General features: G+C 42.9%; 3 protein-coding genes and 1 non-coding gene across 11 annotated transcripts; 2 read left to right on the top strand and 2 right to left on the bottom strand.

Annotated features, from left to right (window-relative positions):
• Positions 1-24,912: 24,912 nt before the first annotated feature.
• On the top strand, positions 24,913-33,551 carry LOC127295214 (pseudo histidine-containing phosphotransfer protein 2). 7 transcript variants are annotated; one of them, XM_051325138.2, is made up of 8 exons: positions 24,913-25,062; positions 26,588-26,687; positions 26,822-31,404; positions 32,262-32,392; positions 32,533-32,601; positions 32,822-32,893; positions 32,989-33,061; positions 33,152-33,551. In XM_051325138.2, exons 3-8 carry the CDS (start codon positions 31,345-31,347, stop codon positions 33,200-33,202), a joined length of 456 nt encoding a protein of 151 aa, XP_051181098.1. In that variant the 5' UTR covers positions 24,913-25,062; positions 26,588-26,687; positions 26,822-31,344; the 3' UTR covers positions 33,203-33,551. The 7 variants fall into 7 exon arrangements, with proteins under 7 accessions (XP_051181098.1, XP_051181113.1, XP_051181105.1 ...); XM_051325153.2 differs by having other exon boundaries at positions 24,920-25,062; positions 26,595-26,687; XM_051325145.2 differs by having other exon boundaries at positions 24,926-25,062; positions 26,598-26,687.
• Positions 33,552-33,757: 206 nt separating this feature from the next.
• Positions 33,758-37,470, bottom strand: LOC127295208 (uncharacterized). The gene is made up of 4 exons (XM_051325114.1): positions 36,710-37,470; positions 36,446-36,516; positions 35,028-35,813; positions 33,758-34,800 (listed from the first exon to the last, which is right to left on the bottom strand). The coding sequence occupies exons 1-4, from the start codon at positions 36,954-36,956 to the stop codon at positions 33,964-33,966; spliced, it is 1,941 nt and encodes a 646-aa protein (XP_051181074.1). The 5' UTR covers positions 36,957-37,470; the 3' UTR covers positions 33,758-33,963.
• A 7,436-nt stretch (positions 37,471-44,906) lies between these two features.
• LOC127295194 (uncharacterized) lies at positions 44,907-58,261 on the bottom strand. Its single transcript, XR_011754585.1, has 22 exons — positions 57,254-58,261; positions 56,018-56,133; positions 54,869-55,077; positions 53,448-53,567; positions 53,220-53,348; positions 53,007-53,132; positions 52,464-52,519; positions 52,231-52,330; positions 52,000-52,117; positions 51,022-51,231; positions 50,608-50,920; positions 50,071-50,164; positions 49,641-49,749; positions 48,558-48,829; positions 48,341-48,468; positions 47,921-48,155; positions 47,342-47,530; positions 46,974-47,260; positions 46,707-46,887; positions 46,356-46,598; positions 45,557-45,639; positions 44,907-45,459 (listed from the first exon to the last, which is right to left on the bottom strand). It is a non-coding gene; the product is annotated as an uncharacterized protein (transcript).
• A 7,935-nt stretch (positions 58,262-66,196) lies between these two features.
• LOC127295175 (uncharacterized) lies at positions 66,197-70,820 on the top strand. 2 transcript variants are annotated; one of them, XM_051325084.2, is made up of 4 exons: positions 66,197-66,447; positions 67,297-67,386; positions 67,465-67,668; positions 70,390-70,820. In XM_051325084.2, the coding sequence occupies exons 1-4, from the start codon at positions 66,270-66,272 to the stop codon at positions 70,476-70,478; spliced, it is 561 nt and encodes a 186-aa protein (XP_051181044.1). In that variant the 5' UTR covers positions 66,197-66,269; the 3' UTR covers positions 70,479-70,820. The 2 variants fall into 2 exon arrangements, with proteins under 2 accessions (XP_051181044.1, XP_051181038.1); XM_051325078.2 differs by lacking the exon at positions 70,390-70,820 and adding an exon at positions 69,444-69,864 and having other exon boundaries at positions 66,200-66,447.
• Positions 70,821-71,717: the final 897 nt, after the last annotated feature.

Genomic DNA, 71,717 nt, shown 5'->3' with positions numbered 1-71,717 from the left:
TCCCCCTTTCCTTTTTCTAGTTTTATTTTCTCTTTTCAAAACTGATTTTAAATAGAGTTTGAAAAATTAAACTTTTCAGAGAACAAGAAACACACATGACTTATTGAATAACAACAAGGCCATGTTGTTTAGTGTTGAAAATCTTGAGAGATTTGAATGAGAAAGGAAAGAGAAGGGTTTGCATAATTGAAAACAATTCAACTTTGATGCAAATTTTACTCAAATGCAAACTATATGCATGCAATGGTCATGAACACTCCTTTTATTTAGATAAACAAGGTTGGGATGTTACAATGAGGTAGATGTAGGCAATGGTCAGAAGAGGCAGACAAAAGTAGCCATAAAGATTCTTCGTTATCTCCCATTCATCAAAAGAATCCAGCGGCTTTACATGTTCGAGGAGACTGCCAAACAGATGACATGGCATAAGACCGGGATAAGATTGGAGTACGAGTTCAAACGGGTACCCATGGTACATCCATCTGATGGTCAATCATGGAAGCACTTCGATGAAAAGCACCCAAATGAGGCAAGTGAGGCTCGGAATGTTAGAATTGCGATAGCAACCGATGGATTCAACCCATATGGTATGTCGACTGCCTCGTACAGTTGCCGACCCGTGTTTGTTATTCCGCTCAATCTCCCTCCTGGAGTCGTAATGCAAAGGAAGAACATATTCTTGTCGATGATCCTTCCAGGGCCTGAATATCCAGGGAAGAAATTGAGTGTTTTAATGCAACCACTTGTGGATGATTTGCACCACTCGTGGCATCACGGTACATTGACATACGATCGAGCATCAAAGAGAAACTTCATCATGAAAGTTTGGTTCCACTATTCGATGCATGACCTACCCGGGTACGCCCTATTCTGTGGGCATAGTACAGCTGGTAAGTTTCCATGTCCAGTGTGCAGGCACGAACTAGAATTCAGGCACCTAAAAGCTGGACACAAATATGTTGCCTTTGACAAACACCGCAAGTTCCTCAGACCAGGGCATCGGTTCAGATCTGACAAGAAGAACTTCACGAAAGGCGTAGTTGTGCTTGAACATAAAGAAATACCAAAGTTCGATGGTGCAACTGTTGATGCTGAGCTACGTGCTCTCCAGCCTAGTAAGGAACCTGGCCACCAATTTGAGGGATATGGTATAACGCACAACTGGACTCACAAAGCAGGCATAACATAGCTCGAGTATTACAAGGAGCTTGAACTTCCCCATAATATCGATATGATGCACACCGAAAAGAATTGCGGGGAGGCATTCCTTAACACCTGCTGCAACATACCAGGCAAGTCAAGGGATAATGTTTCAGCTAGAGTCGATATTGAGGAGATATGTGACAGGGTGGCTCTACACATGCAGCCTCCTGAGGGCAATCGAAAAGGTTGGTTAAAGCCGCATGCCAAGTACTGTCTTGATAGAGCCGACAAGAAGGAGGCATTTAAGTGGCTCAAATATGACGTGATGTTCCCTGATGGTTATTGTTCGAATATGAGTAAGGGAGTCAATCTTGCTATAGGAAAAATAAACGGGCTCAAGAGTCACAACTATCATATATGGATTGAGCGGCTGATGGCGGTGATGCTTCGAGGGTATCTCCCCGATCATGTCTGGCGAGTGCTTGCGGAGGTGAGCCATTTTTTCCGCACGGTCTGTGCTAAGCAGATATGTACCGAGGTGATTGAGAAGCTGCAGGAGCAAGTGCCGGACATGCTATGCAAGTTAGAGATGATATTCCCCCAGGCTTCTTCACTCCGATGTTACATCTCATCGTGCATCTCGCCAATGAGGCACTCTTGGGGGGACCGGTGCAGTATCGTTGGCAGTTTTGTATTGAGAGGGAGTTCAAGTATATTCGGTACAAATGTGGAAACAAAAATAAGATTGAAGCATGCATAGCTGAGGCAACTCTCCTCCATGAGATGGCAGACGCCACGACAATGTACTATGCCAATGATGTGCCCACTAAGCATAACCCGGTCGCTCGGTACAATTCCGACGAGCCCAAGCGTGACCCAAAGTTCTTGCTCTTCCAATATCCCGATGGCAAGGCCGGTGCCTCAAAAGTGGAGAACACTTCGCCAGAAGAGAAGGATTGCATAATGCTTTACGTGCTTATGAACATGGAGGAAGTGGTCGATTTCATGAGGTAAAATGATGAACCAATTACTTTGCAACCAGTAACTTGGTTTTGGTCTAATACGTATTTTCTCCTTTCAGCCAATTCCATGATGAAATGTGGTCAGGAAGAAATGGTCCCACTCCCACGCAGTGGTACACTCTTCTGAAAGAGGGTGCCCCGCCCTTAAATAAAAGCTTCGTGAACTGGTTCCATGAAAAAGTAATTTCTCAAATGTTCCTCTTACTTTGCAATCCGTGACTTGTCTTATTACACGTAACTAATGCACAGAATAATCTGAACTGAACTTGTAGGGAGCTGATCCCAACGTTGAGATGACAGACGAGTTGAGATGCGTTTCCCAGGGTTTTAACCGTAGAGTCCATACGCATGAGAAGTATGATGTAAATGGGTATCGCTTCCATGCGGAGTTTCACCAGAAGAACCGGCCTAATGCAAAAACAATAAATAATGGGGTCTACACCCGCGGAGCCGATGATCTTGATTACTATGGAAGGTTACAAAAGGTATACGAGTTGACGTTCAACAACGCAAACATAGAACTCAAGCTCTTTGTGTTCAAATGCCACTGGTTTGACCCACACGGTGGAATGAGAAGCACCCCCTCCATTGGTTTAGTTGAAGTTAGGCCTTCAACCACCTACAGCGGATCCGACGTCTATATTGTGGCTCACCAAACCAAGCAAGTTTATTATTTGTCCTACCCATGTCAGAATGAGGAACTCATGGGCTGGGAAGTCGTGTTCCATGTATCTCCACATGGTAAGCTACCCATCCCCTCCGAGGACGATTACAACAACATTGACCCGGTAACATATGAGGGAATTTTCTATCAAGAGGAAGAGCAGTTCGGGGACCTTCAAATAGACATAGGTCTTCAGGATCTCCACAACGATGTACAAATGCGTGGTGAGACCGTGGTGGACCTGAAGGACATAGCTATGCTCACCAAGCGCCATGCGAACAAAGACAACATTGTCGAGACTCAACCGGAACCCAATGCCAACCATGAATACTCATATGATACTGATATTGATAGTGAGGCTGAGAACCCAATGCCTAGAGATGAGAGTGGTGATGAATGGTGAGGTTCTTTTATGCTTAGTACCTACATTATCATTATGCTTAATACATACATTTGTCATTATGCTTAGTACCTACATTATCATTATGCTTAATACATACATTTGTCATTATGCTTAGGACCTACATTATCATTATGCTTAATACCTACATTTGTCATTATGCTTAGTACCTACATTGTCATTATGCTTAGTGTTTACTCATTTTCAACATGCTTATTAATTATTTTCTCTTTTCTTATGCAGGTAATTGCCCAATATGAGCGGACGGAAGGCATCATCGAGCTCCTTGCTTGATTAGATGCATCAGCGGAAGCCAGGGCCGGGTGCTTCCAGACGGAGTGGAAGACCAATTGTTCCCACCCGGCGTTACGAAGACGCATACGGAAGACGGGGAGGACGAGGGGGTGGACGAGGGGGTGGACGAGCTGGAGGACGAGGGGGAGGATGAGCTGGAGGACGAGGGGGAGGACGAGCTGGAGGACAAGGGGGGATGCACAGCTCCTTCTAGCTAACATTCCCTCTGCTTGGCTCAGTGGCTTCACAGTCTATGGACGAGGAGGAGGACAATAGGGAGGAGGAGACAGAGGAGGAGTCTAGGGACGAGGAGGCTTTGACGGAGATGGCTCCGAAGAAGTTGCGGATTCGTGGGGAAGCGCAGGTTCCCGATGAGAGTAAGGAACCTGCTACGGAGGATGACAAGTGGCTCCTTGTCCCAGGAAAGATAGAGTAAGTAGTAAGGTGATTTCATTTTCGTTATGACACTTAGCATTTTCTAATGTTTGATAATTGTGCAGAAATTTCACATATACGGGGAAGAATGTCCGCGTGCCAGGGAGTCTGATTGGAGCTGCTATTAGGAAGTACTGGTCGGGGATCTACACTCTGGTCCTTGGGGGCGAGTCCAAGCTAGCCTACAATTGGGAAGACTTTGAGATAGCGCCTTACCCTGGCTTTACTTCCGCCGCCGACGCCGTGATCAAGAAGTTTTGGGTACATAATGCATACTCTTTGGGTTTTGTTCATATGTAGTTGATAACCCCATCGTGATAACTCATGCCTCTCACACTTTCTGTTATGCTTGATTGCAACGCAATTATAGGGTGGCGACTGAGCATAAGGAGAGGGCGGATGTGATCCTCCGTAACATGTGTCGGAAGTTGACACGGCAGCAGTGGTACAACCAGAGGATCACGTGCATCGGCCACTTCTATGCTAAGCAGGGCGTAAGGTACACAAAGCCTGAGATTGTGCAGGGACTCGCCCCGGCTATGACGATAGAGGACTTCATGTCGGTAAGTAATTGTCAATGCGATTCTATGTACTACGGCTAACTTGCAATTATATTGTTTGTTCTTCAAATGAGTTTTGATTTTGCAGGTTGTACCACATTGGGCTGATAATAATAAGAGGGCCGCCTTCATGGAGTTGGTCAAGAATTGGGTCGGCGAAAACCCCGATTTCAAGGCCGTGAGCGACCGGAACAAGGTCAACCGTGGGCATCAGGGAACACACAGTGCGGGGAGCAGCAGCACCGATCGCTATCGGGGCCATCTGGTACATATAAAAATGGAACAAGCTGCATTTTTTTGATTTTTGATGATATGCATAACATTTGTTTTGTGATGCAGGGGAAGAAGCTCGGGAGGGAACTTGGTGAGATGGAAGCGTGGACGCACATGAAGCTGGTGACGCCCGGTCCGAACGAGCCTCGGCCCGCGCCTGAGATGTACTACGGTAAGGCCAAAGAGAGCAAGGAAAAATACTGCGAGGAGTACGCCAAGCTCCATCCAGAGGTGGAGGACCCTATGACCGAGCCGGTCGACGAGGTGGCGATGATGCTGGCGGGGTCCGGCCAGCCGCATGGACGTCCTGCCTGCCTTGCTGGGGGTTTCAAGCCTCAGAGGAACTTCACGCAGATCAAGGCTACCCTCCCCTCCGGCAGCTACGCTACCTCCTCGCGGACTACATGCCGTTCTCGGGCAGAGGTAGATGTAAGTCATCCACATTTTCGTCCTCTGTTTTGACTCTTGTTCCTGAATGACTATGTTGATGAGACGCATTATTTCTGAAATTGTAGACTCAGCTCGAGGAGGCCTATGCAGTAGCTTACGAGGAGTATCTCGAGAATATTAAGGAGCATGACCTTGTGAAAGATGCCTATGTCCAGTGGACGAGCAACCAGATGGCGGTAAGTTTCAATCTCTATGGTTGCAAAACATCATAAGTCCCCATGTTTGAATCTGAGCTATCTCTCCCTTTTCTTGCAGAGTTTCACTCGGTTCATGATGACTGGAGTGCGAGAGGAACCACTCCCAGAGCCACCACATCCGGGGCCGACGCCAGTGTTCCCGTCCAAGGAGGAGTTCTATTGCACGTACAAGCGTCAGCGTCAGTTGACCCCGGTAAGTTGCTAACTTGGCTAAGTTGCTAACTTGGTGTTACATGGCTAAGTTGCTAACTCCCTCCAACATGTAGGGATTGGGAGAATCCAGGAACGACGCTCCTGATGGTACGCCGATGCACCCCGGTCGCTGTTCTCCTGGTGCTTCTGCCGAACCTCGGCATGGTTCTGCTTCCGGTGGCTCTCGTCGTGGTTCTACCTCCCCGAGCACCGTCGAAGTAGTGCGGCCTCGCTTCACCCACTCGGAGCTAGATCAGTACTCGGGTCCGGGTGGTGCACCACCATAGTTTCTACATTGTACTAGCACATGATGACACGCTCCATCATTGTATGCTATATTTGTGATATTTGTGAGATTTGATGCTATATTTGTGAGATTTGGTGCTATACGGTGATATCTTTGTGCTCTATAGTGCTATATATGTTACTGGACATTCAATGTTATAATATGTGCATTTTGTGCGATTTTCTGAGCTAATTGAGCCAAAATGGCAAAAATCTGAAAAAAACTGGGCCGGCTGTGCCGACGGTGTCACCGTCGGCACAGACCCATAGCTGCGCCAAATGGCAGGGTCTGCCGTCGGCACAGCCGGCCCAGTTTCGCGCTTTTTTTTCCAGTTCAAATTGTCACGATTTGCCGCCGGATCTGGGAAAAAAAGGTGAAACTGTAACCGTCGGCACAGCTGGGCGCGTTGACGGCAGCCGGTGTGACGGCGGATTTGGTGTGCCGACGGTGGGGCGGCCGACGGCCACCGTCCAGCCGTTGGCGTACGTCTGTGCCGACGGTGTCCTCCTACGCCGATGGTGTCTGCGCAGACCCCGACGCCTGCTGTGCCGACGAGGCTACGCCGACGGTCACCGTCGGCAGAGCCGGTGCCGACGGTGAAGTGTACTGTGCCGACGGTGCGGGGCCGTCGGCGTAGCAGTTTGTTCCCGACGGTGAAGTGTACTGTATCGCGATGGAGCAACGTCGCCGTTGCAGCGTACCATATACAGGCCACTGTGACATATATCCGTGGATCTAGATGAAACAAATGTACTGTATTTTGTTTCTATATATTCGGTATATCGATTGTAAATACAAAGTATCAGAATAGAGGTTTTGCTAATTTTTAGTTGACTTCTCATCGGACTCTTAAACTATTGAATTACATCATGAATCATGCTAGATATGAGTTGCCACTTTGCGGCATGAGTTGAAACTGATATTCCATATTGCACATGAGGTCGTAATAAAGAAAATAGTACCTGCACACGAGGTTGCAACTAAGATTTTATTATAACTTGGACATAAAATGCAACTCAGAAAAATACCCCGCAACTCCGAACCAGGCCCACTAGAAGTCTAGAAACTACCGATTAGACTGTTTTCACGGAGGCACATGTCATCTCCGGGAAAACCAGGGTATCATAGACCCACTAATTATGGGCCACTACACCCTGCCAAGGAAACGAGACTTCTCTAGGACTAAGGATGTAATGTCCCAGGTTTAGAGACGATCGAGGGGTAGATTTTAGAAAGGGACGCGCTTTTAAAACAAAACTGCATCGAAGGGGGACAAGTTTCTCTCCCGACACCTTACAGGGTTAGGTTTTCGAGAGTGCGACAAACTTGTTCTTATTCACCTAAGTTAGGTTTTGAGAAGAGATATTGCATCACAAACTTAAGTTGCATAATTGAATTCAGATTTAAGTTGCATGATTGAATTCAAACTTAAGTTGAATTTGAAATTCAAATTCAAACATCAAATAGATATCTCATAATTCAAACTTGAGATAATTCATTAAACAATTATAAATAATTAAGAAATAAACAATATGAACAATATAAATAATAAGTAAAGCTCATTAGAGAAAACTTTGAGCTTTATTGATAAAAACACAATATATATTGTCTTTACAATATTCATAATTGAAATATAAGAACATTACAACACATTACAAGAATTGGCAGAAATGAAGAAATAAAAAGAAAGAAAAGTACAATATCAAATTCTATCCTAAAACTACAAGCTAATCTTCACTTGATCTTCACTTGATCTTCTCTTGATCATCCTAATTGATTCCCTGCACACAACAAAGAAAAGCACTAGTTATGCCAAGTGGCATTGCCACTTGGCAGGTTAGAAAAGAAATGGTAAATTGAGTAGATATGATCAAGCTCTGCCGAGCTGATCATCTCACAGCCAAGCACCAAGCCAGATACCAAGTATCTGGTACACACACACAGCCAAACTGCTCACAAGGCAGTGTGCATGCAGCACAACACACACACACACCAGCAGTGAGTCACCAAGGGTGCCAGGCCTTGTTGTCGACCAGGAGAGCAAGGAAAGCATGGTATAAAAGCCTCCACAGTAAACCCTAGCCTCATCCATCGACAAGCAGCTGGGTAAGTCACCAGATAACAAGAACACAAGAACAGGAAGAACATCACTGCTGTTCAACCTGTCCAAAATCACCACAGAACCAAATCAAGCATCACAGGCTTGCAAGGAGGAGCAGGGCAAGCATAAGCTCAACACAGAAGCAATCCTCTACACCAACAAACCATCTAGGAGCTGGAGTGAGGTATAAACCAAATCAACCTGAGCAAAACCAAGTTTTGCTCATAAATATGCATCCAATGCATCACAGAAGCACAGAAGGGTAGGATACCCTGTTTGTGTCATCATCTGGCTACAAAGCCATGTGGTGCAAGCAAATATGGGTAAGACTATTAGGCAATCATCCTATGGGAACATCAGTTATGCAAATCAGTGCATAACTAAAGAAATCCAGCAAGGAATGAAATCACAGCTAGCCTAGCCACACACTTAGCACCTATAGCTAACTATGCCATCAGGCTATAGACAGTTCCTTGTCTATATATTTTGTCAACATCAAAAGCCACTGGAAGTCCAATATTGGATCAAGCCAGTGAGCAGTTGTTCCATCTGAAGGAGATATGCCCAAGAGGCAATAATAAAAGTGGTTATTATATATCTTTATGTTTATGATAAATGTTTATATATCATGCTATAATTGTATTAACCGAAACATTAGTACATGTGTGATATGTAGACAACAAAGAGTCCCTAGTATGCCTCTTAACTAGCTTGTTGATTAATGGATGATTAGTTTCATAATCATGAACATTGGATATTATTAATAACAAGGTTATATCATTATATGAATGATGTAATGGACACACCCAATTAAGCAGAGCATAAGATCACGTCATTGAGTTATTTGTTATAAGCTTTCGATACATAGTTACCTAGTCCTTATGACCATGAGATCATGTAAATCACTTATACCGGAAAGGTACTTTGATTACACCAAACGCCACTGCGTAAATGGGTGGTTATAAAGGTGGGATTAAGTATCTGGAAAGTATGAGTTGAGGCATATGGATCAACAGTGGGATTTGTCCATCCCGATGACGGATAGATATACTCTGGGCCCTCTCGGTGGAATGTCGTCTAATGTCTTGCAAGCATATGAATAAGTTCATAAGAGACCACATACCACTTGCAGAAAGTAAAGAGTACTTGTCAGGAGACGAGGTTGAACAAGGTATAGAGTGATACCGATGATCAAACCTCGGACAAGTAAAATATCGCGTGACAAAGGGAATTGGTATCGTATGTGAATGGTTCATTCGATCACTGAAGTCATCGTTGAATATGTGGGAGCCATTATGGATCTCCAGATCCCGCTATTGGTTATTGGTCGGAGTGAGTACTCAACCATGTCCGCATAGTTCGCGAACCGTAGGGTGACACACTTAAGGTTTGATGTTGAAATGGTAGAACTTGAATATGGAATGGAGTTCAAATATTTGTTCGGAGTCCCGGATGAGATCCCGGACATCACGAGGAGTTCCGGAATGGTCCGGAGAATAAGATTCATATATAGGAAGTCATATTCAAAATTTGGAAATGATCCGGTGCATTTATGGCAAGTTCTAGAAGGTTCTAGAAAAGTCCAGAAGAAACGCACTATGGAAGGTGGAGTCCCGGAGGGACTCCACAAGCTTGGCCGGCCAAACCCTAAGGGAGGAGTCCCATGTGGGATCCACCTAAAGGTGGCCGGCCACCCCACCTCAAGGAAAGGTGGGAGTCCCACCTTGGGTATGACTCCCTCCTTGAGTAGGTTTCCCACATATGGGAGGTTTTAGTGTTGGGGTCTTATTCGAAGACTTGGACTAGAACTCTTGGGGCTTCCACCTATATAATGAGGGGCATAGGAGAGGGGGCTTACCACCACAAGCCCATAGCTTGGCCGCACCCATAGGTGGCCGGCCACCCCCTCTCCCAAACCCTAGCCGCCCCCTCTCTCCTCCTCTTCTCCCGCACGCTTAGCGAAGCTCCGCCGGAGATCTCCACCGCCACCGCCACCACGTCGTCGTGCTGCCGGATTCAAGGAGGAGCTACTACTTCAGCTGCCCGCTGGAACGGGGAGAAGGACGTCGTCTTCATCAACACCGAATGTGTGACCGAGTACGGAGGTGCTGCCCGATTGTGGCACCGTGATCAAGATCTTCTACGCGCTTTTGCAAGCGGCAAGTGATCGTCTACCGCAGCAATAAGAGCCTACTCTTATAGGCTTTGGAAATCTTCAAGGGTTAGTCTTGATCATCCCCTCGTTGCTCCCGTCTTCTAGATTGCATCTTGGCTTGGATTGCGTTCTCGCGGTAGGAAAACTTTTGTTTTCTATGCAACGTTATCTAACAGTGGTATCAGAGCCGTGTCTATGCATAGATGGTTGCACGAGTAGAACACAATGGTTTTGTGGGCGTTGATGCTCTTGTTATCTTTAGTTTGAGTACTTTGCATCTTTGTGGCATAGTGGGATGAAGCGGCTCGGACTAACTTTACATGACCGCGTTCATGAGACTTGTTCCTCGTTCGACATGCAACTTGTATTGCATAAGAGGCTTTGCGGGTGTCTGTCTCTCCTACTATAGTGAAGATTCAATTTACTCTTCTATTGACAACACTAGTATCACCGTTGTGGTTCATGTTCGTAGGTAGATTAGATCTTACTCGAAAACCCTAAACCACGTAAAATATGCAAACCAAATTAGAGACGTCTAACTTGTTTTTGCAGGGTTTGGTGATGTGATATGGCCATAATGTGATGATGAATATGTATGAGATGATCATTATTGTATTGTGGCAACCGGCAGGAGCCTTATGGTTGTCTTTAAATTTCATGTTGAGTAGTATTTCAAAGTAGTTGTAATAGTTGCTACATGAGGTGAACAACTATGAAGACGGCGCCATGAACCTTGACGCTACGCCGACGATGATGGACATCATGCCCGTTGATGATGGAGATCATGTCCGTGCTTTGGAGATGAAGATCAAAGGCGCAAAGACAAAAGGGCCATATCATATCACATATGAACTGCATGTGATGTTAATCCTTTATGCATCTTATTTTGCTTAGAACGCGACGGTAGCATTATAAGATGATCCCTCACTTTAATATCAAGATAATAAAGTGTTCTCCCCTCGTATGCACCGTTGATATAGTTTGACGTTTTGAAGCATCTCGTGATGATCGGATGTGATAAACTCAACATACAACGGGTGTAAGCCATGTTGCACACGCGGAATACTTGGGTTTGCTTGACGAGCCTAGCATGTACAGACATGGCCTCGGGACAACGGAAACCGAAAGGTTGAACACGAGTCATATGGATGATATGATCAACATGTTGATGTTCACCATTGAAGCTACATCATCTCACGTGATGATCGGTTTTGGTGTAGTGGATTTGGATCGTGTACCACTTAACAACTATGAGGGATGTTGTATTAAGTGGGAGTTCATTAATAATTAGATTAAAACATGAACTAATTATCATAAACATAGTCTGAGTAGTATTTTGAATTAATTTTGTAGTATTGGCATCCGTTTTTCTACCATGCGCTAGTCTTGTTATTGAGATAGAAATACTGTTAAAATCTGACAAGAAACTTTACGGATTGGTACCGTATTGTTAAAAGAATCAAGAATTGATTAAGTCCTATTGCAAACTTTTAGTAAACCTCACATTGTTGATTCAAAGAGCTATGGTTTCAATTAGTACCTAAAATTATCTTGTCTCCGTGAAACTTGAAGTTCAAATCAGTTTGAAAAGTAAGGAGCTGAAAATTTAGTTTTCAGAAATAATCAAGGTATGAGATATATGTGATATCTAAGACCTTATTGCAAGATGATAGAATATATTTTGGTGAGACTACATAAACTCATAAGTTTTATGGGAATGTACGAACGTTGAAGACGCAAGGCGTCCCAATCCTCCAACTATTGGGGCACTAACGATATTCGCATATCCATGAAGTCATTGTCCTTAGTATGCACCGTTGCTAAGACTCGTCGTTTCGAAGCATCACGTGATGATCGGGTGTTATAGATTCTACGTGTGCTTACAACGGGTACAAGCCAGATTTGCACATGCGAATACTAAGGTTAAACTTTACGAGCCTAGCATGTACAGACATGGTCTCGAAAATTTGTCATGATATGATGGATAAAATTATGAGTGAAATTGTTCATCATATTAAAAGGTTATTAATAGAGAAATCCGGAACACTTGTCATATGATGATCAACTTCAAAGTAAGAACCTCAAGGTTATTGGTATTTGACCAACAAACCTAGAAGTTATTGATGTTGAAGTGTTTTTCTGAATAATGAGGAAAGCTAAAAGAGAAACTGCAAAAGATATTTTGGCAGAAAGAAAGAAAAGACTAGAAATTCTAGCTCAGGTGTATATAAATGATATACATGTTATGGTTGTATTCCTAGTTAGGTCACACTATGAAATTCTTGAGTATTAGTACTATATTGGTTGGTATGAAGTGTCATACAAAACAACACAATACAAGAATACAATGGCCTAAGTGACTGACAAGGAATATGATAGGAATACACGTCTGGAACAAAATAAAGTGTTATTATGTTCGTCGTTGGCATTCTATCTAGCCCTTATAATTTATAATAAAGAACTTAATAATTTTTATTTTGCTCTGGTCAAATGAAAACAATGAGTTGTTCAAATTATGACATTACTCCATGTACGATGGATAAGTTATTATAAATCTTAATGGTGAAACACACATACATAACACTGACGCTAAAATGCCATAAGGCAAATGATTTGAATTCCACGTATTTGTGGAACCGCCATTTAGGTCATGTTAGAAAGGAACGCATGAAGGAACTCCATGCAAATGGATTTTGGAGTCATTTGATTTTTGAATCATTTGGCGCTTGCAAATCTTTTCTAAAGAGAATGATTAAAATACCGTTCATAGGCCAAGAGTTGAACGGGCAACTAACTTAGTGAAAAATACATGATGATGTATGTGGTTCACTGGGCATAGTTGTGTGCGGGAAATTCTTCTACTTCATGAAAACTTTCAACAATGAATTGAGTATATATATGTGGATATATTCAATAAGGAAGAAGTTTGAAACATTTGAATGGATTCAAATAAATTTCAGCATGAAGTGGAAATCATCGTAATAGAAAAGTAAAATATCTATGATTGGATCATGGTGAAAATATTTGAATTACGAGTTTTAGCGAACATCTAAGAGAGTCATGAAATTGTTCTACAACTCACATTTCTTGGAGCATCATAATGATGATATAGTATCCGAGAGATGTATCCAAGCCTTGTTGGATTAATGATGAGATAAAATATTATGATGCCATTATATTTTTGTGGATTATGCTTTAGTGACTACCGCTTTTACACTGAATAGAGCATCATCATGATCCGTAGAAATGACACCATACAAGTTATGGTATGGGTATAAACCCTAATAGTCCTTTCTTTAAATTTTGGTCTAAAAGTTAACAACCAAAATCGGATGAATGTCTTTGTTGGTTATCCCAAAGAATTGATTGGGAATTCTTTCCACTATGAAGTAAACGACAAAAGTGTTTGTTAATGTTACTTGCTTATTTCCAAGAAATTGTTTTCTAGCGAAGTATTTGAGTGGGAGGACAATAGAACTTGATAAGGTTTATGAACCTGAGCATAATGATCAGAGTAGCGCAGCATCGGAAATTGGTTCCGGAAGCGACCATGACGAACATGGCTCCCATGACTACAAAGTGTTTTAGCCATGGAGATCGAAGTACATATTGAACCTTGTAGGTATGGTTTACTTTGTGATCAAATAAATGATTTGTGAACAAAGGATTGATTTTGAACAATGATAAACCAACTACAAACAAAGAAGTTATGATGGGCCCTGACTCCGTTAAAATGGCTATATGCCATGAAATCCAAGATAGATAAATACTTTTTGAAAGTAAATGGATCTATAAAATTGGTGGACTTGGATGGAATATCCTTAAAGAAGCTCGACTTGTCGAAAAATTGTTTACGACAAAGTTCAAAGAGCTGACTACGATAAGATTAGATCTTCCATAGCAATGCTTATAGTCTATGTGGATTATTCTAGTAATCACTACATATTTCTTTTATGAGATATGCTAGTAGGATGGCAAAATACATTACTTATCAGAAGTATGTATTAAAAGGTGTATACAAGATACAACCAAGAGTTTTGCTGGTCTGTGGAATACTAGATAGGTATACAAACTTCAATTTGATGAAGTAAGTATAGCGGAGTTTGAATCTTCACTGGATGAAATAGTCAAAGAGTTTTTGATTTCATCAGAGACGATGAAGAGGCTTGCATTTGCAAGAAATTAAAGTAGGAGCGCTGAGACATATTTATAATACTTATGTAGAAGACATATAGTTGGTTATAAATAATGTAATTACATACTTGATTAAAAGGTTTCATTGAAAAATTAACTTCAATGAAAGGATATGGACTGAAACAAATTTAGTGTCAAGATCTATGAAGATAGATTGAAACACATAATAAGTTTAAGTCAAAGTACATAGAATGGATATTGAAGTAGTTCAATATAGAAATATTAAGAAAATGTTCTTATCATGTGAAGGTTTAACAAGACTTGAGTGTATCTGACACTCGATGAGTAAAAACACATGAGTGATTTTAGATCATGAATAATATGTGCATAATCAGATATCTTGTGCTCTAAAAAGTTAGGAGCATATACCAGAATGATTCATGTGATGATCATTGAAAAACAGTAAGAATATTCTTGAGTACTTAAGAAGAACCAAGAATATATATATAGTTTTTGTATGAAGAAATGACAAACAAATCGCTGTAAAAGTGTTGCACCAATATTTGTTTTGTCACATATGAAAATAAAATTTCAATTTCAAATTAGACTAAGTGTTGTTTAAAAGGTAGCACAATGAGCTAGAAGTTGTCAATGCTAGATTTAGAAGAGTTCTAAATATTGTGACGGATTCTACAAAAGAAGGCAGAGTATGTCATTATTTTGACAATGACAAAGGATGTTAAGTCAAGAGGTTCTTTTAGAACTTGGTGTAGTTCCGACAGAGTCAGAACTTTGAAGCTATATTGTGTGTGACAATATTAGTAACATATTTCAGACCGCGGAATTAAGGTTCCACCAGAAGACCAAACATATTTAAGGCCGACTCATTTGGAAATGAGTGATGCGTTAAGACGCAAATGAATTACAAAATACATACGTTTCTGAGCATGTCAGATCCGTTGACTAAAACCTCTCCCGTGAGCAAAACATGATAAAACACCAGAAGGCCAAGGTGTTATATCTTTACAAATGTAAACTAGATTATTGACTCTAGTGCAAGTGGGAGACTGAAGGAGATATGCCCAAGAGGCAATAATAAAAGTGGTTATTATATATCTTTATGTTTATGATAAATGTTTATATATCATGCTATAATTGTATTAACCGAAACATTAGTACATGTGTGATATGTAGACAACAAAGAGTCCCTAGTATGCCTCTTAACTAGCTTGTTGATTAATGGATGATTAGTTTCATAATCATGAACATTGGATGTTATTAATAACAAGGTTATATCATTATATGAATGATGTAATGGACACACCCAATTAAGCATAGCATAAGATCACGTCATTGAGTTATTTGCTATAAGCTTTCGATACATAGTTACCTAGTCCTTATGACCATGAGATCATGTAAATCACTTATACCGGAAAGGTACTTTGATTACACCAAACGCCACTGCGTAAATGGGTGGTTATAAAGGTGGGATTAAGTATCCGGAAAGTATGAGTTGAGGCATATGGATCAACAGTGGGATTTGTCCATCCCGATGACGGATAGATATACTCTGGGCCCTCTCGGTGGAATGTCGTCTAATGTCTTGCAAGCATATGAATAAGTTCATAAGAGACCACATACCACGGTACGAGTAAAGAGTACTTGTCAGGAGACGAGGTTGAACAAGGTATAGAGTGATACCGATGATCAAACCTCGGACAAGTAAAATATCGCGTGATAAAGGGAATTGGTATCGTATGTGAATGGTTCATTCGATCACTGAAGTCATCGTTGAATATGTGGGAGCCATTATGGATCTCCAGATCCCGCTATTGGTTATTGGTCAGAGTGAGTACTCAACCATGTCCGCATAGTTCGTGAACCGTAGGGTGACACACTTAAGGTTTGATGTTGAAATGGTAGAACTTGAATATGGAATGGAGTTCGAATATTTGTTCGGAGTCCCGGATGAGATCCCGGACATCACGAGGAGTTCCGGAATGGTCCGGAGAATAAGATTCATATATAGGAAGTCATATTCAAAATTTGGAAATGATCCGGTGCATTTATGTCAAGTTCTAGAAGGTTCTAGAAAAGTCCGGAAGAAACGCACTATGGAAGGTGGAGTCCCGGAGGGACTCCACAAGCTTGGCCGGCCAAACCCTAAGGGAGGAGTCCCAGGTGGGATCCACCTAAAGGTGGCCGGCCACCCCACCTCAAGGAAAGGTGGGAGTCCCACCTTGGGTAGGACTCCCTCCTTGAGTAGGTTTCCCACATATGGGAGGTTTTAGTGTTGGGGTCTTATTCGAAGACTTGGACTAGAACTCTTGGGGCTTCCACCTATATAATGAGGGGAATAGGAGAGGGGGCTTACCACCACAAGCCCATAGCTTGGCCGCACCCATAGGTGGCCGGCCACCCCCTCTCCCAAACCCTAGCCGCCCCCTCTCTCCTCCTCTTCTCCCGCACGCTTAGCGAAGCTCCGCCGGAGATCTCCACCGCCACCGCCACCACGCCGTCGTGCTGCCAGATTCAAGGAGGAGCTACTACTTCCGCTGCCCGCTGGAGCGGGGAGAAGGACGTCGTCTTCATCAACACCGAACGTGTGACCGAGTACGGAGGTGCTGCCCGATTGTGGCACCGTGATCAAGATCTTCTACGCGCTTTTGCAAGCGGCAAGTGATCGTCTACCGCAGCAATAAGAGCCTACTCTTATAGGCTTTGGAAATCTTCAAGGGTTAGTCTTGATCATCCCCTCGTTGCTCCCGTCTTCTAGATTGCATCTTGGCTTGGATTGCGTTCTCGCGGTAGGAAAATTTTTGTTTTCTATGCAACGTTATCTAACACCATCCCAGCAAACAATCACCAACCATAGCAAGTCACAGAGAGGGGAGCAACCATGACAGCATCACAAGTGCTGCCAAGGCCACCTCAACCCTAAGCCAGCACAAGAAACCACCACATCATTATCCATTTGGATTCAGTAGAGGGCTAGGGTACCAACCAGAGGTTGTCATCCAGCTAGCCCTAGCTAATTTAATTAACATGATCATTACTGCTCAGCAGTTCACCTCATTTATATAATCAATCAAGTTAAACTACCCAGATAAATGAAATGCATAATTAAACATTGCACCAGACCATTGCAAATGATCCAGATGATCACTGCAAGCAACAGCAGGTGCTGGGGTAAGCAAGAGCATGCACCAGCACAGGCTTGAATGCCACACATGCCAAGAAAGAGCATCAGTGGAACACAAGCCATAGGACAGCAGAAAATCACCAAGCACTGAAGATCATATGATCATCAGGGCCTAACAGAGCATGCAAGTGCATGCTAGAGCCAACCTAGCACCAATCCATGAATCATATAACTTACACAGCACCAATCCATCAACAGTTTTGCTTCACAGATAATCACATAAATAATTTATGATTGTATCCAGAAGCACATCAAAGGCTTGATGAGCCACTGGATCAAGATACACAAGCAAAGCGCATACACTCATCACTGTATAACACTAATAAGCCAACAACAAATGCTCAATTGAGCATACTCATGAATTGAGCACAAGAAACAGCACACTATTGCACTGGCACTTGCAAAAATTGCAAGAACTACACACTGTAATTAAGCCAGGGCAATATACATGAATACACTTGAGTATCTGGCAAGCTTATTAACAAGAACAGAGGCACAGAGATAGAATTAGACAAGAAATGCAAGCATAGCATGCACTTAGACTAGAAACTCTTGCACAGAGACATGGCAGGGCTGCACACAGCAGTAACACAAGCCTGGCATGGTCATTGCAGCAATGGCCAAGGCCAGCAGATACACAACAGCAGCTCATGAATAGATAAGCAAGGCACAGCAGCAGAGCATGGGCACGGCAGGCCTCTCCACGAGGAGGAGAAGCCGTGGCCAGAGCTAGAGGAGGAGGAAGAAGAACAGGTATAGGAGAGATAGAGAGAAGGGTGGCGCACTTACCCGGGGTCGAGCAGACCGACGCAGCCATGGCGGCCACGGTGGCACACGCCGGAGCGCGGCGGCGCCAGGCCAAGCCAAGCCATGGCGACGCCACAGCACCACCAGCACCACGGCGGCTAAGCCATGGCGGCGCCATCATGTCTGGGGCGTCCGCCGACACGCATCGCCGGCGAGGACCGTAACCCTAGCACTAGAGAGGGTCGAGGACGAGCGCACCGGGTCGCCCGCATCAAATCGACACGGATAGATCGACGCGCCATCAAGAGACGCGTCGATTGCGCACCATGGCGGGGACCAAGTCCGGCGGAGCTCGCCGGAATCAAGCGGCGACGGCGAGGGCGACGCAGGTCGCCGGAGAGAGGATTAGGGTTAGGGTTTCGGACGCGCGCGCGAGAGAGAGAGAGAGAGAGGAGTGAGGCTGGTCGAGCCGGACCAGGTGGGTCGGTTCGACCTAACCCCACTGGGTTACACCGACAGGTGGGCCCAGGGGCAAAACTGCCATTTCACAATTCTTTAAAAATGCAGAAACTTTGAAAATACACAATAAATGTTTAATAGCTCTAAAAAAATAATTAAAAATATGAAAACCACTCAGTATAAAAAACTCTATCATAATAAAATATGAAATAGAATTTTTGAAGTTAAACAAGAATAAGTTCAAATTTGATGATTTAAATAATCATTTAAATCACATATTTTATTTTCAATAATGAAAATAAGTCCATAAATTCTTTTGGACTCTAAAAACACCTTGACAACATTTCAAGGTTGTATTTTGACCTAAATAGAGTATCCCTAAGCTATTCTTAGTATTAACCTCTCACATGAAATAATAACGACATCGGAAGGGGGAAACAAACCCTAAAACTGGAATCATGCATCAATGCTTCTTTAACCATTGCCCTTATCGGACAATGATGCTATTTTTCAGCAACAGAGGACAAGGGTCAGTCCACACCATCCAACTGCAACACTTTGCAGTGTTCAGGCAAGTTCATCACTTGCTCATGTCATTCGAGTATTTATATCAAATTACTTGCAAAGTACTATACTTATCACTATTACATAAAAAAGCAAAACCACTATTTTCATAACTATGAATATGACTAAGTGGTGGGCAATGGAACCATGGATTGTGTTGATATGGTGGAGGTTCCATTGCAAGGGTTTATATCCATCTAGGATTAAACAACAAATGTCGTCCAGTGATTCTTGTGCCGTAAAACTCGTGTTAACCATAAGATCTGAAATGGGACGGACTAGTCAATCGTATTCCACCTCTTGTACATCAACGGATGCGCTTACCGTAGCAGTTGTATCTTGCGGAGCAACTTGAGGGTGGGGATCCCACTCTAATTCCCCACGGTTATGCTGTGCATACCGTAGCAGTTGCGGCTTGCGGAACAACTTGAGGGTGGGGATCCCACTCTAATTCCCCACGGTAATGTGGTCTATGATGGGTTGCAGCTACCGGCGAAGGAGTTTGGTTCGATCCCAGACTGTCGTCGTGGTCGGGGTCCATCCTTAATTGGAGTAAGAGGACCGGCGAGGACCCAGGGTCGGGGTTTGCAACAACGGGTGGGTGTATGAGGTAGCGGAGGAATATGATTGGCTATGACCTTATACCGGGCCTCACACCATAGGAAGTGTGGACGGGAAGCTGCTCGGTTGGCACCAAGGTTAAGATCTCTTATGGGTAAAGCAACACACCTCTGCAGAGTGTAAAGAACCGTGACCTGTCACTCCCTGTTCCGGGATATGGAACTGCGAACGCTGCCGGAAAGGAGCTCCATGAAGTTCTAGTAAACCGGTGAAGGCTGACGGACATAGTTCTTTGAAATAAAAGCAACCTCTTGAAGAAATGTTTATCAAAACTTGCATTGGTATTAGACTTTCTGGTCTAATATTGTAGCTAGTGCATTAAACACCTCTTTTCTATAATGAACTTGTTGAGTACGCTCGTACTCATACCACTCTTAAATCCCCTGCTTAGATTGTCTGAACCATCTGGAGGAGGACAACGACAACCCTGAAGGAGCCGACATCATCGGCTATGAAGAACCAGACCTCTCTGGAGGTATCGAAGGTGTAGACTACCTTATAGTCTACAGAACCGGGGAGGGTTCCGGAGGAGATCAAGTCTAGACTAGTCAAGTAGTAGTAGTATCCGAGCAGTACGAACTCTTAGTACTTATCTGCTCGAGGGAATAAATGTAAAACTTAGTAAGACTCATGTATTATAAGTTAAGTTGGGTTCGCCTCGAACCCAGGAGTATCCCTCTTAGGACCCAAGAGGAGCTCCGAGATGATATGTACATTATGCTTGTAATAATAAATGAATGAGTTATGGACCTGCTATGTTCTGTTGTACTACTCTGAGGGATGTAATATTTGTGGAATGGTACTTCGTGAATGTTATATCAACGACTGGCATACTACAACATGCAGTGGTATGCAGGGTCACCACAAAGGACAAGGAGGGTATTAGGCGGAGTGAGCCGCTCACTGCCAAGGAGTCTGGGCTGGTTTCCGGGAAGCACCGTTGAGCCCCCTTTTCCCCGGGAGGAGTTGTTAGTGATGACACACTCCTTCCATACACATGAAGGGATGTGTCAACCCTTACTCAGCTTTGATTGTTTTGTGTCTAAAGCTGTTGTGCCAAGACCGGACGTCACAATGTCGTATCCCTGCGATCGGGCGCATGGTTATCACCGCTAGGGTACCTAGCGTAAGCATTTCCCCTGTTGTGCTTAAAGCAGGTCCAAGGGCAGGACGAGACATGGTTGTATCCTCACGATATTCGGAGGTTGCCTATGCCTAGGCTGGTGCAGAAGCCCCATGCAGCCCTGACATTGCAGGAAATGACGTTTATCCTTAAACATAAGGCATCAAGGCCCGAAGATCAAGACCAAGAGATGGGATCGAGCGTTGGCGCGTCCTCGTCACCTACTGCTTGCCGGTCGTTAGTTCCTCACAACTCCCGATTGTGACCTACATCTTGTCGGCCACGGTGGTATGCCCTTCCTGCTACAAAAGGAGGACCGCGACCGAGGAGAAAGTGGGGGTTGAAGTGTAGATCCCACCTAGAGCCAATAGTCTCCTCCTTACCTCAAGCACCTAACAAGGAGAGTTCATCCATGTAACACAGCTCATCGTTGAGCAATACGATGAGACAAGCATAAAGTAGCTAGGGCTGTTAGCCTCCAAATGGACTGAACCTAGGTAAAATCGTGTGTTTGTATTTGGAGGAAGAAAGAGATCTATAGCACACTAGCCGCACACAAATAAAGGGGATTTTCATACTCCTGGTGTCAATGTTCCCACATACGACACCACCCTCATGACGGCCAAAATGGAGAATGCGGTGTACAAGTCGATGCAATCTATGGATATGGCGTGACCTCGTGTGCTGCAAAAAAATTGCGGTGGGATAAAGTCAGTCACCACCAGTGAAAATCACCCCCCCCCCCCTATTTAGATGTGGCGCTATCACCACCTACCATTCCCCTTTTAAGCTCCCCCTCCCTTTGAAGTTCATGGATAATGTGAGAGCTTTAACAGTGGCTGCACCCACGAGCATGGTGGTGGTGATCGTTGAAAGGATTGTATGTCACCTAGAGGGGGGGTTGAATAGGTGCTATATCAAATTTTAATTCTTTTTCAATTTAGGCTTGACACAAAGGTAAATTCTCGAGATATGCAACTATGTGAATTTACCTATATGATAAGATGCAAGCAAACAATACACAATACGAGATACAAGTAGTAGAGTGCAGTAAAAGGATAGAGGTAACCAAGGTGGAGCACACGGATACACGAGGTTATGATTCCCATAGCTCTTTCCTTGTAAAGGGAAGTACGTCTACGTTGGAGGGGTGTGGTGCCACGAAGGCCAACCAACGCCACGAAGGCCTCACCCTATTCTCCGGTGATCAACGCCACAAAGGCCTAGCTCACGCTCCACTAAGTGGTTACCTTAAGGTCACAACCGTCACCTTTACACAAAGGTTGGGGCACACATCCACAACTCAATTGGAGGCTCCCAACAACCGACCACGGAGCTTTTACAACACAAAGCAAGCTTCGAGGGCGACTTCTCGCAAAGCTAGGGTTTCACAACATGGAACTCCTACAAACAAGTGGGATACTCAAATCCCTTTGGTGGAAGTGTAGATCTAGGGTTGCTCTCTTGATTCCCAAGAGATCAACAAGATTGAATGGACAGGGAGGGAGATCTTGGAGTTTTGAGCTTTGGTGCAATGGAGGCGAGAGAGTTGAAGCCGCAACCTCTCCTTGGAGAAGAAGGGTCCCTTTTATACCCCCACATCATAAGTGACCGTTGCAGGGCCTTTTGGTCCGGAGTCTCTGGGATAATGTCCGGAGTCTCCGGTGTAAGTCCGGAAACTCCGGTGTAGTTTCTGGCCTAGTCTCCAAACCCCCATGCCGTGAGTGAGGCACACTTCGCCAGCTTCTCAATTCTAAAACTCCGGAGTCTCCGGTCAGGGGAGAATGGAGTATCCGGAGTGCAATGACCGGAGACTTGAGAAAAGTCCCCGGTCGAGAATCCGGACCCCCATACAGAGAGTGACGCACCTTGGCTGGCTTCTCAAAGTTGGTCAGTCTCGAGACTTGTCTAGAGTCTCCGGCCTAGATCACCGGAGTCTCCGGTGTGCTTGTCCGGAGTCTCCGGACTGAAGAGCTGCATTTGGTTCTTTTGATGTGGGTCTTCTTCCACTACCATTTCCAGCCAACCCCTCATCTTTTCTTGAGCAATGCAGACACTTCACCACAAAGCTGCAATGCACATATTGTTCGTTTTACTTTTTAGGGGTCGGCTACCGTGACAAGCTTATCACAAATATTATCTATGATATATAAGCACACGATAAAATATCTCTATTTTGATAACAAACACACAAAATCATATTAGGAGGGAAATGCCCTTTCAATCGTCAGCGACCAGGCAACTCCTCCCTCTTCGCCGGCATGTGTACTGGATGTTCTTCCAATGGCTATAAGAAACTTAAACCCTTGATCTTTTAGCTTAGATATGTAAGAAACTTTAAACCATTGGTTGTTGCAAGTGAGAGTCTAGTTAGGTGATATGCAACCGATTTTCATTGTTAACATTGTTCTGTAGTTGTGGCTAAAAAATGTCGGTGTTTTTCATGCTTGCTATTGTATATATATTATTAAGACGGGTTGGAAGTGAATTCCGTGCTAGCATTGTCTTTGCTAGTGTTGTAGGATTTTAGAGTCATGCTTACGATATTAACCTAATGTAGGACATCATGTGGGAAAGCTCCATCGATATCCCTCGTTGGTGAGAATTGACATGTCATGTATGCAAACTTCTCTTATTGTTCGCAGTTCAGCTATGTATTCTCACAAACCTTCAATGGTTTGGGAAGATTCTTCGTCATAGTTCGTCCTAAATATGATGGTTCAGCTGATGGGATTAGGTGCGACAAGTTCACAGAAAACCATATGAAAACTTTTTAGACTAATTTTTTTGACTTCGTTGGGATCATATGACCACTACTCAGCTATATAACTACCTCAGGAAGTGGAGAATGAAGTGGACATCATAATGCAAGGTTACACAGCAAGGTAGTTGTCTTCTAAATTTTAGACCTTCCCAAGTGATGAACTTCCCATAGTAAACTATGGTTAGATGAAATCGATCTTTTTTCGCAAAAACGCAAAAGCCTTGCATTTCGATGCATTGGTAAAAAAAGAAGGTTGTATGTACAAGTCTAAAGAATGACCAACACCCATACTACTTGACCCAAAAGTGTTAATTTAGGGGATTAGTTGGCAAAAACCATTGCCCCTCACGTCCGCCCACTATAATGTCTAGGCCCTAATGTTGTCGAACAGGAAAGCCATTGAAGGACGCACATTATCGAAGACTGCAACATTTATATGCTTTCATATCCACCATGCAGTGAGCATGATTAGTGACGAGGTTCCCTTGTGCAGTCGGTGATGGGTGGTCCACACCACAAACGACCATCACTCTGCAAAATCACCCTCAACCATGGGTGGCCCTGAGGTGGAACGAATCCATGATAGGAACCCGTACCAGATGGTCCTAGACGAGGGACATCTAGTGAGAATGTGCGCCATAGTTTCCTCTAATTGGTCGCATAGTGGGCATCTTTCCATGTGTGGTAGGCCACATCACGCGAGCAGCTCGCTCGTCCAACACCTATTGGGACAGCCCACTAGATAAAGAACTTCACCTTAAGTGGCGCCTAGAATTTCCAGTTCAGCTTCCATGAGATTGATGTAATCGCCCCTTAAAAGTGGATGTCCTAACAGGAACGGAAAGAGTATCGTGCATCCGTGGTCTAGCGCCAAATTAGCCTATCCGGTCCCGTCCATAGTTACTTGCTCCTAAGTTAAGCCATTCACATATGAAAACAATATCTACCTCAGAGTATGTTTATTATGGACATCTCGGATAATGGGGTGCGGCGCAACTAATCCCAAAATATTTGCACTCATCTAACACCAAGCAATTTCCACGAGTTAAGTCAATACAGCTCTATTTTATCCCGCATCGGAAGGGTAAAATCGAGCAAATGGTATGCAAATTCTCATTGTGTTCGACGAAAAAGCGCCTAATTTATTTCTCGTCCGTTTATTCGCCAATTGAACGACTGAACATTCCCCCTCTCTCCTGCTGCTTCACCCTGCCGCCTCCGACCACCATGCCGGACACGCCTGGAGCTCCCTTGCTGCGGAGGCGACTGGTGACCGGTGCGTGCTTCTCTCTCTGTCGTGGCCAGAACTAACTTTACCGCTGCATTTTAGGGATCATGTCGTCGGAGATTTGCTCCTCCGCCCCGCAGTAACCGGAATCTGTTACCCATACTGTGACCTGACCTGCTAATGCGGTAGTCATCCGTTGCAGCTTCTTGGCGTGCAGTGCCGTAGGTTGCTTCGTTGTTTTCTGGTTTAGTTTGCCTTGGTTATTGGTATGCATTCCACATGCTAGGGTTTCAGTCAAATAATTCCACCCCTGCCTCTAAGGGGTCTGTACCCTGGCCTAGTAGAACAATAATGGTTATGAGACTACGGCTGATGTTAAAAGTCAGTTACTTCTGGCGTGCATTGAAAATGGTTAATGGAAATTTTTTCCTCGAACTCAATGAAAAAGGGAATATTGTTCTTTGTTTTCTGGTTTAGTTTGCCTTGGTTATTCGTATGCATTCCACATGCTAGGGTTTCAGTCAACTAATTCCACCCTGCCTCTAAGGGGTCTGTACTCAGTACTCCTGACCTAGTAGAACAATAATGGTTCTTTGGTGAGCTTATATTGGGTTTACAGCATGTAAAGTAGTATTAAAGATTCTTGATGGGCGATTGCAGTATGTAATTACGACAGACCTGGATTCCTTTTACTAAGATTGTTCCAAAGATTCGCTGCTAGCACTCCGTGTCTATATATTTATTTACGTCGCTCCACAAAGTTTAGGTGGAAAATTCAGAATAACTTACGAGTATGAATATTTAAGCGTTAGGTCGCATATACTCTTCTAGGCTGGAGTCTCAAAATTTATTCACGTATGTATGATATTTTTTTTTAATATCACCTTATAGAAGAAATGACATAACCAGCAAATTTGTCTCAAACAAAGGAATTGGAACGTTATCCTCACAAACCAATATTCATTGCAGTGACCATAATTGTTTTTTGACAGATATGGTAGACTGGAACATGGTCCTTTTGACTAGGTAATCGATGATATATACCCGAAGTAACATTATAGATTAGCAGCCTTACAAAATAGAAGCATGTGTTTCACCAATATATACCTAGGTGATGTAAAATCGAAATCACTGCGTCACTGGTTGTGTTGGTCTCATGGAAACTATGATTTACCTTTACATGGTTACTTCCTAGAACAGCCTTAAATATGCCCCCAACATAGCAAAGAAATTCAGCGCCAAGTGCTCCCAGAATGATTTTTGTTACTTTTTATTACTTGTTTCATTGATCTTGGACTCTTGGTACTTGGTTTAACTATTTGAGTGGTCGTAATACTTATAAGACACAAGTTTGTTAACAGTTCAGTAACAAAATTGTGTATTACAAGAGTACCAAAATCCAACTCAGTGAAACAACTATTGAAACCACTTAAATAAGTGCTCAAATATCATAACCAGTATAAGAAGATGACACCCACGTATTACCAGAAGCAAATTCATGTTTTGTATTCTAAAACTTGATAATTCAATCTGGATATACTTCAGCTTAGTTCCTCAGAACTTTACTGTTTAGAGGACAGCAGGTGGTCAACGATGTTCAGCACTTTTGTACGGGACACAAAAACTCAAGATCGAAATGACAGTTTGGCTGGCCTGATATGGTTCCTGAAATGGTACAGTATTCATGCTTTTGTTGCTGATTTTATACATGGGAAGCTCTTCCTAGTGATTATAATGCATTTTTTATCGTATAAAGTTGTATCTGTTATGTGATTCCTTTCTCTTCTGGAAATAATCCCATCATCAGGTCCGAAGGAGCATCTTGTGCTTACAGTTTTCTTGGTGAACCATAAAAATTTAAACCAATTACCAGCTTTACATCTTGCCGAAGCCAAGAAGGTGTTTCTGGAAGAACAATTCACTTGTCTAGGGAAGGATGATGAATCTAAATTCAGGAGACCTTCGCTTATGTTGCCCCATGTTGGAAAAATACGAGTACATTCTTCCTCAGCATGACTGTGCTTATGTCGCCAACATTCTAGTTCCATTATCGGCTTGTCAGCCTCCAAGTGTAGTGCAAACATCATTTACATTGATTTCTGTGGAAACCATGTTAAGTTTTTTTCTCTCCAGAGAATAACATATTTAGGGGATGTAATGTCCTATGAACTTCTGAATTTTCAAGGCCGATCTCAGTAGCATTTGGACTATATGTAGATACAAAGTCAGAATGAACACTTTTTTTTGTTGAGAAAACGCAAAGGACCTTTGCATTTCATTCCATTTCATTGAAAAAGTAGAAGGTTTGTTACATGTCTCCTAGGAGGAAGATATTACAAGAGATAAGCAATCAGTGCACATCCATTGCCGTTGGAAAAATTACCCTAAGGCCGGTTGCGCCAGCTCTGAGCCAATCTTGGCCTCCTCTTTGATGCGCGAGACCAGGATGTCGATTGATGGGTGCGCGCCTTCAAACACAGTTGTTGTGTTGCTTCCGTATCATCAATGGGGTGAGCAATGTTGCAGAAACGAGGCCCTTATGCATGCTATTCATTGCCCTATTTCTCTTTTTCATATTTTTTAAATACAGTTCAGTTTGATGGTGAACTTTTACTAGTTTGTTGAACATCATCTCCTGTACATATGACATTTTTTCATATGAGAAGCTATTAGAACTTCAATGCATGGTTTCCATGGATTTTTAAGTTAATTGAGTGCCTGGTTTGTGCCTTTTGTTAAAGAGAAGTAGAGGCATATATGTCAATTGAAGTATCTCTTACCTTTAAATAGTCTCAGAATATGTTTCGCCTGTAGCATGTGCATGTGCATGTGCATATGCATCTTTGTATCTTACTATACCGTGTAGCAGGCAATAATTTAGATTATGACAGGTAGATGCCTATATTAACTTTAATAGCTTGAAAATTCATACATGTTAGTGTCCTACCTGCATTATGGAAAATATGAAACTGCGTCCTAAAAAACAAAAAGTGGAAAAGTTACTAATAGTCTCAAGATTTCCTGCCTGCACAACCAGCACAATTTATTGTGTTCTTAGAAAACGAGTCAACTATCCATATGAATGAGGAGAAACAATATGGTTTGATTTTCTCAATTGTTAAAATTCTCCTATCTGTAGAAGAGATATGTCACCTTTTCTCAATTGTTAACATTCTCCTATCTTTGTATCTTACTATACCGTGTAGCAGGCAATAATTTAGATTATGACAGGTAGATGCCTATATTAACTTGAATAGCTTGAAAATTCATACATGTTAGTGTCTTACCTGGATTGTGGAAAATATTAAAATACGTCCTAAAAATAAAAAGTCGAAAAGTTGCTAATAATGTGAAATTTTCCTGCCTGCACAAGCAGCACAATTTATTGTGTTCTTAGAAAACGAGTCAACTATCCATATGAATGAGGAGAAACAAGCTGGTTTGATTTTCTCAATTGTTAACATTCTCCTATCTGTAGAAGAGATATGTCACATTTGCCACAGCACTTAGTGAAAAAAGAGGGTCCACCAGGACAATATGGTTATGTGATCACACCCACCTAGTAAAGTTAGCCAGGTAATAGTGCATATAAAAATGGTTTCATCCAAAAATGAAATCGCAATTTAAGATGGATCCCTGAGAGTCTGCTCATTTTGGCATATATCACATCTGCCTTTCGACGAGCGTGAGCAGATATGGTGGAAGTTTTTTCATCTTTATGTAAGAGCTCCTAGGTTGATTTTTAAGTTGTCACTCTTAACTGAATTCTCTGGTAAGGGCAAAGGTGCCCGCCAAGGGTCTGCTAAGCCAGTTGTGTGCTCCTGTTTTCGCCATAGGGTGACTCAGGGATGCCCTCGGTTTTTAGTTGGTGGGGCGTTTGTTTCTATTTTTAGGGCAGAGGCCCTGACGGCATGTTACTTCACCCATTGTCGGGTTTCTAGGTGTTGAGTGGTGGCTTCGGGTTTTGTGATGTATGATCTTGACAGATCCGTGTTGATTCTAATATAAATATTTGCCGTATGCATCTCTTTGATGCAGAGGCTGGGGCTCCCCCATTTCGGAAAAAAAAAAAACTGAATTCTCTGGTGCAGGATCCAATTCTGCATAATACAAATATAAAATATGATCCTGCCCCAGATCTTGCTTTACATATAAAGCTTTTCTTACTGTCCTGCTTCTTATAAATTTCATCTCCCCTTGCTTCAGATTTTATGTAATTGGTAATATGTTTGTTTGGAACATGCATTGCAAGGTGCACATGCAGAAAAACAGTGCAATGATTCTTGCAACTTTCGGAGTAGTGAGGCGATGGTTCTGCCACCTCTTGCTCTGTGATCAGATTTTTTCTCTGCGGCTAGTGTTTGCTATGCATCTCGTTGTCATGATTCGCCAAGATAAGAACTTTACTGACACTAACCATTTAAACCAATACCTGTCGTTTTAGTATGCTGTTCCAGGTTAAGATTCTCTTATCACTATCCCGTGGAGATACCAAGAGGTCATTATCACTGCTCCAATTATGCATTATTCCTCTTCCTTTTCAGCATTTATCGAAAGTAGTGGATGGGACCAAACAAACAAATTAAATATACAATTATAACCGAGCAACCATGGTAGTAGCTACTGGAAAGGTTTAACCTTCCTTTTCTGTATGAAGTGGAATAAAGGGAGAATTTCCTGCCCACCATGCATCTCCCTTTTTATCTTCCAGTTTTCCATTTGGTTTCAGTGTGAAAGCATGGTGATGACACTGTTTCTCTTCTTCCTTTTTCGTAGGATGCCTATTTCGTCCATTTGCTGGTTACACCTCACACCCAATCTTAGCTGTTAGCCTTTCCGGGCAATGTTTCAGGATATGTTAGATGTGGAGAAAATGAGCCGATAGTTGAGCTCCTTTGGTTCATCAGACGATGAATATACCTAAGTTATCAAGTCTTAATGACCTTAAATCGTTTTTGCAACCGAAATGCTAGTACCTCTTTTCACAGTCAAACTTATTTAATTATAGGAAGAGTGGAGCTCTAACTAATTTAACATCAATATTGATAACCCTAGATATGTATACATGTATCTACTAGACTTTTGAAAACACATTCATTGTTTTAATTGGTATGCTTTTTCTTTCTTTCTTTCTTTCTATCCATGTGATGACACTGTTCCTATATTTTTGATAAGTGACTTTGAAGTCGTCTAAAGTCTTTATAACAGCCACTTTCATTCACAATTCTTTTTAAAAGCTTCTCCAATCATTGTCTCATTCACACCCTCTTTTCTTGTAGTCAAGTTCCTGTTTCTGTTCTTCCAGTACCAATCAATCCAATCATCCATGGCATTCGAGTGTTGTAGTTTTACACTCATTGATGATGACACATTTCTATGCTTGAAGAAAATTCAGCATGTATTAGGAATTGATTTTCCAGGATACACCTATTATTCCTTGGAAATTCATCTGTGTAATGTAGTAAGCAGCTCCAATCTTGAACCCAGTCAAACGCTTTAGTTTAGTTTGCCAAGAACCAATCTTTAGAAAATTGTTCCAGAGTTTAGTACTCCCATCTGTTATTTAATAAATTTAAGGGATTTTTTATTTCTGTTTATTACTCACAGGGAATTTCAGTGGTTGATGTCACTTTGTAGTTACTGAAGTTTAATTATAAAAATTACACTGAAATTTCTTCAGAAACTTATTTGTTGAAAATACCTTGTAAAGTTAGAATTCTTAGATTTGGTGAATCCGCTCTCCTTGTGTCAAATGGTCATCAATCACTAATAGAAAAACTTTGATGGCCAAATCGTGTAAGAGTGAGATTGGCGGGTCCCTATTCGCTGACATTTATTTGCACATACTTCGTTGATTTCAATGGTGGGTATAGCTTTTTCATCTCTATGTATAGGACAGTGTAACTGGATATATGTATGTAATTGGGAACAAATTATATCTAGAAATGTTATTTATCTCATTTCGAGGTTTGCTTAGTCGGGAACAAGTTCTAGGGCACTTTAATTTCGCACATTTCTGTTGCGCAGCGTCATCATATTCTGAAATTCTTTTGCTGTCTAAGGTGTAAACCACATGAAAGAGAACTCATAGATCAACTTGCAGCATTCGTAGTTTGGTTTTTATTTCAGCAATTTTATGAAAAAGAAAGGTCCTTTGTCTTTTTGTTATGCTTTACTAACAGGAGGGAATTATCAATTAGAATAAAGATTTTGCATGCTATAAATAATATTCTGTTTCCCTCTATATATACGCCCTCCTCCAGCTTGCATGTCTCATTGCAACCATCTCAGTTCTCTCTGCCTGCTTGTACTGATATCTAAGCAACAATTATGGACTACTCAACTTTGCGTCGCCAAATTACCTTCATGAAGAAAAGTTTCTTTGATCAGGTTTATTGGCTTCCCGTTTGTTTATTTTATATTTGGTTTATAATGAATTACTGTATTGCTCCTATTATGAACTTTTCGATAGAGCTGCAAGTATTGGCAGGATAACTAGTTGCAGAATTACTCTCTTCATGCTTTGTCTTCTGATAGAATGATGACCTCTGTACGTTTCCGCATGACATGGTCCACTGAGGCTCTGAAAAAAAAATTATCTAGTATATTTTTATTTATACATGGAGGTTGTACACTAATCTGTGGTGCCAAGGCTCAATGGATCATTCACTCATACTGTTTTAAAATTTAACTTCACTGCAACTGCATAACTCATTTAGTTTGTAATCTGGTCTAATGGGGGTAATGCCAACTCGGAACTCTTTTTTCCACATCCCAAGCGCATGCTGAATGCATCATGACAATGAACTTTTAGAAAGGATGTAATACACCATCAAAATAGTAAACCACTTCCTTTATTTGCTTCGTCCTATTCCTTCGAGAATATATTAAAAAGTAGTTTTAAAAACTTTACAGAATAATCATAGTGTAGGATCATTTCGATGATACATTAGTATCTTCTAGGAAAATATTGGGGTGCTCTTTATACCTAAGCCAGGTTGACACCTAAAACCACTTCCTGAAACTGATTTAGCTTGATCTTGACATATATTAAGGTTCTCATTATACTTAGCTAAGTTGAAGCCTATAACTACTTTCTGGGACTGACTTTGTTTGATATTTCACTAATTATCTTGATTTTCCCACCTATTCGATAGTATCTTTTCTTGCAGTGAACCACACTATTATTTATTATATTTCAGGATTCTTCGTTTTCCCTTTTAACATACTTGGGCCCATTCCTGCAGGGTTACCTTGATGAACAGTTTAATCAGCTGGAAGAACTGCAGGATGAATCGAGCCCCAATTTTGTTGAGGAAGTTGTGGCTTTGTTCCTGAAAGATTCACCGAGATTGTTGACAAACATAGAGCATACAATGTAAGTAGTATGTCAGAAATCATGCCATGACTGATTTCTTTGGAGAACAGCCTATATATATGATTTCAAGACATATTATATCTACTTAAAATGGAATCATATTTAGTACTGCATTCACTTTCAAGTCTCTTTTGATGCAGTGGAAAGTACCCTCAGGATTTCCACCGGTTAGATTCTTTGGTGCACCAGCTCAAAGGTAGCGGATCCAGGTAAAGGACCTGTGAATATGCTCTGAAAACACCCAGTGTGAAAATAATCTTATTGCGGGTCTCATCACCACAGAATCCTCTGATAACCCATTCAATATATACGCTTTAAGAGTGCTTAGTGATGTGAGAGCAACGTTATTATTTGTAGAACAGAAATATTCTCACCGACAGCCTTAGCTTTTGTGTTCCAAGTCACTCGAGTTACCTTTGTTTGCCTCAGCATTGGTGCAGTCAGGATGAAGAACGAATGCTCGGTGTTTAAGGCACACTGCAACGATAAGAATCTGGAAGGGTATGCATTCCTCTTACTCTGTCCATCTCTGTAATCCCATCGCCAGACGATTTGCTCACCTCACCTGCTGTAGCGTGTCTGTGTTTGTGCTTTAGATGCCGCAGGTCATTGCAGAGGATGAAGAGGGAGCATGCCACTCTGAAGCAGAAGCTGGAGTCATATTTTCAGGTAAATCAGACACCTTTGTCTTCAAAAAAATCTCTTGGCTAAACAACATGTTACCTATCTAGTATTTACTTCATGGCAATGATGATACAGTTACTGAGGCAAGTCGCCCCCCGCGAACATGCTGTGAATTCGAGGAAGTAAGAAGAATAGCATATGGGATGCAGTTCCAAGGGAAATAATGAATCTTCTATCTCCCCTTGGAGTATAAATTTTGCCGGTGTTAACCTGAGTCCTTTAGGTGTTCATGGGTGGTGTATTTTAGTTTTCGCCGTGTGAAGTTTGCTCATACACCCCCTTTGCCTTGTTATTGGGAATGACACGATGTAATATAACTCGAGTAGTTATGCCCCAAGTATAGTGATACTATTGTAAGTTTTTGCATACTGGAGGCTCTTCTCATTGTGTTTGTTCATTACTACAAATCGTTGAAGCCTGCTACTGCAAATCTGCAGTACGACAGTAATATAGGGTTGGCTAATTTGTTCTTGCATTTGAGGAAATTCTTCTCTTTTTTAATTACAGTTATCATTTTTTCCAAGACATTAAAGTTCATTTTTACTTGAGAAATGATGTGCTACCTTTTCCCTATGAAGATGATGTTGTACTTAGATTCTTGATCTCCAAAATAACTCTGATTTTTACTGGGAAACAACTGATGTATGTTTGAGATTTACCTGCAGAAGCCAGCGGCAAAGATTGAGAAAGGTTCGTTGTACTATACTCTATTATACAAGATTGTACACTTAATACAGAGTGAAGTCTTAATACAGAATGAAGTCTTGGAATCTTCATTCGAGTAACATCTCCTATAACTTCACCATCAGGATCTGGCAAAAATATACATCCAGACTGATGGGCAGCACATGACTCCTAACTCCTAAGCTTTTTTTTTTTTATCTCAGTTAACTAAATGATGCCGTCCTTCTGGATGACATAGAACCTGTCCTCGATGTAACCAGTGCCTCGGCGAATTTGTGGATCTCGCTATCTTCTGGTATCGTGACCTCACCACTATCAAATTGAGAACCATGTTCACTGAATCTCTCGGATCCGAAAGTCGAATTCTTCTTTACACCATGATGCTGGTTTCTTCCATCTCCTGCTTCTGTACTAGGATGGCTATATTTATGGCTGCCGAATGAATGCCTAACAGTGCTGCGATCTTCATGTTGCTGATTGGCAGATACAGCTCCTTCCGTCATAAAGGAAGAATAGCTATCATGCGACTCTCTTCCAGTGAAGTCATCGAAGGAACAACTTGAAATAGATACTCTCCTCTCCAAAGTAGGGAAGTTATTCTTATTTTTATCTTTTCCCAGTACCAATTTTCGTAGCTTAGCGAAGAACCTTTTCTTCTCTTTCTTCTTTGGGTTCGCATGCATGTCGACCGATGCGTCATCAGGTTCACCGCTTGACGATGCCCTTGAAGAAGCGTACTCTGAACCAAATTCAATAGAGCTTAGACTCCTCTCGTCTGCACCGACGTTGGCATACTCCATTATCAGTTGCTTGGCTGTCTCTTCAGATTTAGGGCTTAGGGTGTTGCTCAGATCCCGTGCACTAGTGTGTGTCCCGGCAGAATCCTTGTTCTTCAGCTCGTGCCGTAGGCAAGCATTGATCCATTTTAGGTATACCAGCTCTTCAACATCTGCAAACCTACCAGCCTGCAGTTGTTCAACCTCTTTTGACAACTTCTCGTTTTCTTGCTTCAACCCAACAGCTTCTTCTGATGCTTTTACCTGCAACCATTTTTGCTTGTTTAGGTTCTGGGAAAGAAACATATGACCAATAACACAATGCACTTCAAATAAGCACATATCGGAGCAATCAACCTGTGAATAGAATTATGGGGCTTCTTCTATTTTGCAAAAAAAAAATCAAGAACAGCATTTCCACATTTAAGAAGGCCTCCCCATTTTATGATTTATTTTTACTACAGTGCAGCCAAAAAACATTAAAGATTTACCTCCATGCTATGGTGGGACTTGGGTACAGGGGGTAGGCGTGTGAGCTCCAATCGCCTAATAAGATGTGAGTTCTCCTGCTGCAGCCTTGAATTCGCAGCTCTAAGCTCTCTTGCCTCATTTTCCAAATCCTCTAGCCTCTTTAGTTTCTTCTCAACCTCAGCATCAACCCCTCCCTCGGTAATCTCTTTACACTGAAGAGAATTGACTATTTTCTGAAGGGAAGTGATTTTCTCCTTTGCTTGTTCCGCATCCAGCCTCAACTTCTTCTTCAACAGCTTGCACTTTGATTTTGTCGTCTCAAGCTCAGAGGTTAACTTTGAGCTTTCCGACAACTGTGCCTGCAGCCTCTGATTTTCAGATTGCAAAGAGTCAATCTTCAAGGAGTAGAGCTTTGACTCAACATTGTTAATCTTCAATTGGTTTTCAAGCTCCCTAACTGCAGCATCTTGCTCCTGCAAACCATAGAACTCCAAAAGCTGTATCTCCAGGGTCTTTTCCCTTTCTTGCAGAGATCTCACCAGATCTCTGAGCTTGTAAATTTCATGATCGTTCGATGCATCTTCCCTTATTCTCGGTGCAGGCGAGGTTGCGACACTGCTTGCCTCTCGGCCAAATTCTTCCATAACCATTTCACTGAATTCTGGAAGGAGAAATCCTTCATCATCATCGTCATCAATGTTTCTGCATTTCGGGGGAAGTGACACCGAGGCAGTGGTGGTGGTTGTTGTAGTGGTAGTGGTTGTGTGGACAGAGTTCCCACTGATGATTTTTGCCTTGGTGTCTTCCTGCAGAAACCATGAACATAAATGAAAGTTTACATATGAATACGTGTATCTTCCTATTTCCTTCAATTGATTGAAGAATGGTATGGAATGTGAGCAATAACTAAATGTAAAGTTCTATTTTGTCAGGACAGCAGTGGAAGATGAACTACTACCAGTAATACTTTTTTTTCTCAAGAAACCGCAAAAGATTCAAAATGTCATCCTTTAAATGCAACTTAAAGCATCACATCAAGGTAAATTAGATGTAACACATCTAGACAAATTTAATACAAAAAAGATGCAATACATTAAGGGAAGTGGCATAGGATATTAGGATGTGTAGCTTAATTCTGAGATCATCACTGCTGTATGTCTTTACCGTCTTCCAACTGAGTCCATATTTTGACTTGCCTACCATTACAACATTTTAGAAACGATTTAGAAATTCCTAACTCTAAAACGGTTATATTCCTTAAAAAAAAGGCTGAAAAACCACCAGTCAAAGCTCAAACGCCTAAGAACTAGAAGTATGGCCTTCCATGTTTCATTTGTAAATTCTCCGTTCACATATCAGCTCATGCTTCTCAGGTATGGTTGCAACATTACGAGTATGAATCTGCATCAATCATGTTCATGCGCGACCAGATTCTTACATTCTTGAGGATCCTTAGCTCCTCCTTGAGCCCTCCTCCGCCCCCTTTCATACCACGGGCATCATCTGGCTCTACAAACACATAAGAAACCATGAGCACAAAGTCAATCTTGCATCGATTTTTTAAAACTCCGGTCTATATTTTCCTATTTACATTTTATGAATAAGCAGAGCTCCTGTTGAATGCTCGAAAGAACTCAAATCTTTGCAGGGCACACGACATAATCTTAGCAAGCAAGATATGCATCTGCTCATGGTTTGGTACCTGAGGGAGGAGGGGGCAGGAGGTGCCGGGGCCGAGGCCGGCGCTGCGACCGCAGCCGCGACAAGAAGAGCCCCGCGATGGAGAGCGTGATGGCAGCGCCCACCCTGAGGAACAGAGGAGGCAGGTCCCTGGCGTCCCCGCTCCTCTGGCCACCACCGCCGCCGCCGCTGCCGCTACAATCTCCTGCCTTGGACATCTCCCTCTTGCCTTGGCCTACCTTGCCAGGAACATCTGAACCCTCCCGCATGCAAACGGCAGGCACAAGGGGAGCCCAATCAGCAGCGCAGGATCGCCAACAGGGTGGTGGAGAATCTAATTTTGGCGAGGCAAAAATAGGATCTTTTTGCGGGGTGATTACAGTTCCAAAGTTTCGGGTTGTACACCCCCAAGATTGCGGCCAGGAATCTGTTCCGTTCCTGGAAGGGCTGAAATGGCAGCAAGAAACACGAGCTGCAGCTTTTGCCAGCTATTTCCCCATGGCCTGAATCAAGCAAGCAGACCAAGAGGGGTAAAATCAGGCAACGCAGGCTGACAATCGACCCTTGGCCAAAGAAGAAGAGCTAAAATTGGGGGTGGCAAGGTCCGGCTTTAGCTCGCGGCCAACAAAAACCGCCAAGAAAGCGAGACAAGTGAGCAAGAAGAAGCAAACAAAATTAGCAGCCTCCAACTTCCTCCCTTCTCTCTCAAGCTGGGTCGGCCTTTACTGTTTTGGCCTCTTCTTGTTCCTCCCAAGGCAGGACAATTTCCAGACGCCGGAATCCGCTACTGGCGATTTGCACAAAAATAACCCTTTTGTCAAACTATAGCACAGACTGACCCTCCAGCGAAACTATTTCACGGATCTAACCCTTTTGTGTGGCGCCCTCCTCACGGGCGCCACACATGCCCATGTGGCGCCCCTGGCCCTGGCGCCACACACCCATCCGACGTGGCCCGTCGACGCTGAGCTGGTTACCCCGATCCGACGTGGCAGCAGGAGTGGCGCCGCTCTCGCCGGCGCCACACTTTGAAAGTGTGGCGCCCGTGGCAAGGGCGCCACACATTCACTTAAGTTTTGGCCGCGCGCGCCCGCCCAGCCCGACCATCTTCTTTCTCCTCTCTTCTTCCCGTGAAGAACAGAAGGTGGCCGGCGGTTCCTCTCTCTCCCCCCCTTTCCCCCCACAAAATCCACGACCAAATCACCAGATCTGTCCGTGGAGATCGTTCCCCATCCATTTGTCAAGGTAATCTCCTTCAAATCTTCTCCATTCATCCACTAATTTCATAGATCGGGCTAGATTTGGACATGAACCCTACACATGTTTTTTTTTCTTTTGTGCACTCTATATTGTATTGTTTGTGTTGGAGATGGTAGCCTCATGTATGCATGTGTTTGAACCATAGATTTGTAGAAATCTACATATGAAATTTCACATGTATGTGTATGAACTCTATGTATGTATGTGTATGTATGTGTATGAACCCACATGTATGCCTAGTATTTGTGATGGAGTAACTCATATTTGTTAGTGGAATGGATCGTAATATGGTTCAAAAATGTAAACATGTAGGATGGCCGGTCCCGGTGGACGGGGAAGGGGCCGCCGCGGTCTGGCGCCCCGGGCCGGGAAGGGCCGCCGCGGTGGAGCAAAGAAGGGCCCCACGGTCACCGTCACCGCATCCTCCTCGTCTTCGCATGAGGAACGCCGCTTCGAGTTCCTCCTCCGCATCGACAACGACCCACTCGGCATCAAGCGGCTACCGGACAAGTTCGCCGAGTTCGTCGACGGCCACGAGCCGGCGCACTTGCGCCTACGGGAGGCTAGCCGCAACTTCGCCGCTGGTCCGTGGAGGTCCTGTTCGACGGGCAGGGCAAGATGTACCTGCACACGGGGTGGGACAAGTTCGCCCGTGACCTCCACCTCGAGCCCGGCTGCCAGCTCACCTTCCTGTACGAGGGGGACGGCGAGATGATCGTCAAGGTGTTCGACGACACCGCCGCCGTGTGCACTACCCCCACACCGGCGAATCCGGCTCCGACACCGATAGTTAGATCGTCGAGTGTTGTCAACTCTATGTTCGTTGCTTCGTGTTGTTTGAATGCTATCTTAAATTGTATGAAACTATGTGCTACGATGTTAGGTATGATGATGTTATGTCCATGATGTGTGTACAAAATGGCTGTTGATATGATGTGTGTATGACATAGCTTTTGACATGATGGCAGTTTTGTTGGAATATGGTAGGATTTTTCATGGTTTTAACACAAGTCAATGTGTGGCGCCCTTCCCACTGGCGCCACACATGCTACCGTGGCGCTGTGGCATCGGCGCCACACATCCATGTCTAATCGCCCACAACATACTATAAGACAAATATTCTGGGACTTAGCCATTTTGGCGAGGCTCTTAGTGTGGCGCCGATGCCACGGGCGCCACACTAGCATGTGTGGCGCCTGGGAAGGGCGCCACCCAAAGAGCCTCGCCAAAACGGCTAAGGACTTATCGTCCGAGCCCCCGGATGTTTTCGACCCGCAGTTCATATAAGTTGGGATGTGTGGCGCCGACGCCACTGGCGCCACACTGCAGTGTGTGGCGCCAGTGGGAAGGGCGCCACATATTGACTTGTGTTAAAACCATGAAAAATCCTACCATATTCCAACAGTTTTGACAACAAGAACATTGCACTGAATATGTACCACACATTGACACAAAGAAATTGGTCAAATGACAAATAAGGTTCGACGACATCAAGGTTTCAATTACAATAAGGTTCAACGACACGAAGGTTCGAGAAGATCAAGGTTCACACAACATAAAGGTTCGACAACAAGAACATAGCCAAAGGGACATCACTGCGTCGCAAAGGCGCCCTCCCCCTTGCCTTCTTCTTCTTAGCTTCTTCACCCGCTTCTTCCTTCTCCCTTAAGTCACGAGCCAACTGAACGACCGAATCGAAGAAGTGGTGGCGCTCCTCCGTCTTTGCAGCTTCCGCTTGAGCTCTCTCCTCCTTGATGCGTTCAGCCTCCCTAGCCACCTCCTCTAGGTGCATCCTATTGGCCCTCTCCCTCGCAATTTGCTCAAGTTGGCAGCTCCTCAGAATTTTATCCGTGCCTCGCGGTCCCGTTCGGCCTTCAGCTTGGCATTCCTCCTCTTGTGGAACAATATGTATTCGTCATCTTGTTTTTGCATACGGGCACGCTCCGCCATCTTGTTGTCTTCCTCCTCCTTCTTCTTCCTCTCCTCCTCTTCCTTCTTCTTCTTCCGCACCGTCCTTACCGCCTCCTCCCAAGCGGACTCCTCCTTCTCATTGCCCTCCCATGCTCCCTTCCCCTTGGTGGGTTGAGTTGCCATACCTGTAAACCAAATTGAAAAACCAAAGTTAGTCATGGAATATGAAAATAGAAAGTACAATGCAATTAGTAACTTGGAGGCACATACGGATAAGGCCCCGCTAGGTATCGTAGCATACTAGCACCGCGACGGCCACCTCTACTAAGCCCTACGTGAATCCTTTGTTGCCTTGGAGGTTGTCGCCATTGTGGTTGATGCCTTGAGGCTTGTTGCCTTGGAGGTTGTTGCGTAGGAGCTTGTTGCCGTTGGGCTTGTGTGCTTGGGGTTTGTTGTCATTGGGCTTGTGTGCTTGGAGCTTGTTGACGCGTTTGGCTTGGAGGAGTTTGGCGCGTTTGGGTTGGAGGAGGTTGACGCGTTTGGCTTGGAGGAGGTTGACGCGTTTGGCTTGGAGGAGGTTGTTGCCGTTGGGCTTGTGTGCTTGGAGCTTGTTGGCTTGGAGGAGGTTGACGCGTTTGGCTTGGAGGAGTTTGGGCTTGTTGGCTTGGAGGTTGATTTGAAGCTTGTTGGCTACTTGATGCTTGACTTGTGCTAGCATCATTGCCCTTTGATTTTTTGCCGGATGTGCACTTCCTTTTATTGTGGCCCTTACTATTGCATGATCCACAATTAGATGGCTCGCGAGCCTCTTGGAATAACTTGTTTCCCGAATGACCCCATCTATCCATATCTCCGTGATACCTCTTTGTCTTTCTTCTTCCACGTTTCACAACCTTCCATTCTGGATCTGGCCAAACTTGCACTCCATGATACTCCGGCCATTGTGATTGATCCAAGTAAGGAGAAAACCTTGGAGCCCATGTCCTCTTTGTGGCTTCGATTGAGAACTCGGACTCCCGAACGGTGAGCGGGTTATTGTAGTCGACACGTCTAGTGCGTGCCGCTGTGAGCAAGTGGGAGCAAGCCAAATGAAGCAAAGAGGGCCTCCTACATGTGCATTCACATGTCTTTAGGGACACACGGAAAGCCCGGCCTCCGTGTTGGACACCACCTTGTGTGGTGCCTCCCGGCTCATTCACTTGGTAAACCCATTCAACATTGTCATAACATGTAGCCGTTTGGGAGTCCGCCTTCCTCGCCTGAAATTCCATGAACTCTTCAACCTTCATAGGGAACTCGCAATTCCTAGCTATTTCCTTCTCTGTTTCATCGGTGTAGTTCTGGAAGTAGACATTCAACTTCTCGAATGTGTATTGAATGATTGCCGTCACGGGCAATGCACGGACACCCTTCAACACATTGTTGAAGCACTCGGCCATGTTGCTTGTCATTTGGCCATATCTCCTCCCATCCTCATCATAAGCTCTTGCCCACTTTGAGTTAAATATGAGGTGTCTATGAAGAAACTCTTGACCACCCGCGTTGAGGTCTTTGTGCTTCAGCAAGCCGTTGTATAGGTTTGCGAAGCGGCGCTCAGAGTAAGCGAGGCAACAATCTTGAAGGAGGTCAGACAACTCTTTGCTCTTGCATGCCCGGTAGAAGTTTGCACAAAAATGCCTCATGCACCATCGGTGATGCAAGGGAGCATGCCCGGGAATTGCAACCTCCACCGCATTGAGAATTCCTTGATGACGATCGGAGATGACACACACTTCCTTTGAGGGTGGTATGACCCTCGTCCTCAATATATGGAAAAACCATTGCCAGTTATCATTGTTCTCAATCTCTACCAATGCAAAAGCCAATGGTACTAAACGGTTGCTCGCATCACTTGCTATTGCCACCAATAGTGTGCCCTTGTACTGACCGGTCAAGAAGGTACCATCCACGGCTATGACAGGCCTACAATGTTCGAATGCCCTCGTGCATTGCTCGAATGACCAAAATGCACGGTGAAATACCCTCACTCTTTTACCATCATGCAAAGTCATTTTGGTTGCGGAAGGCTCCACCACATGCACCATGCCCGGGTTAGTTGCGGCCATCGCTAACAACAACCTAGGGATACGGTTGTATGCTTCCTCCCAATCACCGTACAACATCTTGAATGCGGCTTGTTTGGCCTTCCATGCCTTCCCGTACTTGACGTCGTATGCAAAGGTGGATTTGACCGTATCTTGCACGGACCTAATGCTCATGATAGGAAGTGATGAGATCTCCGCCGAGAGCTTGTATGCAATGAACTCGGATGTGAGTTGACGGTGGTCCGGCTGTGCATCCTTGCCATCAAGCCTCGGGCCCCGGCACATGTGAGTGGCTACACAACTTGTTATGTGCCAAGAGGGCCCTTTTTTGAAAGGTCGTGCACGGACAACCCATGGGCACCTTTTATCCACACATTTTAGCGTGTACCGCTTCTTCAAGTCCGAGTGAACAACGATGTAAGGGCGATGATGCTTAATGGAGAACTCCTTCAACCATATCTTCAATTCCAAGAATGTATCAAACGTTAGCCCTTTACAGATCATAGCCGTCCTACCATCCACATCTCTCTTGGATTGTGGCCTAGCTCCAAGAAGAAAACTTTTGCCACCATCAACCACGGCTCCATCCGCAAGACTAACATCACGGAACAATGGTACCCGGATATCCCGTCCGGTTACCTTCTTGAAGATCTCGGCTCTTTCGGCTTCCTTAGCCGTGAAGCCATCCTCGTCAACCTCCTCTTCGGGTCCATCATCATCCGAGTCCGACGCATAGCATCGGGAATAAGGAATGGAGTGGTCCATCTCCTCTTGCGTCCAATATTTATCCAAATCACCGATATTGTTGCAATTCATCTCGAAACCATCATCACCATCGTCATGCTCATCATACTCATTATCCAACGGAGGTTGTTGGGCAATGGGAGATTGGACAATGGGAGATTGGGTGGCCTCTTCTTGGCTCATGGGTGGAGGAGTCCTCTCGAACGGGGGAGGAGGGCCGGTTAAGGTCAAGCTCGATACGAGCCTCAACCGTCTTGGTTGCAAACAACTCCAAAGCCTTATCTTGTGACCCGGCCACCGTCTCCTTGTAAATGGACCAACGTTGCTCGGAGTTGATACGCATTATCTTCCAACGGGTGTGCATTCCAAACCCCACATTATGCCTTCCCTCTAGCTCAACACCATCATTTGGCTCATTCCAATTCAACTCAACCCTAACTTGTGCTACCACCTCCGCAAAGCTAGGGCTAAGGTCAAACACCAAGTCAACCTCTTCCGGGTCCGGCTCTATGTTTCCCTTCAAGAAAGCATCCTTCTCCACATGATGAACATGAACAATTCTTTCCATCCCCCTAGCATAATGGGAACACATACACACATGTGTTCATTAGTTACCATAATCAACATAATCTACCCATACAAACTAGCACACTACCATTTCTTCTACTTCAACAACCCTAACATCCAACCAAATCCATCTCCACCCTCAAATCAACCAAATCCACATCTAGGGTTTCACATATACATTGGAGCAAATACACAAAATCAATGGATGAAAAGAGGGGAAACGGAGGAGATTACCTCAAGCAACGAGTTGGGAACGATCTCCACGGACAGATCTGACGATTTGGTGGTGGATTTGGTGGGGAGGAGAGAGGGGGAGAGAGAAAACCGGGCGCCTCCCTGTGAGAGAAGAAGAAGAGAGGGAGAAAGAAAGAAGCTGGTCAAGTCGGGCGGGCGCGCGCGGCCAAAACTTAAGTGAATGTGTGGCGCCCTTGCCACGGGCGCCACACTTTCAAAGTGTGGCGCCGGCGAGAGCGGCGCCACTCCTGCTGCCACGTCGGATCGGGGTCACCAGCTCAGCGTCGACGGGCCACGTCGGATGGATGTGTGGCGCCAGGGCCAGGGGCGCCACATGGGCATGTGTGGCGCCCGTGGGGGGGGCGCCACACAAAAGGGTTAGATCCGTGAAATAGTTTCGCCGGAGGGTCAGTCTGTGCTATAGTTTGACAAAAGGGTTATTTTTGTGCAAATCGCCTCCGCTACTTGTCGAGCCTTTCTTTCTTTATTCGGCTAACCTCTTCCGTCCTTTACTCGCTGATTTCGACACATCGCAAATGGCTGTTACGAATTGGCCAAGTAGAATTCTTGGCTAGCACAACACTGATATTTCCGTGGCAAAGATGTGTTCCAGGCATCAATCTCAGCTTGCTCTTGCACTAATTGGGAGAGGGGTACCGTTGGCAGGAGGGAAGGATGGCTGGATGGGATTCAATTGATTGGTGGCTGAAACGTGGAGCGTCATGGGCTTTTCACGGATCGTTCGGGGTTCCGTCACGCCACGCGAAGCTCGTGTCGTGCCTCCAACAAGGCCACTTTTCTTTGTTGGAGAGGATGCTTTATTATGTTCTGACTTCCAAAGTCTCTAACTTACAGATCGAGCTGCCAACGACGCGCATTCTGTTTGTCGCAGCGAGCGGTTGCTTATCCTGACACGAGGAGCACGACCCCCGTGGATTCCAGTTTTTTTTTTTTTTGCTTGAGAGGCGTGGAGTACTAGCATATTCTAAGCAACATGTTTTGATTAATAATATGCGGCCCGGTAAGTGAACTGTCCGGTTTTTCTCTCAACTAATTTAACACGGTCAAAGGTTGTTGTAGAACCACTAGTTAGTATTAGACGATGGAAATCGTGCGGCAGGCACGATCAGCTATTTACAAACCTTGATGACGATATGAATGATGCATATTAGACGATGGAAGGTGATACTATACTCTTTTTTTTTCAGATTCTGGAAGGTAATGCTTGCGCGCGAAAGCTACATATGCTCCTCCCAACATATCAAATCTGCATAATAACACTACCAATGTGAAACACACCGAGGCCTCGAACCACCCACCGTGGCCCGTCTAGCTAGATGCTAAACTAAACAAATGCTACTCCTTCCATAATTCTTGTCATGGTTTTAGTTCAAATTTGAACTACAGTCACAATAAGAATTATGAAACAGGGTAGCTTTTTGTGTTTATCAACACAGAGGTGGTTTCATACTTGATGCTTTGCCCTTACCCACCTCAATATCAAGGCAGGAGACTGAGAATAAATTAAGAGCTAAAAAATTCCCGCTACCTCTATCTACCGGTTATTAGCTCATGTAAATTTGTAAGCCTATATGATGTCTAAATCCTACAACGAATGGATCAGTTAAACCTTCTTTTATCTACAAGGGGGAAAATTTATGACTGCACAAGATTGATGAACGGTGGACTATAACCATGCATTCTAGTTGCTTGCTCTCTTTCGGGTCGACAAAGAACGGACTAAACTTTCTAGCCTTCCTTTTATCAACTCCCAAAAACTCAAGTTGCAGAAGAGCTCCCATGAGCATTCCAGCGATCCAAATTGCATCACTGCCAGAATATAGCTGGGTCCTTGCTGTATACCGCGCGATCCTGGATCTCTAGAATCGAGACGTGCCAATCGACGAGCCTTGCTTGGATGCATTTACACAACACAAGCCCAACTGGGAATAACCACCAGCTAGTTTCATCCCTGAAAACATTTCAAGTCGGAGTTTGTTAGGTAAAAGATATGGCAGACCCATGGCATTCAGTAACTCTTCTTTGCAGAGACAGCAAAAGATGTTTACCCGCCCAAACTCCAAGGCTGCATGCTTGGGTGTTTTTTCGTTGACGACTTATAATGCATAAATCCACATAGAAAGGCCACGACCTGAGCCAAGAGCAGACAGGTTACAAAGACTCAAGTACTGAACCTTGTATTAGAATAGCAGGTAGTATAAAAATATGATTATGAATTAATGATGGTATAGCTGAACTTGCTATTATTCAGCAGGCAGTAAAACATGATAATGACAGTATATAGTCGTGAGGTGATCATACGTTCTTGCTTATAAAGGATACAACGAACGCAGAGATAGACAATATAGCTACTGTTGTCATGAGCAAATATTCAAATGGCACGAAATCTGATCCCACATGCCATCCAGACAAACCACTACGAACACCATTGCCTAGTTATTCGATAAATAGGCTACAAGCAATGTTATATGCCAATGTTATATGCTTGTGGAAGTGTGTGAATATTGTGAGGAAATACGCAACTTGTGTTATGAGACCACAGGCTGCTATATATACGCGGAGTGTAACACCTAATACAACGGTAACACTACACATCTAATATATGTATATACTCCCTCCGGTCTGAAAAAATTGACGCCGAGGAAAGGTAACAGCAGCCTATAGGCACACTGACCGGAGGTAGTACATCTCCAACAGATATGTGCATGTACAAAAACTCTATGATGATATCGAACACGATAAAGCAATGTGAAATTCATGCAGAAAGCAGTGATAATGTTTATATATTCCACAAGATTTAGAACATTCAAAATAAATGGCGAAATACACATAAAGTAGAGCACTTACAACATTAACCAGTGATGTAATGTTCCACAACGCATACACCCGAGAAAGGCCTGCTGAGCGACGTGGGCCATGACTAAAGAGAGCATTTATCCCAGCAGGAAATGGTGCCAGTATCCCAAGAGGAAGAACAAACAAGACTAACAAAAGATCAACCATGGAGTAAGAATATAGCTGGAGAGACGTTAGTAATACTAAGCTAAAATCTGCAAGAAGCAATATTGAAATGACCAAACCAACAAGATCCTGCAGTTAAGAAAGCAAGAGAACCATGATGAGTGCAAGATACTGTAAACCCTCACACGCACACTATGGATTGAAAATGACGTTAGACCGCTGTGAAAAACAAGTCACCTGATGTCCAACTGGTTTAGTATTGTGCAAGAGAAGAGACAGAGGATAAAACAAATCACTCCTGTCTTTAAGCACCATTAAGTTGTCACTGTAGAGAACCCCGCCGGTTATTCCTTTACACATATAAGCATCATTGCTCCTCGAGTGGCCTAGTTGAGAGTCGGCATTTACATTGTGGTTTCTGTTCAACATACTAGGTTTCGTTAGAGATAAATTGTGATAAGAGAGGAGATTGGAGAATTCTTAGAGCTAGTACAAATAACTCACTGTGAAGGTTGATCAAATTTTACTCCAGAGCCACCTTGAAGTTCAGAAACCACTGCTTCTACCCCCAGAGAATGAATAACAAGACCATATTGACAGTACCCTAATGCAGTAACTTGAAACCATGCAAGGTCAACACGTACACGGTATGTGTTCAAGGCAGGATTTGCATGAGTGTCAAGCCATTTGAGCACAGGAAGAAATGTTGCTTTCAAATTTCCACGGCGAACCAAACGCAATTGGGCGTTCATTCCAGCAACTAGACGGTGCCATATTGATGATTGTACAGCCTATAATTGATATTTATCAGCTTAAATGAATAAGACATTAAGTACAGCGATTCAGCACAGCATGAAATGTTTCAGATCAACCTGGCTAATAAGACTTGTGACCACACTATCACTGTGAAGTGAAAATGGAGCCATATAGCTTCCATCACCGCCAAAAATTAAGGACAATGGAAACCTTTGATGAAGACTAGCAGGGAGATCGGGCCTCTTCTCATCACCACCAAGGAAAAAATCCAAATAACCTAGCATTAAATCTGGAGTAGCTGCCACCTATAAATTGGAAAGCAGAGACCATCCTCAGCCCAATATAACGCTGTCATTTATATAAACTTTGGTAATTGTAAGTGCAGCCTACGCACTTGTACTGCTATAGTTGCAGATAATGCAGTCAAACATTGCATCATTGCCACACTTGCAAATCAATGGCTTCAACTTTTAATATGTACCTAAAATCTATCTAGTTACCCTGGATGCATCTAGTTACTATGCTTGTACACACTTGAAAGATGGAATAAGAAGCTTACAGCATGCAGGCGACCCTTAGAAGGCATTGGTTTCCTCTAAGAAAGTAATATACCAAACAGCATAACTCCAAGCATACTCAAGTTCTTGACAAAAGTACAAGCTCATATTAAACATTTGGTATTGGAAAACACATACCTTCAGCCCTTCATAAAGTGCACGTGAACGGCAGGACCGTAAGCATGAATGATCATATTCAGATCGAACAAACTCACGTAGTCTTTGTAACTTTTTCCTTCTGCGCCACTGTTGCCAAGACCATGCCAAAGGGTAGGAAAGTATACACAGGATACTACAAATTGATCCTTCCCACCACTGATAAGCTGCCAGAGCATTGATCTCATCGACAAACTTATTAAATGCATCCTCATATCTGACAATCGAAGAACAGCGCATAAAAAGAGTCAATATTCAATTTTATGTTTCCACAAAACAACCAAAGGCTAGATATATTTGAGGCAAAGAAGCAAACAAATAACAGCTGGGAAAAAAATAACAATACTACCCAAAAAGATTGAAGGAAAATTTGCACAAATGTAATTTGAGCATGGGCATTACACAATCTCTGTAATCTGCTCCGGCGGAGTGTGCGGAAGATGCCAAGGTTCACTGAAGGTGTTTGGACCCATGAAAAACATCCTGTGCACATGGCAGTGAGATTCTTCGGCCCTGTTGGTTTCCAATACCTGTCACATTAGCAGAAATTTCAATCAACACCCAGAATGATACACCACAGCTTAATGTACTGAGCCAGGACAACAATGTATTCCACTACCTCATTCAGTGATTCAAGGAAAGGAAAAGAGTGATCAATTTGGGAGCCATGTTGAGTTGGTGCTGGTCCAGGAAACTCATCAGTGCCAACAAACTTCATTCGAGCAATACTCAAAACAAGAGCTAATAAAACTAGAAGGCCTGAGAGAAGCAGGCCAAACAACCAAGGTCCACCAAAAGTATATATCAGCTCTTCGAGAGCAGTAAAGCAGTGAGGCATTCGATATCTATCTGACACACATTTGTACGGGCATGGGGTTTCAGCAACACCTCCTGTCAAAAGGTTACCCAGGATTAGAATGTTGAAGTAAACTAACAAAATTATTACATGGTGAGCACAAAAATTCTGAAACTAGAAAATATATAGAGAGAAACTCGCTGGCGAGCCAAAAGAATACAGAGAAAAACTTGTAATCCAGTCTAGGTTGTATTTTAAAACATAACGCAATGAGCTAAAAGCAAAATCGCTCAGGGGCTGCCCCTGACCACGAGCCATCCATCATGGACTGGTGGCGACGCGCAAGATTGGACACTCCCAAGCCACTGCGCAAAGGCCTTGCCTCTGCCACCCTCCTCATCCCATGGATGGTTTGGAAACACCGAAACTCTTGCGTTTTTGAGGGTGCCCGGCCATCAATCACACTCCTACTTTCCATGATCAAGGAAGAGATTAGCTCATGGGCAAAGGCTGGTGCTAGGGGACTACGTGTAGTTCTGCCATCAACCTGGGATGTACACTGATGTAAAAACTGTTTCTTGTAACCCACCTCTTAGGAGGTTGTAAACCTATTCTATCTTTTCAATGAAATGAAGCGCAAAGGTCCTTTGCGTTTTCTCGAAAAAAGAAAAAAAAAATCGCTCAGGGGCTATCAGAATAAAGGTGGCTGCATCTAACCCCCATAGGCTCTTTAGCAAACAAGACCAGTAGACATAGGAATTCATGAACAACAGCAAATAGAATAAATCCCACAAGGTTATTTATATATAAAACACCACATGTAGGATGTTCAGGCTACTGAATTTGCTCGATCTGCACTTTTCAGATACATATTTCTCACAGAGAAATAAATACAGCAAGAACTACCTCGGATATTAATGTATACAGCCCGATGAGGGAGCTCATTTGTAGGGCATGGAGAACACAAGGACTTAGAAGACCCAGTAATGTTCTTGTATGTTCCTGAAGGACACTCCTGCATTTCGCCACAGAAATCATTGCAACAATGTTAAGTAGTAAAGCCAGTTACTGCTAATTGCGCAAACAAATACAAGGTATGACTCTAGCATACTTCTATGTTACAATGGTATGTTTATCTGATGTAAACACAGAAACAAGGTAAGCAACAAAATTCTCGGTGTAGCAATGCAGCGAATTGTTCTAACAGAAAAGGCATTATGTGCCTCACAAATTCATAGCAGGCCAAAAAATCTACAAAGGGCAATGAACCGTTCACAGCACAAGAAATTACGGCACAAAGGAGTGCACTTGACATGTTCCAGGTTCATATGCTTACCTTGCAAAATGTACCATAAAGACCTGCCGGACAATCTTTTCCTGTAACAGTGCCATTCTCACCAGGAAAACCTTGGCCTTCAACAACTCCTCCTCTGTCATAACAACACAGAGTCAGTGTACAGGTTTGAGAATGTTCTGTGCATCTAAGACATCTTCAGTTGTTCAACAGCTACAAAAAGATGGCAGTACAGACTAGAAAATCATAGAACCCTGACAAGCTAAAGGGAACACGAACAAAATAAGAAGAAAAAAGTGTAACACCAGTAGTAAGTTTAAAAATACACAAGGTACACAAAAAAATTGTTTTATAAGGCGATAAAAAATCCTTTAAACGACTCCAGAGTCAAATTAAGGAACTGTAAAACTATATACTACAGACTATATATATTATTCTGGAGCACCATCACAAACTGAACAAATAAGTAACAATACAGATGCAATGCCAGTGTAAAACAACCTGCTACTTACTGAACAGCTAGCAGATAGAACAAAAGGGCAAAGCCAAACAGAGAAAGCATCAGATTTCAGGACACACCTTGCAAGTATTGATCCCTTAACAGTTGCAAAAGGAACATAGTCATCTCCAGTGGGAATGTCAGACCAGTGGAAGTGAATGCGACCACCTCCACCTCCACCGCTACAATTGCTTCCAACCCCACCAACACTAGAAAGTACAGAGTTCTTCTCTAGGGATAAAGTCCTCACAAATAGAAGAATTGTGCCCCCAGAACCACCACCAGGTCCTCCATTTGAAGCATTAGTTGCCATGCCAGTGAAACTACCACCATTTGCCTCCACTGAACCAGATACGGAGAGAATAGGCAGAGATTGCTCCAAAGACCCCATCACTGAAATGTGGAAATGAAAAAGCACCAAGAGGTCAGTGCTGTTAAGAACAAAAATGACCAAATAAAGAATGGTAGTTGTTCATGCACCCCATAACTGTTACCTATTATACCACCACCAGCCGTTGAAGATGTCGTACTGACATTACCACTTCCACTGCCAAGTTCACAAGGTAAATCAGCACTACCATATGCAGCTCCACCTCCTGCATGACTGCCACTGTAAAAACCATCTCCCCCTTTACCACCATGCCCACCCCCGCCACTAAGGCCACTGCTTAACATTCCTCCTCGTCCAATTCCACCTCGGCAACCTGCCATCATAAAAAAATATGTAAAACAATACATAAGTTGGCAGAAGTGTGACAAAAAAAAGGACATCAAAAGAGCCTCTAACTACTATATTATGCATAAAAAATTAGACATATTGAAGCAATACATAATTCAAAACTTCATAGGTATGTTTGTTGTGAAAAGGGCTTTAAAAGCCATCTCACGCAGTTGCAGCAAGGTTTAGCAAAAAGGTTTTGCAGCTACAACTGCATGGAAAATATGCAATATAATGATCATAACAGCACCATGTCCTTAAGATTCCTAGAACACAAAAGAAAGAAATTAACAATCAAAAAAGAAACATAGTGATCATGTCCTTCAACAAATACAAGAAAATATAATGCAATAACATACAGGATGCACACTTCCACGGCAATTCAACGATATCATGTTACAAGATAAATGAATTGCCAATCAGATCTGCATCTGATATTTCCAACCAAGCAATTACAACTTAGAGCAAACACATGTGGTGTGACACAACATACAAATCACAAAAGATGTTAAGCTATCTGCAGAGTTAGACTTAAGGGTAAATATACTGTTGCAATGTTGTGCTATGTTGCTCTACATAAATCTAGTTAGTTATGGGATTCTTTACCAATTATAATATGTTTTTTTTCTGTTATGGATCCCAAAAAGATGGTTTCAGCTAACTGTTGCATCCAAAGGTAGAACAAATAGTTTTCAAAAGCCACCACAATGACAACGAACACTAAATGGCAAAACAAGAAACAGTGAATTGGTACCTAATCCCGTTGCACTAATGCTCCCACGTTGCTGCACGGTGACATTTCTCGCTCTATTGAAATTAATGACAGTTCCTTGCACAAGGCCAGAAACATCAATATCTTCAACACGGCATATCTGCATAAAATATTCCGCTACGGATTACATATATTACATTTAAAGTAATTTAGAAAACAAGAAATGTGTGAACCCACACTGCATGTGGAATGTTTAGAAATTTAAGAGTGCACCTGTAGAGTAAAGGATAATGAAGAATTCAGATTGCAATCCTCAGGAGGATGAAAAATTTCTGTAGGACAACTCTCATTTTCACAATTCAGCTTTGGGGCCCTAGAGTAGCCACAAAAGCGCATTAAACATTTGAACCTCTCCATGACTAAGGAAAATAGCATAACAGAAGTATTCAAGACGAAAACTAAAGACAGAAATATTTAACACAAAAACTAAAGGCGGTAGTATTTACGCATTATCACTGCTCGTATTTGTAAGTGGGCCGCGTAGAACAGCTCCAGGTCCAACCTAAAAATAGTAGTATCCATTAGCATATTCCGCTCTTTGAATGACAACAAAAGATCAGAAGCATCTAGATGCCAAACTGAAGCATGAAATTGAACGGGTTATGCCAACGTACACCATTCAAGGCAGAGAAAAGAAAAGGAGTACTTCAAATGGTGTACTCATAGTTTTAAAAAATCGGGAAAATATGTTCAGTTTGATTACAGAAAGTAACATAATCCATCACATGAAGTAAGTTCCAACAATCATATTCAGTATCCTGATTCTTCAGTTCCAAGAGAAATGAATAATACTATTGGATAGAACATGCAAACTGGTGATCAAGCTCCCAAACAACAAACTTTATAATGCACCAAATTATAATGACATGAAGGACAATAAACAATATTAGACCTCTAGATACAACTTAAGCCCATAAATTTGTGCCAAGCGCAATCAGATAGCGAAAACTTTAGACAAATAGACAGACAACTGAAAGAACTTGATGTACCACTATGTTGTAGAACAGTGATAAAATAAGACGTTGTGCCTCAATCATGTCTCCACTTCCAGATAGATTTAGAATGCCTTGACCATGAATTCCAAGATTAGCATTAGACTGTATCACTGATGATTCCTGACAAGCATGTGAACAAACTATCATACAGAAGGTAATGGCGGGTTAAAGGGGTGTACACCTTACGATGGTAGGCCAATAACATACCCTCAAAACTATCAAATTGCTACCTTCCACTAAAGAAGTTGCAACTCCTGAATCTCTGCCACCATCAATAACCATCCTAGAGTTCCACATAAGGAGCATCTTTACAGACATTCGCAGAGCACCAAAGACCTGAAAATATTAACAACAGTGCAGTGCAAATGCACCAAGTAAATGGTTAAAATGTCCAAAAATATGGTAGCCAGCAGAAAACCAACAGGAGATAAATACCTGTACTGTGGAATCACTCATAAGAAGTTCCTCAGCCAGCAGTTCAAATTCTGAATACGGATAATGTGTCAGGCCAAAAGTTAGAGTGGACCGAGATATAAGACTAATTTGTCCTTGAGCCTGAAAATAAGAAACGAAATAAAAAGGTTCTCAGAACATCTTGAATGGATAGAACAGAATAGACTTTAGAGAGAAAAAACATGACTCCACTAAAAGGACTCTTTGGTTCATAGGAAAAGTGATTTTCCTTTGGTGACATTGTTCATCCGTTTGGTAAGGAATGGAGCAAAGGATAAGCGCAGGATAATTTCTTTTGATTCTGTTTCAAAGGGAAAACACAGGAATTTTACAATCCATTTGGACCTCTTTTTAGACTTCGTACGCACAAATACGAGACTTAGGTCGCTAGTGGCATACTAATAACACAATAGTACTTGTTCATGCGGTTTGACTGATGTGACTGTGTTTATTAGGATTCCTTTGTTTTTCCTATTCATGTGAACCAAGCAAGTTCACAAAATTCATGCGTTATCAATCCTCTATTTTGCACATGCATTCCTATTTTATTCCTGCATTTTTCATATGCCTACGCTTTTGGGGTCCTGCATAACCTTTTCATATCAGTGCAAATAAGAGTTATATTCTATTACATTTTAGGCAGCGAGCTTAATAGCAGGGAGTTGCGACTACTTAAGAGAAATGAGCCACAAAGCCACGAAAAGGTATATAAGATAATTTATTGGTTGAAGAAAGCACAAGACAAGACACCACTCACCAGTATAATGGTGGTCCACTTATCTGACAGGAAACAGGACTCTCTGTTAAACAAAATAGTTTATGGTTGTTGTGCGAGTTCATACATACCAATATAAAGGCAAGAGTTAGGATGTCATAATTTTTTGTCTGAGCCTTCTGAAATCTTTAATTCATTTTCATTATTCTTCATCAATGGTTGTGGATAAAAAATAGTCCCCTCTGATCAATAATATACTTATTACCTCCTAATTATAGGCATCGCCTTTAAACTACTCCCTATTGTTAATTTGCATGCATGGAAATTGGTGATTTTCGTGCTTGAAATTTTAGATGCGCATGTGCGACGTTCTTACTTTCGAGTGAAGCGCATTGCCAGTGATTTTCAAACGGCTCAGAAATTTCTTGTTCTTGTAGGTCCATGTTTTCTAGTCTTCTTCCACTACCTAATATTCAAGATAAGAAACTATACTTATGTCATGTGAACTTTTTTCCATGTTTAATTTATGTTAGTCGAACGTGCTTTGCGTGTGCCTTGTCACCACTCTCAACAAAAGTCACAGAAACAAATATTGTGGTATTGGCAAGATCATTTCAATAAACTGTCAATGAAGATAATGTTTTAAGCTCTCGCTCAAAAAGAAAAGATAATGTTTTAAGCCTCAGACCTGAAGACGACTCCAGCGCAGGGGCAGAGAAACTTTTGCATGATTCTTGATAAAAACATTTGTCCAGAGTGGCTCGTCTGGCGGGTCTAAAAAAACTGTATCCGTTTGTGTGCTCATGTTATTATTGCTAACAGTAATACTCTTAGGTACTTCTTCATATAGTGTTCCAGCTGCACCTGCATTTTCCGAACATCCTGAACTCCTCCCACCTGTAAATGTAACAATATTCAAACACCAACATTAAAGTATTTGAATAAGCTTGTACAGACTGGGTCATTTCTACCTACTAACCATACAGTTAAATACAAATATGGATAGCTAGTCCTCTCAAAATGAATGATAACCTTGGAATATTAACAAAAGGTAGGAACGAATTGATAAAAGTGAATACGAACTCATCATTTGGGAAATTTAACCAGCTACTTTTGTTTCTATCAAATTTCAGCTACAGATTCCAACATAAAATACTTTGTCAAACTAAAAGATAGAAACTCTGGACCAGCACGATGAAGTTTGCTACCTACCTAGAACAGATCATGTTTGTTCACTTCACAATCTGCCTTTGTGAAAGAAATGAGAATCTCTCGAAGGGTTCGCTAAACAATATCAGTAACTGAAGCTACCACTCTTCCAAAACGCCAACATCACTCCCTAACAGGTTACCGGCAGAAATTTGTGGTTCTGATCAGTAAGATTCCAGATGTTTAAACCCTAAGTATGTGAACTATATTTGGTCAGAAAGCAATTATGTTCACTGAACTCAGGGTGACGGAAACCTGGGAAAACTTTGCAACCAAGTAATTTTTTCTTTCAGAGGCTAGTTTAAAGTAATATACTTAGTTGTTTGCATTATTGAATAATGTAAGAGGTTCCAAAATAGTTCAATATTACAATAAACTAAATCCTATGCAATGGTTTTCCAAACATGTAACAAAGTAGCATCTATTTTACAATCAACATCACTTTGCACCTCGGTTGACATTTAGTCTAAACAATATTTAAAGGCCAGAAAACTAAATTCAGCTCTACCACGAAAACACATATGCCATGAAGATGGCAGATTATAAAGAAAAACAACTCGATGTAACCCAGCAGGTACAACATCAATGAAATTATTGAAAAAAATACTGGAAGCCCATAGTGAATTACCATGAACAAAAAAATGAGTGTCATCATGCCTACTGAAAACATCAATAGAAACACGTCCTCCACCTCCCCCAGACAAACCATTGCCTCCACAGGCACTTATTTTGCCACCTCCTTGCCTGTTCCAACAAAGTATTAGAGACTGTCAACTGAAATCAATGAAAAAAATAGCGCGCTATTTCACGCTAATAGCGGCGCTATAGCGTATTTGCGAGTTGGACGCTACGCTATGCATTCTAGGCACGCTATGACGCTACACGCGCTAAAGACGCGCTATTTCACGCTATTTGGCGCTATTCGCTATTCCGCATAGCACGCTATTTTGCAGAGTAGTTTTTTAGTAGCTCATTCCATATTTTGACCCACTTGCGTATCCTAAATTCCTAATCCATGCAACCCTAGACTAAGAAACTCAGATCGACGCACTCCCCAACTCCTTGTCACCTGCTCTGCCCGGCTGGCGACGACATGACGGCGCAGCTCCGCCCCCTTCTCCTCTGTCAATCGGTGGTAAGCGGCCACGCCTAGCTTCACCTTCACGCCTTCACCCCGTGCCTCCTTTCCCCTCCTTCAGTCCTTCTAGTTCGGGACAATGTGAATATGAACTATGGTTTGTGATTTTGAGACTATGCCATATCAAGTTATGGACTATGTGAACTATCTCTGGTTGATGTTTGGCTGCAAAATATCATATCCGAGATTTTATAGCTGCAGAGTGCTATATCTATTATTATATATATGCTGAAATCCTGAATTTTCATATTTTTTTGTTAAGCGCTATTTTGAAAAATAGCACGCTATAGCGTCTATAGCGTTTTTCTGAAGCCCACGCTATTTATGTTAGCGCGCTATTTTTTTCATTGACTGAAATACCAGTGGCACATAACCAATATATGTGAGTAAGACTGAATTCTACATCACCATTAATTAATTAATACTGTTTAAGAATTAAGATTTGTGAAATGTAGATATAATGAGCCCTGTACTTATAGAAGAGGGTGATAGCAGGACCATATACTGCTATTCCATTATTAAATCTAAAATGCTCCAAATATCACCCCCTCTTCACATTCTATGCGGATAGAAAAAACTGTCGATAAAGTAGAGATGATGAAATCGCGTTGCATATGCACTTCATTATTGAATATTTACCAGTGACTTATGTTGCCAACCTTAAGATAGATTGCAAAACTACTCACATGGTTGCACAGCGTTAAGATAGATTGCAGAAATACTCACATGATTGCAGCCTTAAGATAGATGCTTCCCCCAGAGCCGCCCCCTCCATCGGTGCCACCATCTCCGCCATCGGCAAGAACTGTTCCATTCATGACGATCTCCTCCTCTGCAAACAACCACACTACTCCGCCACCGCCACCACCGTAGTCCTCCTCGACGCTAGTCGACCCCCCTTTGCTCCCATAGCTATGCGGGGTCTTAAGCTCAGCCCAGGCGTATATATCGCCGCCCCAAGAGTCCTCTTGAGCTTGCCCCTCCTTGACATAGCAGCTGGCACCACGACCGCCGTGCCCACCACCATCCCCATACGTCCCGGTGGGTTCGCCGCTGGTCTTATCCGGCGGGGTGCCGGCAAGCGCAGTGGTGTCGATGACGGCGTCGTCGCCGAGAGTGATGTTGGTGGCCGCGAGAGACACCCACCCGGCCACGATGCGGGCTCCACGGCCGAAACGGATGTCGCGTGACAGATTGGCGGAGACGACGCACCCTGGCATCTGGCATGTGACGGCGACGCCGTCGAGGAGCTGGAGGCTGCCATTCCCGCTGATGAAGATGCCGCCGCCTCCCAGGCGCACGGAAGCGGGGACCACGCAGCGGGTGTCGAGGTCGCCCACGCCGCCCAGGTCGCCGGCGCAGGTCGCCGCCGGCGCGGCCGGCGGCGGCGGCAGCGCTGGGGGCGGCGGCGGCGTGTAGTCGTGGAACATGAGGACCGAGTAGGCGTCCGCGTCCGGGTCCCCCCGATCGTGAACCCCGGGGGGGCTAGGGTTCCCCGATGCGGCGGCGATGAGGGCGAGGAGGAGGAGATGGTGGATGCGGCAGGCGGAGGGGGAGGGAAATGTGGTTGGCCATGGGGTGGGAAGCATGAGAGTACGGGAGTCCTAAATGGGGAAAGGGCAAGGCTGGTGTTAAAGGCAGCGCGGCGGCGGCGGCGGCGATCGCCGGAGACGGCGAGGTGGGGTTTGTTTGGTGATAGTTTGTTTGCTTTCCACTCTTCCGTTACCGAATGGGTATGGGTGCGCTGCGGTGGGAGAGTGAGATTTGGGTTAAGTAGGTGGGGCCATGGGGCAGAGACACAGCCAAAAGGGATCAGGCGTTTTTACTGCTCCTAGTAATAGTAACTTGTCGCAGATTTGCGAATCTAGATAAATCTGACGTCTAATTAGAAACTGAGAGCATATTGGTTCACAAACCAAAATTAGAAACACGGTGATTCCGATAGAATGCCCACACGAATTGTATTGGATTTAAATTGTTAAATTTTGTCTGGTCCTACCAAAGAAAATGAAGCTTTCTTTCAAGAGGATTGAGTGGACTAAAGTATTATTTTGAGATTAGTGAAAATAAATCCTTCCAAAAAAAAGCATATGGTATTCAACTTACAAATCAAAACACCCAAACATAGAAATCATATTGGTCTCAAGTACCCCTAAAGTCAGATAGATATCTACTAAATCAATTGGACCCTTGACCTTTTTTTTTGTTATAGCAAATAGGAAATGTTCAACCAGCGCAATGTTTAAAAACATTCAACCATCAAACATCAATGGTTTTGAATCTCAATCGGGCATCCTCAACTAAATGGCGCTAACATTTTGGTTTCAATCTCGACATTACCGTGACACTGAGGCGATATTCTAGAACGTCCTCCAAACAACCAAAGCCACAGTCACATGGCACATGTTCTCTTTCTTCACATTGCCCCATTACCTCATGTGTCTCTCCTTTGGCCCTCTCCGGCAACCTGCAACTCCATATCACATCCACGTCATTTTCATCACCCACCGCTATTTATCTCTCCACTCCTAAAAAAGATTAAAAGGGGGTATTAATAATCATGTGAGGTCGGGGAGGTGAAAGTGTGCCAGCTAGTGTGGTCCTAAAACAAGCTTGTGTCGCATGAGCACGGAGAATTCCCACGTGACATTGCTCAACAGTCGTGGCAGGATGGATCAACGGAGGACCACTTGATTTGTGGCATCACCATGGTTGTACAATCAGCGGCGGTGCTAGACTCAACAATGTGCCAAGTGACATCATGGGTTTTGAAATCCCACTTTGATTTCTTAACATTTATGTACTAATCCCTACAAGTATAAGATAACATAGTGCAATGACATCATATATGTTCTAGAACCTAGCTAGTGCCGCCACATTAGGCATGCCATCCATGAGAACAAACGGAAAGCTACTTGTGTTGAACATTTTGTGCTTTTGTTTCTTCGTAAAAATGTTGTATGTAGTGTTTATTGCCAAAAATATAAATAGCATATATACATCTAAATACTAAAAGGTTGTATCTTTTGTTCGTAAACTACCGGATTTCTGAATGTGTCCACTCATGAACAAGGATGTTGACAATTGAGTGAGCTTGTGGAGGTGAAAGTGCATCAACTCATGTGTGGTCCCAAACAACTTCATGTCCCATGGGGTAGAGAATTCCCACAAGGTATTGTTTAGCAATCGTGGGAAAATGATGAACCACTTCGCTAACATGTGTCACCTGGCTCCACATAATGGAATATCGAACATGTTGTATTGGTACTTATTTGTTATAATGGTATGTCTGCCCTTTGTTGCCAAAAATACAAATAAAAACATCAATGGTGCATATAAGAGATTTATTGCATGGTATAATCCTAACTCCTATAGGTTGTAGGTAAAGTAGTGGGGCTACCTTAGGGCCAAAACAGGTCTTAAACACAGCTTGTGTTTTTACATAGTATGGCAAATGGCCATGTTCTTGCAATTTATATGGACATAATTGTATCAATTTATTGCATGTGTATTATTTATAAGATTTTCAAAACTTAAAATATGTTTATTATTCAAAAAATTGAAGCAGGGTCTTATATATCCAAATATTGATTGTAACTTTACCTTGGAGAGCCTCTCCTTTCTATGTTTGAAGTAAGTTGGATGACCCCTATAAATGTGCCATCCTAGCTAGAAATACTCCCTCTTGGAGTCACAAATATTTACTAGGCCAGAGTATCTACTAGCAACGAAGAGCATGCAAGATCACAAATAACATATGACAAGTATATAATCGATCTCAACATAGTATTCAATATTCATCGGATCCCAACAAACACAACATGTAGCATTACATAAAGATGATCTTGATCATGATAGGCAACTCACAAGATCTAAACATGATGCACAAATTGGAGAAAACAACCATCTAGCTACTGCTATGGACCCGTAGTCCAGGGATGAACTACTCACACATCACTTTGGAGGCGGGCATGGCGATATAGAGGCATCCGGTGATGATCTCCCTCTCCGGCAGGGTGAGGGGAAGAGCATCAGAACCCTCCCGAGCTAGGGTCAGCGATGGCGGTCGCGACAGAACTTTTGGTGGATGGAGTCTCGGGTGTTTAGATTTTTCCCAAGATCGTGAATAAATAGGCGGAAGGGCGAGGTCGGTGGACGCCTGGGGGGGCCACACCACCCCTTGGCGCGGCCAGGGCTTGGGCCGCGCCAAGGCATGGTATGGCCGCCCTGTGGCGCATCTTCGTCTCTCCTCTGAACTTCGTCTTCGTTACGGTAAAATATGAACTTCGACTTTTGTTTCGTCCAATTCCGAGAATATTTCCTGTACAAATTTTCTGAAAAAGAAAACAACAGAAAACATGGAACTGACACTGTGGCTGAAAGTGCATGGAGCCCCCATGTGTGGTTTTGGTAATTAATGACAATCCCTATGGACTAATGTTTGCATTGAGTTATATTTGTAGGAGTTATCCATAGGCAATTCTTGAACCATATGTTGGCTTCAAGGTTGCAATAAGAAGAAATTGATGAAGGATATCAAGTGTCAAGTATGTCTTGAAGATGAAGATGAAGTGAGCCCTCAAGTTACTTCAAGACATCAACATGATGAAGAATGAAGAAATGAAGTGCAAGTTCAAGATGAGCCAACTCGAAGAGTTCATAAGCTTGAAGCTTGCCATGGAGAAATGAAGTGCAAGTTCAAGATGAGCCATCTCGAAGAGATCCTTTGCTTGAGTCTTGCCATCCATATGGTGATCATGGATATGTGAAGATGCGCCGAAGAATAAGCTCTCTCATGGTGGATTATGGGGGAGCAATCCACATGGTGGTCATGGTTATGTGAAGATGCGCCGAAGAAAAAGCTCTCCCATGGTGGATTATGGGGGAGCAATCCACAAGACTTCGTCAAGCAAGCACAAGCAAGAAAGGCGTTCCATCTTGTTGAGGTCAAGATCGTCGTCATCGAGCTCAAGTGGTATGCGCAAGGTTAAGGTTTTCTCTTGATAGGGTTTCTTTCTCACCGGTCTCATGGTGTAGTTGCAGACCGGTTTATAGTTTAGTTGTTGTACTATCAAGAGGGCTCTCGAGTGAGTAACTCGATCGTATCGTTCGGAGAGAGCTCAAACCTTTGCATCCTTGCATCATCTTTCTTGGTTGTTATTTGGCTCTTATCCATGTGATGTTTTAGATCTTGTGCTTACTTCCATAGCAAGCTCTAGTTCACAAAAACGGATTCCGCATGAATCACTTGTTGCGTTTTCGATATTGGAGTTTTTCTCGGTTTCTCGTATTGAGAGGTTTCACTCTAAAATACATAGAAAAACCTACCCCACTTGTTCTTAAGCTTTTCACTCTTTGTGGGGTAGCTCTTGTCATCCCCTTTACAACAAAATTGGTTTCACCTAAATCCGAGTTTCCTAACTCAACTTGTTGCATTTTCGAGGTTGGAGGTTTTACCGGTATGTCTTTTTTAGATAGGTCAAACCTTTCGTCTTTTATTTCTATCCTACCTTACTGGACTATGATGGTTCCCTGCATGATCTTGTAGAGCTTGTTACTAGCTTCGAAACGAGCCCAAGATCATCAAAATCGGAGTCCGGATGCAAAAGTTATTGAGGTTTTCGTATCGGGTGTTTGGAAAAAAACGGGGGGCCGGAACTGCCGCCGGGAGAACCCCGGCACTGCCGGTGTCACAAGGCCGGCACTGCCCGCCACCCCGGCACTGCCGGTGAAACTAGGCCTATTTAAGGCCTTCTTCCTCCTCTTTCTCCCCACTTCTTCTTCCTCCTTTTGCTCTCCACCATTGTTGAGCTTGAGAGCTTGTCACATCCCTCTACTCCTCCAATGATTCTTGAATCCATTTGAGGGAAAAGGAAGAGGAGATCTAGATCTACATTTCTACCAATCAAATCCATCTCTTTGTGAGTGAAACTCTCTAGATCTTGATCTTGGTGTTCTTTGTGAATTCCTTTGTTCTTCCTCTCTTATTCCCCCAATAGCTTTTGTAGCTTTGTTGGAATTTGAGAGAGAAGGACTTGAGCATCTTTGTGGTGTTCTTGCCATTGCATTTGGTGCATCGGTTTGAGTTCTCCACGGTGATTCGTGGAGGTGAAAGCAAGAAAGTTGTTACTCTTGGGTTCTTGGAACCCTAGACGGATTCTAGGCCTTTGTGGCGATTTGTTGGGAGCCTCCAATTGAGTTGTGGATGTGTGCCCCAATCTTTGTGTAAGGCCCGGTTTCCGCCTCGAAGGAAATCCCTTAGTGGAACCGTGACCTAGGCCTTTGTGGCGAGGGTCACCGGAGATTTAGGTGAGGCGCCTTCGTGGCGTTCGGTGTGTGGTGTGAGTACCGCATCTTGGGGTGAGGCCTTTGTGGCGTTGGTGTGCATCGAGCAACCACAGCTCAAGGTGAGCCTCTTGTGGCGTTCGGGAGCACTAAGCAACCTCACCTCTCCACCGGAGATTAGCACTCGCAAGAGTGTGAACTCCGGGATAAATCATCGTCTCCCGTGTGCCTCGGTTATCTCTATACCCGAGCTCTTTACTTATGCACTTTACCTTGTGATAGCCATCGTGCTTGAAGTTATATATATCTTGCTATCACATACTTGCTTGTATTGCTTAACATAAGTTGTTGGTGCACATAGGTGAACTCTTGCTTAGAATAAGTTGTTGGTGCACATAGGTGAACCATAGTATATAGGCTTTGGGCTTGACAAAGTAAACGCTAGTTTTATTCCGCATTTGTTAAGCCCATCTCGTAAAAAATTTAAATCGCCTATTCACCCCCCCCCCCCCCCCTCCTCTAGGCGACATCCGTGTCCTTTCAGTGGTATCTTGTCAATAGGTTAGTGCCAAAAAATATATAAAAGTGCAACGAACTGTAAAAAAAACATATATAAATTGGTGTAAAATAAGCATGGAGCATCAAAAATTATAGATATGTTTGCAACGTATCATGCACCTATGATGTACAAATGTAAATTAATTGAACCATAATATAGTAACACCTTAGGTTCAATTCTTGTCTAATAATTTCATGCCCAAATTTGTATGCATAAGTTCTTTAAAATTATTGATAGAGTAGTTCATATAGAAAGATTTAGGATATTAATTTAATCATACGAAACAAATCAACATAAGCAAAAATATATTCCCGTCAAAGTACCGAATTTGTTTGTCATGAGACTTTAACTAGAGAATCACTAATAGTTTACATGGCTAGTCAGGGTGGTTGCATTCTTCCTAATTCACCATTCATGTCATGTTTGTCTCATCAAGGTAGATTATTCTTTCAATGGGAAGTGATGTTTTTGGAGTAATGAGTGAACGCCCTCATCCATTAGTTTAGACCCTTGCTTCAACCGTAGTACATTAGTTCATAAACAGTATCAGAGCAAAGATATCTCGAGATTCAAGACACAGTTGACTAAAATTATATAAAAATTAGTAGACTCATATCATTTCACATTTAGGTCTCACCATGAGCCGCATGTGAGTGTTCAAGTAATATAATGCATTTCCCATATTTTCCCATTAGTATTAGCTTTTGAGAGAACTAGCGGCCAAAATATGAAATTCAATACTGTATCAAAACATAGGGGTCCGAAGTTTAAACCCTTGCTTCAACTGTAGTACATTAGTTCATAAACAGTATCAGAGCAAAGATATCTCGAGCTTCAAGACACAGTTGACTAAAATTATATAAAAATTAGTAGACTCATATCATTTCACATCTAGGTCTCACCATGAGCCGCATGTGAGTGTTCAAGTAATATAATGCATTTCCCATATTTTCCCATTAGTATGAGCTTTTGAGAGAACTAGCGGCCAAAATATGAAATTCAATACTGTATCAAAACATAGGGGTCCGAAGTTTAAATATGGCCAAAGCTATTAACAAATGTAATTGTGGCATACATTGCACATCCAATATCTAGGGCTTAGACGGTGAGTGTTGAAATATATTGTCCAACTTCTCCATATGTTAGGATTTTTTGGGTCAAACCGGTTGGTGCATGATTCAATAGTAAGCTGCTTATGTGTGTAAAAGACTACGTAGATTCTTCTTTTACGCCTTCTAGTCAAAAATTAGCTAATAAATTGACATGGTCAATACTTTCTTTTATACCTTCTGGTAGAAAATATTGTGAATATTTTGTTACTTGCTTGCTCATTGGCAAGAAGGCACGATCAACGTGTTGTTTCAGAAAATCACATACAAAGGAGCCATATCTTTTTAGTTTGTTTATGTCTCAGTCGACAGAGATGTTTTTAAGTCTCAGTCACCTAAGAAAAGTGCAACCGCAATTTAAAGAAAAGTTTCAGTTAAACTTGCAATTTTCTGTGAAAATCGGTTGCATTTTTAAAACTATGGTTGCAATATTTTGGGTGACTGAGATTTTAGAGAGAAAAAAATAGTCGACCGAGACATAGCAAATCCGTATCTTCCTTTATGTTTTAGATGAAAATACGAGAGGGCAATACACTAAATAAATAAGAGCATTACTGTAAAAAAACACCAGCAGGGTCATTACAACCACGCTCGAGTAAAGTGGAATATACAGAACCATACAATACAACACGCCACCACACACTGATCTCTCTCCTGGAAGATCAATATTACAAGCAATAGCATTGTTAGGAAGGTTAATCATAGTGACAAGAACGCAGGCTGCAAATTTTCCCAAATCCTATTCCATGAGACCATTCCGTGCTGCACGCAGAGGGCAACCATCGTCCACGTGTGAGCTAATGAAGAGCCAGAAAAAGAACAACTGACAATCAGCCTCCCAAATGTTTGATTGGGGATGAAGTGTTTGATTTGATAGTTTGATAGAGACCAGCAGCAGGGAGGGAGAAGATCAGTCCAGCCTCGACGACGAGGAACATCGCAGAATGCAGGGACGTGGTGCATTATTGCTTCGTTTTTTTGTGTACACATGGCGGAACGTGCTCCCGTTGCCGGATATCCAGACATTCCGTCGTAGTCCGGCCAGATGGCAAATTGGCGACAGAATGACGGTAGAGGTTTGGGCGCGTTTGATATCCTAGAGCTCCCTGGTGATGGCTCAGTTATAATGTCCCTGCTAATATTCTCTCTCCCTCTCACAAAGTAATGTGACCGAGTGACATGGCGCCCTCCTTAGATCATTGCGGAGCACAACAAAAAGATATCCAATCGTGTACCACTATATTTTTTTAATAAAAATAAAGTATGAAGCTACATAAATCATCTCCCAAAGACTACATCGGAAGCCAACACTTTATATTATTAAGCTAATTAGCTTGTGATTTATATGGTCACTTGATGGTAACTTAATCGGGAATCTATGGCCATACCGTTGACTAGAAAATTACTTTCAAATTAATCCCGTAGTTTATTTATCGAAGTGTTAAGGAGAAGAAAAATGAAAATGTGTTAGTCTTTGCCTCTTCATAAAAAGCGAAGAGAAATGTAGAAGGAGACACCAAAAAAAAGTTTTACAAAACTCAATAGTTATTTTCTCTGTATCTACCAGCGTCATAAATTTCGACCGCATGTTTTTGGTATGAATTTTTGTTTTTTTGGACAAACGCGAATCTGAGGCGTGAAATTAATCCCATGGGCACTAAAAAGAGAAACCAGAAAAAAATATGGGAAAGGGACAGTGAGAGGTGAGAAGGCCGGAGCCACACAAAATAATACAGGCCCAGAAAGCCCACGCAAGGAACCGAAGCGTAGGAGCTCTTGGAAGGCCGCAATGGCGATGAGGTGCCTCTCTTCTCTCCCTCTCCTCTCCCCGTCCTGCTCCAGGAAAGCCTGCGCTGTGGTCAAGACGCATCCTGTCAACTCTGCCGCCGCGCACCGCCGGATCCGGACCCATATGTCGGTGGCCACAGGCGGCGAGCAGGCCCTGACGGCCCAGGAGCAGTTCCAGGGTGAGTTCTTGGTTCTCGTAGAGGTAGCAAATCTGCGTAAAAGAGATGTACCTTTCGCTATATGAACTGTATTTAGCTGGTTGATGGAGCGCAACTAATGTTTTTCGATGGTTAGTTGCTGGATTACCAAATATGTGGAGTGGAAATATGTGGCTGGGTACTTGAGTGGTTGGTAATTGTTGTCACATTTTGGGGGTGGGGGACGATGTTTTGCTCCCTCAGTTTGGGATATGGATGCCCAATAAATTTATTCGTGTGAAGTTAGATCAGTACGACTAGGATTGGATCTGCAAACTGCAACTTTGTACTAGCTTGCAGATCCAATTCTGGAAGCTATTTGTGTTTGTCTTTTTGAGATGAGGGTCAGTTTAGAGGATTACACAACTTCGCTAGCAACGTAAGCGTTGACAAATTGTTCTTTGAAAGTCGCAATTCCATGCCAATATTTTAGGTATTAAAACCTCAAACAACAACATGCTTGTAGTAGGTGGTACTGAATTAGCAAAATTGTAACTGCAACTGTTTCCACTATATTCTTGCTTAACAGAAAACAGTAGCCAGGGTTGCTGACAAAGTCCACCTCGGTCAATGTACATGGTGTACATTTTCTCTAAAATTATAAGTGCTCGGTGTTCACTAGATTTTACTTGCATGTTATAGGATACTTCCAATATCAAAACACAAGTGCTAGGTAGGCCTTGGCCTCTCTGTACAAGGAGACCATTAAAAGTTTAATTTGCTTAACGTCCTGGAGCATTCTGCACTCCTATCGGTCTTAACCAAATTTTGGGTCAAAGTTCCATGATTTTCCTCCGTCTGAATGAAAATCATTTCCGATGTTTAATGCAGAACCTGAATATGGAGTTGTTAGTATTCACCATGTTGGAATACTATGTGAAAATCTTGAAAGGTCAATAGCCTTCTATCAGGACATCCTTGGTGAGTTACTTTAACTTGTACATATTACACGTTTGTATCCACTGCTTGTAAAATAAAACAATATTGTTGGTCATTCAGGTCTTAAGGTGAATCTTGCTAGGCCAAATGACAAGCTACCGTACAGAGGTGCTTGGCTCTGGGTTGGCTCTGAGATGATCCACTTGATGGAGTTGCCAAATCCGGATCCACTGACAGGACGCCCAGAGCATGGTGGACGTGATCGTCATACCTGTATAGCAATCAAAGATGTGTTGAAATTGAAAGAAATTTTTGACAAAGCTGGTATTTCCTTATTCTTACTCTATTTTCCCCTGCTGTGAATAAACACACTGGCTACAGTGGGCAAATACCTTTTTTTCTCTAGCCTTACATTACTTCCATAAGTAGCACAAAGGTGCCAATGGCTACAAGTCAGAAACTGAACACATAAGCTCCAAATGGTCCTGGACACACTCATGTATCAACACTATAAGTTAAATTTGTCAATTTAACATGTACTGCCGTAACCTGTGGATCAATAGTACAGTACTCGAAATTGAACTTGTAGAACTGTGCCATGTCGTTTACCATGGTAGTATGGTTATAGAGATATACATAACTATATCAGCATGTACTGTTAGAGTGGAGTTATTAAGACTGCAGTATTGTTCTTGCAAAAATTGCAACTTTAGCTTTAGTCTGGGTATTTGTGTGGGAGACATGGTTAACTAAGAAGGAAGCCTCCTTGGGTAAAACTGTATGTCTTACTCTTGAAAGGCTAGCTTGTGCTTGGTTTACAGTAACCATCCTATAGCAAATTGTTGCAAGGTGTAAGCAGGTCTTGATGTTGTAGTTGACTCAACACTTCAACACTGATTGACTGATGTTGACAGATAATCTTGTAGAAGTCTGGTCAGTGGATTCATAATAATCTCAAACGTATTACGCCCACATGACTTTGGCATCCACATTCCCGTCCTTTTGACATAAGAGGAGAAGACCCATGTCCACCATTTCATTATTTATGTTACAACTTATTTTCTCTTAGTTGACATTACTGCTTCACCTGCTCTCTTTATAACGTTTATTTAATCTAAACTGAAATTTTTGTTTGTCAATACGCTGGGTTCTCACTGTGCAGTGTCAATTAGCTTCGCGGAATTTCCCTATCCTCCATTGTTCCTGACAACACATGACCCTTTTTACTACCTTTTTTTCTCTACTTGGCGACCTCCGTGATTGGTAGTTGAACATCTAGCCTTACATTACTTCCATAAGTAGCACAAAGAGTCAGCAACTGAACACATAAGCTCCAAAAGGACCTGGACACACTCACGTATCAACACTATAAGTTAAAATTTTCAATTTAAATATGAATTGCCGTAACCCGTGGATCAATAGTACAGTACTCAAAATTGAACTTGTAGAACTGTGCCATGGCGTTTACCATGATAGTATGGTTATAGAGATATACATAACTATATCAGCATGCACTGTTAGAGTGGAGTTATTAAGACTGCAGTATGGTTTTTCCAAAAAAAAAAAAAAACTGTAGCTTTAGTCTGGGTATTTGTGTGGGAGACATGGTCAACAAACAAGGAAGCCTTCCAGGGTAAAACTGTATGTCTTTACTCTTGAAAGGCTTGTGCTTGGTTTAAAGCAACCATCCTATAGCAAATTGTTGCAAGGTGTAAGGACGTCTTGATGTTATCGTTGACTCAACACTTCAACACTGATTGACTGATGTTGACAGATAATCTTGTAGAAGTCTGGTCAGTGGATTTATAATAATCTCAAACATGACTTTGGCAGCCACATTCCCATCCTTTTGACCTAAGAGGAGAAGACCCATGTCCACCGTTTCATGATTTATGTTACAACTTTTTTCTCTTAGTTGACATCACCGCTTCACCTGCTCTCTTTATAGTGTTTATTTAATCTAAACTGAACTTTGTGTTTGTCAATAGTCAATACGCTGGGTTCTCACTGTGCAGAGTGTTAATTAGCTTCGCGAAATTTCTCTATCTTCCATTGTCCCTGACAGCACATGACCTTTTTTACTCCCTAACTGGTTGCAGGAATCAGCTACACGCTCAGCAAATCCGGGCGACCAGCGATCTTTGCACGAGACCCAGATGGAAATGCGTTGGAATTCACTCAAGTGTAGCAACCGAGAGGTTGATTTCCAACTGGAACACCTCGTAGCATTATGCTTGTATGATCCAACGACCTTGTTGCAGGTCTTGCTGTTTAGTAAATAAGGTCTGTCTGGGGCAATTCAGCTTGTGCCTTGTACATATCAGTCAAGTAAACGAGATGTATACCACATGATGATAGATTGATAGCAAGTGATGCACTACTCAGGTCGTGGTATTCGAGCACTGAAAATGCTGTCAGTATGGTGCGATATTACTCAAGGCAATTTATATGTCAACACATGAATCTTGTAAATTCCTTTCACATGATGATAATACTACTTACAGTAAATTTGCCTGGATACTTGCCTGGGTATTTGTGTGGGAGACATGGTCAACAAACAAGGAAGCCTTCCAGGGTAAAACTGTATCTCTTACTCTTGAAAGGCTTGTACTTGTTTTAAAGTAACCATCCTATAGCAAATTGTTACACGGTGTAAGGAGGTCTTGATGTTATAGTTGACTCAACACTGATTGACTGATGTTGACAGATTATCATTTAGAAGTCTGGTCAGTGGATTTATAACAATCTCAAACGTATTACGCCCACATGACTTTGGCAGCCACATTCCCATCCTTTTGACATAAGAGGAGAAGACCCATGTCCACCGTTTCATGATTTATGTTACAATTTTTTTCTCTTAGTTGACATTACCGCTTCACCTGCTCTCTTTATAGTGTTTATTTAATCTAAACTGAACTTTGTGTTTGTCAATAGTCAATACACTGGGTTCTCACTGTGCAGAGTGTTAATTAGCTTCCCGAAATTTCTCTATCTTCCATTGTCCCTGACAACACATGACCTTTTTTACTCCCTAACTGGTTGCAGGAATCAGCTACACGCTCAGCAAATCCGGGCGACCAGCGATCTTTGCACGAGACCCGGATGGAAATGCGTTGGAATTCACTCAAGTGTAGCAACCGAGAGGTTGATTTCCAACTGGAACACCTCATAGCATTATGCTTGTATGATCCAACGACCTTGTTGTTGCAGGTCTTGCTGTTCAGTAAATAAGGTCTGTGTGGGGCAATTCAGGTTGTGCCTTGTACATATCAGTCAAGCAAACGAGATGTATACCACATGCTGATAGATTGATAGCAAGTGATGTACTCAGGTGTCAGGTCATGGTATTCGAGCACTGGAAATGCTGTCAGTATGGTACGATATTACTCAAGGCAATTTATATGTAAACACACGATGAATCTTGTAAATTCCTTCCACATGATGATAATAATACTTGCAGTAAATTTGCCTGGCTACTTGCGTGCACTACATTTTCTGTGAGGAGTGATGCTATACACACGATAAATTTTATCCGATTTCTGTACGATCAAACATACCACACGCAGCGGTTTGGCTTTGGACTGGAACAGTGACTTGGGTTCCGGATGAAAATACCTGGTCTACGTAGACCCATTCCATTAGGTGAAACGTGTGTAAACAAATACTCCCTTTCCGGGGCACAATTACTTGCTTCTCTAGCTCATCCTTTTCCGAGCACTACATATATGTATTAGTTACACCACTAGCATTTCCAGCAGATCGACGCAAATAGTTTAGGGTTATTCATTTTAGTTCATGCGATAAGAGGACACAAAAAATCTAACACATCGGTTCGACATAAATGGATCATGGTTGTTCGTGCAGGCCCACCGTCATTGATTCAGAAAAATAGTTAGGGTGATTTTTATTAATACTTGGACAAAAATGATGCATCTTTATAGAGTGTGTTAACCTAAACTATGATGGCCATAACTACTCGGTGTCGCCCTTCCTTCCATGGTCGGGGCTACTCGCAGTCGAGCGGCCTCCCTGTTGTCGGCGTGGCTAGAGGGGCCGACATCATTGGGGGCTTGCCGTGAGCCACATACCTCGTGCTCCTGCTATGCGCGCGACGCTGGAAATTGGCCGCAGACACGATCTTCTACATGTCGCAGTCATGGCGCCCCTCCTCCCACCTCCGGCGCGTCTGGCCCTTTGCCATGGCAGCGTCCCATCAGGCTCTCTCCGCTAGCAATGTCGCCTCCATGTCGACATCGTAGCAAGCCTGGTCCCTCGCCACCACCTCCGCTACCTGCACCATCTCTGTGGCCGCCTGCTCCATGTTCCGGGTCTCCAGATCCACCTGACAGCGGAAAAAGAGCTCACACGGAGGG

Source organism: Lolium perenne, chromosome 1 (genome assembly GCF_019359855.2).
Source record: "Lolium perenne isolate Kyuss_39 chromosome 1, Kyuss_2.0, whole genome shotgun sequence".
Taxonomy (NCBI): domain Eukaryota; kingdom Viridiplantae; phylum Streptophyta; class Magnoliopsida; order Poales; family Poaceae; genus Lolium; species Lolium perenne.
The sequence above is the reverse complement of the archived record's forward strand: the minus strand, read 5'-3'. Positions and strand labels throughout refer to the sequence as shown.

Excerpts from the sequence above, each read along its gene's own strand:
- LOC127295214 (XM_051325138.2), top strand. The coding sequence starts at position 31,345 with ATGGACTACTCAACTTTGCGTCGCCAAATTACCTTCATGAAGAAAAGT. Across the intron at positions 32,393-32,532 it reads ACAAACATAGAGCATACAAT|TGGAAAGTACCCTCAGGATT; the intron begins GTAAGTAGTATG and ends CTTTTGATGCAG. Across the intron at positions 32,602-32,821 it reads CTCAAAGGTAGCGGATCCAG|CATTGGTGCAGTCAGGATGA; the intron begins GTAAAGGACCTG and ends TGTTTGCCTCAG.
- LOC127295208 (XM_051325114.1), bottom strand. The coding sequence starts at position 36,956 with ATGCGGGAGGGTTCAGATGTTCCTGGCAAGGTAGGCCAAGGCAAGAGG. Across the intron at positions 36,517-36,709 it reads CCTGCCCCCTCCTCCCTCAG|AGCCAGATGATGCCCGTGGT; the intron begins GTACCAAACCAT and ends ATGTGTTTGTAG. Across the intron at positions 34,801-35,027 it reads AGTCCCACCATAGCATGGAG|GTAAAAGCATCAGAAGAAGC; the intron begins GTAAATCTTTAA and ends AAATGGTTGCAG.
- LOC127295175 (XM_051325084.2), top strand. The coding sequence starts at position 66,270 with ATGGCGATGAGGTGCCTCTCTTCTCTCCCTCTCCTCTCCCCGTCCTGC. Across the intron at positions 66,448-67,296 it reads GGCCCAGGAGCAGTTCCAGG|AACCTGAATATGGAGTTGTT; the intron begins GTGAGTTCTTGG and ends TGTTTAATGCAG. Across the intron at positions 67,387-67,464 it reads CTTCTATCAGGACATCCTTG|GTCTTAAGGTGAATCTTGCT; the intron begins GTGAGTTACTTT and ends TTGGTCATTCAG.